Source organism: Jatropha curcas, chromosome 11 (assembly GCF_041381405.1).
Source record: "Jatropha curcas cultivar XTBG-Jc1 chromosome 11, XTBG_Jcur_1.0, whole genome shotgun sequence".
Taxonomy (NCBI): Eukaryota; Viridiplantae; Streptophyta; class Magnoliopsida; order Malpighiales; family Euphorbiaceae; genus Jatropha; species Jatropha curcas.
Window position 1 is genome coordinate 20451987 of NC_143161.1, and position 72089 is coordinate 20524075.

Sequence of the window (72089 nt, forward strand, 5' to 3'; positions counted from 1 at the left end):
TTGAAGTTATACTCATTGTCCCTCTTAGTTTGACCAAATTGGAGGACAAGTTAGTCGCAAATAATGGTCGTTACTCTATGAGGTTTGATTGTAGAAATGCTTGTGTCATGCATTCTTCACATCAAAATATAAAGTGGCAAATGCATAAGTTTATCCCCGTAATTTACCCAAAAATCTTGTGGCACTCTAAATTTTATGAGGAACATATTCTGTCCCCAAAGTTAAAAATTTTGGTAATATTGTATCCTTCTCCGACTAATTTTTTGATGGTTTTAGCATTTATATGCAAAATATTCACTTTGCGGTATGATTAGTATAATCTTTAAAATAATAATTTTCATATTTTGATAGGAGTAGGATCAGTAAATCCTTGTATTAAAAGCCAATTGGCAAATCCTTAAGTTGATAGGAGTAGTATTAAATTGGCCGGTACTTGGCTGGTCTTGCCGACAAAAAAAAAAAAAAAAGAAATGGAAAGCACGGGCTGTGACGATTGGGAAGCATAGGCCGCACTCTTCCTCTTTACTGCGCTAAACCCAGAACAGAAAGAAAGAGAGACCGGAGAGAGAGGTGGAGCTGACGTTTATGGTGGTGGAGTCGCCGGCAAAATGAAACGAAGGGGAGGGGCTGTCTCGTTTGGAAACAAACGCAGCTCACTCTCGTTGCTGCACTATCGGTAGACGGAAGAGAGAGAGAGAGAGAGAGAGAGAGAGAGAGAGAGAGAGAGGCGAGGGAGCAGCGGCGGCGGTGACGTTGGCTGGTGAACGGAATAGAAAGGGGAGGGAAGAGCAGCTGGTGTCAGCGTTAACGGGAAGCGGAGAAGGGAAAGTTGGGACAAAATGGGGATTTTTGAATTCTCTAGAAGTTTCTCATTGGTTAATGGGTGATTTGGGTTGATTTGAGTTCGTTCGGCCCAATTCATGGGTTTGTTAGAATTTTCAATTAATTTTATGGGGTTTTCAAAGGGTTTAGTTTAAATCTAGGTTTGGTCTAACTATATACAATTGTATTTATATTAAATTTTATCAAATAAATTCACAAGGTATTAATTTTATTATTTTAAAATATAATAATGTCCTATAATATTATTGGTTAGAATTTATATTTAAATTTTTAAATTCGGATCGTTCTAGTATAGTGACAAAGGAATTAATTGTTATATTGTTAGTATAAATTACTTGAATTTGATTTATTTACATATAAATATGGATTAATAAAAAAAATGTGTTTATTAAATTTCGATAAGTAAATGAAAAGTATTAAATAAATTAAAATAATTCAAAACTTATTATTATAGGTTCAAAAATCAAAAGATCAATTAATCAATCTAATTTAACGAGTTATCCTATAATAAATTACTCGGTGCTATTAGACTAAATAAATAAATTTTGAAAAATTAAAAATTCATGTAATTGATTAATTCATCAATATTCGCTAATGGAGTATAAATATCCCAGTTAATATAAAAAATAAAATTGGTAATGGACTACGTGTGTATATTTAGATAAAGCAACCATTGAATTATTTTAATTAGATTTTTAATTAAATTAAATTTTATTAAATGACTTAATTAAACAAATAAAATTGGTATATTTTTGTTTCGAACGAAAGTTCAAGACTAATTATTTTAATTAAATTTTTATTCATTTCAGACACTTATCTATCCTAACAGATCCTTAAAATTTATATGTAAATGCTTTTTGTATTTCATATTTTATGAGTTAAATATAATATTTATTTGTTTACCTTTTATATGAAGTTTAATCAAATTAAATATTTGTGTTAATTATGTTTAATTTATAAATTTTTACTAGTATGAACTAAATTTGATATAGACGTAATCAATTTGTTGAATTTGCTGCTCTCTACAAAAATATTACAAAAAAATAAAAAAGAAAAAAACACATCTAATTTTTATCATCCTCATCCTCAAATTGACTGATATAAGATCCTGGACTAGATTCTTCATGTTCTTCTCCTTTCTTTGTTGCTCCTCTCTCATTCTTTACAAGCGCAAAGTGAAACCTATTTTCAACTCTAAAAGACCAGACTTGAATTAGATCCTCCTATATGAAGTCCATTCTTTTTCTTAAGAGAATTCCAATAAGTTCTAAACACATAAGATCAGGTTGTATTTCCATTTTGCTTTGGATAGTCCCATTGCTTGAGTATCATATCGCTAACATCAAGGCAAGGCTCAACAATCTTCATTTTTATTTGTTTTTTAATCTCATCTCTTTCAGCTTCATTCAAAAACTCACATAAAATTTGATTCTTTAGCATTGATCAACGACTGTTACCATCTCCTGCATCAATTTCATCAATTTTTGTTATTCTTTTCTCTATTAGTAACTTCCAATCACTACCTTTCATCTCTATAATCTTTTTCTTAAATCTTTGAGGTAGCTCAGGTTGTGAATTATTTACTGTAACTTTCATTTTCTTGCTTTCAGCTTTAGTTTCTCCTTCTCCTTTTCTTTTTTTTTTTTCTTTTGATGAACTCCTTCAGAGTTTCTTTGTTTCTTGAAATCTGTACTGAAACCTTTTTCGTTTCCTGAAAAATCTGCTACCCTCTTTAAAGATTTTTCTTTAATCAACCTTTGAAGCTTTTCCTCTTTCTCCAATTTAATAGAAGCAACATGTGCAACTAACACTAAAGTATCAAACTTTGACAAACACTAAAGTATCAAACTTTGACATGTCTCTAGTAATATCCACATTGTTAGCCTTCAAATCTTCAAGAGTTAAAAATCCACTCCCTTCATTATTATCATTATTCTCCCTCATTCTTTCTTCTTATTTAGAATCTAATATTCAAAAAAGGAACCTGTAGTAAGATTCAAATAAAAAAAAGAATTTCAAACATTTATGCACACACCTCTGTATAAGTGATCGCACTTATCAACTTCCTATTCAAGTGAACCAGAATGTACAATCAAGAAATTTTATGAGTGACTGAATTGCACGCTTTTGAGGCAACAAGCGGTTTCTGCAACCGAATCTACCTTTCTCTATCTAAAGTTATATATATATAAACAGAGAAAAATCCTAAAAGATTAGTAAATCCTTGTATTAAAAGGCAATTGGCAAATCCTTATATTTGGAACCAGATGACCACTAGCTTGTCTTTATATTAGGAACCTCCTCCACCACATGTGATTAAAGTTAACCTTGATGCAGCTGCCATGAAAAAAATAGACAAGGTGATGCGAATGGAAAAGTCTTAGTCCGGTATGTGAAACAGATTCATCAAATTTGCAATCCATCAGCTTTGTAGGCCTTATTTAGAGAAGCAGCTTTCAAAGCATTCCATTTTGGTTTCTCAAATTTATAGTCGAAGGTAATGCTTTGAATATTATGAATGCTGTGAATGGCTTAACAGGCCTTATTTGAATATTTTGGTTTGCAGAGAGAGACGGCAATCTTTCATCTTTCTGGATTTGTACAGGACTCTTAAAATTACAAGCATGATGCACTCGCAAATGGGCAACGGTAATTCACAAGCATAAATGCTAAGCTTCCAAAACTTAACATGACCTCACTTGTGTGGATAGTCTGTTCTTATCCATAGTCTTCTGACACAAATTACATAATTAGAAGACAAAAATAACAGACCAAACACAGAAAAGGAAACAAAAGCTTAATTATTATTGAATATAAATACACAACCAAGAACTGTCAAAAGGACAACCAATACAATTGTAGAAATTCTCTCCCTCCTCTGACTTGTGCGAGGGACATCTTCCATGAAGAAACAAACCATATTTAACAAATCTCATTGCACTTGAAGGCAAATATCGAGTTCAAGTATCATCAACTTGTGAGTGGAACACAAAGCTTGGGAATGTGGTAGTAATGTCTCTGCTCAAGGGGTAAATTGGGTTAATACTGATAAACAAAATGTGTTTTTGTGATGTCCATCAGAATTTCATGCTTAGCAGAAAAAACGTATCAGATTTGAACTAATACCTCAATAAGAGAAAAATGCATCAAATATTTGTACTCACTTAAGGTATTGAAGGGTCATATTTTTCAGAAGCGATGGATGTCGTATAACAAGGCTTCTCCACTCTTCCTTGTCAATCTTGCCATCATGTTTTGTGTCAGCCTCTTCAAACGTCTGAAACAATATTAAAAAAGGTTTCAGGGAAGAAACAGAATCCAACAACTATTCCTAAAAGTGTTGGAATCAATAAGGTTTTACGTTATCCCAAGTACCTTATCAATTATGCTTTCAATGACATCATCTGAAAGGTTCATACCAGATTCAGCAAGAGTAGCAACTACCATTTGTTTAACCTATAAATCAATACACAGAAAGTTAAAAAACTGAAAGTTCAATATAGAATGCCAGAGTAACAAAAAAAAAATATTGAACCAGTAGTACTGACCTCCTGTCTTTCAATGAAACCTTGTTGTTTAAGATCATACAGTTGAAAAGAAACTGCAACATTGCATTGCATTGTTATGGTCAACTCAACCAAGAATGAAATGACTTAGAGAAGTTCTCACAATCTCAAATAACATACACTCGATCTTGTCATCGATGGGGGCATTTGGATGAAAAACAGAGAGGGCACGAGCAAACTCTTCAAAACCTAGGATCCCATTGTGTTTGGTATCAAACAAGTCAAAGACCTGCAACCAACAAGCATGTAAGGATAAAACATGCAACATGATTAATAATTAGATTAAGGTACTCTCTAACTAGAACAGAACTGTTTGGATACAATTAGAATTTTTGTTTATAAAAAAAATTTTTTTTTTTAAAAGTTAATTACCCGATCAGCAAACAAGCTCTCTTTTTTATTTGTCTTGAACAATGCCAATTGAAACTCCTCCTGTAAAATGAGATTGAGGAAATATACATGTCAAAGCTTTGCTTAAATAATAAGAAAGCATTTAAACAAGAAAAATACATCAAATAATCTGAGGTGTTTGAATTAGATTTTATATGAATATCTAACTCAAACATGATAAACGTATGGATTCTAGAAATAGTAAACAAACCTTGTTGATTAGGCCATCGTCAATCACAGCACTGCTGATCTTCTTAAAAAGCTCATATAGTGCCTCTATTTCACTCACACTGACTGCATACAGTGTTAGAAAAGCTACAATCTTCAGTGAAAATACAACCATAGACCTAATAGCAATGACAACAATAACATACATTTCTTAATTAACCTTATGGCAACAGTAACTTACATTTCTTAACTAACCTTCCACCAATTAAACCACCAACCCAATTTCTCTCTCTCTCTCTCTCTGTCTAGCACAACAAATCTCATCTCCAATCTATACACAAACATAACTTTCTACCAATTAAACCACCGATCCAAGTCACATTACATGCAAGATCCTATATTCTTATCACCACCACCATCTAGCTCCTTTCTCTGTCTCTTTCTTTCTTTCCATTTGGGCTACCTCTCTCTCAAACAAGATAAAAGGGGAATAGAAAAATTTTAAATAGGATAGAGAATGCAAGGATATAGTATATTGGATTAGGCTTTCTCAATTTTGCATTAAAAATATTAGCACAAGTTGCCACATAATCTTTCTAGTAGCCTTCTAACAAAATTTAGTTTAACAAGGCCGAAGTAAAACAAAAATTAAAGTTTGTGACTTCATTGTAACAAATTGATCTTTTATGACTGTACTGGTTATATTTACCTGGAACACGATATGTTTCTAGTCGTGGTACGGGTATGAATATGTACTACAGCAACATGCTGGAATGCAATAAACCAGAGGGTAAAAAACTAGTTGGTAAGCTATTTTGGTACTTGTGTGAATTCTATATTTTTGGGTCGCTAGTACATCAATGTTACACCTAATAATATATTTATTTTACAAAACTTAAATGAATTCTACAAAGCCACGTCACAAAAATTACTTAAAGCAAAAGAAATTTGTTGACGATCTAGAAACATGGGACTCTTAATCTTGGTTCACGTAAAATTGCATGACTCAATATATATATATATATAATTGACAGGAGGTGTAAATTCAAAAATTCAAATCCAATTTTAAAGATTCTAGATTAGTTTAAGTTTACAATACATACCTATACTTATAATTTAGTTTTACAAGCAATTATGCTTCTCTGAATTGTATGATGAAATTGTTCAATCCTCAAGAGTGATTGCAATGGAAGCCTTGCGTATGATGCTTAAAGACATGTAGGCATGAAGCACAAAATCTTCAATTTTAACCAGTCATGTGTTGATATTTATTTGTATGAAATAGGTATTGTTCATAGTGCCTGAATTTCTTTGCAAACAACCCCTACAACCTTTCTTCCACTTCTTTGCTTCATAATTTTTCATGTTACAAACTCTAGTTGTTTATCAAGATCGCTACCCATTCTAGCCTTCAAATTACTAAGGATTCATTTGAGGTATATCAAAATTTGAAGTCAAATTTTCTCCAAGGGGAATCATGTATACAATAGGAAACTCAAGAAAGTCAAATTTTAAACACAAACAATCTTCAAATTATGCTGTAGGTTTTATAGGTTATATTTTCGATAGGCTCAATGACTAAAAAACTATGAATCATAGCACTTTTTACAATTTTAACCAATTATTTTAATTTATCAAGCAATAATATTAAGGTATTCATTATTTACAATTTTAGCCTCCAGTATTTTTGTCAAATTCAAGTATTTCCATTATACCTGTATGGTGGGATCCACTAAAATCATCTATTTTATCAGTATTTTTTATTGTTTGGATACTCAACAAAGAGAAAAAAAAAAGGAGAAAAAAGAATTGATCAAACAAAGTAAAAAAATCAAGAAATGAAATAAAGAAAGGAAGAATAGAATAGGAGGTAGAGAGTGAATTGCAAGACTAAAATGGTGACCATGAAAGGAGAATCATTGATAGTAGCAACAGGCTAAAGTTATTAAGGAAAATAAGAAATAGATGGAGGAGCAAGAAGCGAAACTATCAACACTGAATCATTGATTTTAACAACCCAAACGTCTAAGTCGTTTGTAAGGCAAAGTATCTAACTGCTCCAGAAGCTTCCGTGGCTTGTGATTTCACTTGTAAATTATTGGCGAAGAAGATTAATAATTCAGTACAATCACTGAACGCAGCCTAATTTAAGGAGATGGTGATGTATATGTTCTAGTTGAGATCATTAAAGAAAGACGGAAATAGAAGGATGCATTATATTTCCAATACTCGATTGCAAGAGTGGATTCAACAATGGCATGAAATTGACTTTCATATATCTATCTACACATCCATCTCTATTTCTCTTTATTACTCTATCAAATAATTTTTGAAGAGTGATCTAGGTAATTCTGTATTCTTTTGCACAGTACATAAATTGCTTTTAAATGGTCTTTGCTGGATTAAGTTGTTCTCTTCTTTGATTATCTTGCATTTTTCGTGGAGTTGTCTTTGTTTTTTGCACAATGAGTTAATTATTGGCCTTAAGCAATTCTAATGCAACTCGGTTGTTCACAATCTTGGTTGAGTCGTTAAGCCTTTGAATATTGGGTTTGTAGTTGCAGTAATCAATTTTGCATATTGGCTAGAGTGGCCATGGCATTTGAGCAATGGTTTAGAGTTCTCTGCAATTGTTTATGATTGTTGGGTACAAGAATGCCCTTGAATCTAAATGGTTTTAAGGAGGATATGTTCTATAATTAATACATAAGTTGGCTAGTTGCTTAATTTTTTAAAATTCCCAGCTAATGACCTCTCAATCGGTGAAGAAATTTGGTTGCTTAGTGGTTTTTGACCATCGAAAAACCTCTGCTGGTAGGAAAGGTGTTGGAGGAGAAAAGGGGAGAGAGAACGAAAGAAAAAGCACATATTAATATGGAAAAAAAAAATTCTTATTGAAATAACTGGTGGGGACCCAATTTCGAAATAAATGGCTACACAAGCAACAATAGTTAAAGCTGGATAGTAAATTAATGGGACTAAAATTGTAAAGGAAAATATAAATTCATATCATGTATTGGTAAACTAAAAGAATTTGTCAAAATTGTAAAAAGTGTTAGAAGTCAAGATTTTTTGTCACTAAGCCTTTTGGATATTATGGAACGCTTTCAGTCCTTTTATAGTCATTTAAATATCCAAACAAGTAAGTCAATTGCTGGAAATAGAAAAGTTAATAAATTTTCAATGAGATTTTTGCACAAATCTTGTTGAAAACAGTTAACAAGTCCTCAATTACAATGTTTGTTGACTTGATGAAATATATTGTAAGATCAATTATCTTTATGCTAATTAACCCTTACAAGAAGTTGTCTAGATGCCTTTCAGGAGTCTTTATTTTGACTTACAAGATTTAATTTGAGTCCTTGTGTGGTTTAGGATGATATATTCCATGTTGAAGTCAATTACCATAAAGGTTATGATTAACTCGAGTCAATATGTACTTACGCTTGCAATGCTTTAAAATAGTTCTTATGCAATAAAAATTTCAAGCAATAGTTGCTCTCAAGTAGTTTGATTCAACTTAAAACTAGAATTGATGCAATGGAAACTTTAGGTGTGAAGCCTAAATGTTTCTTGGAATGTACTTTCAGATAACACTCTAATGAAGATGAAAAAGCATTAGCCATTGAGTTTTGATTGAACAAGGAAAGAGCAATAAAAAGCCAAAGTTGCAGCAGGAACTATAGAAGAAGAAGCAAAAACGACAATTAGAGAGAACTTGGGGTGATCAGGAAGTGGGACTAGATATTTATTGATTATTATAATCCAACAAGATACAGCTAAGAGTAAATGAGATTATAGTCCCTAGTGTAATCTTTGAATTGTTTCCCCAAAATGAGGATATTGGGAAGGGTATAGCACTTTTTTTTGTGCAACAATAATTTTTTTTAATTGTTCCAGAAGAGTATTATTTCAAATCTCGCCCAAGTAAAATTTTCCTCTTCCCAATAACAAAAAAATTATTTTTTACAACCAGTAATAACAAAACTTTTTTTGCTAACAATAAAAAGCCTGGTGATACAAAAACGTACAAGTCACATACCCATTATCAAAATAGCATACCAATTAAAACTACCCTTAGTCTACTGTGCATCCAGCTAATTGATATACTCCATATGCATACCCATACAGCAACCTGAGACGTATAACTGAGTTTCATATAGTTTATAGTACCTTAATTTCCATTCCAAAAGCCTCCAAAATCTGTTTTTCACCATACTATTTTGCTATCTAGCGACTATTAGTTACAAATTTTGGTACCTTAACTAATTTTCTAGCCAATCTAGCTTTCAAATAACCTAAATAACTTCAATATTCAGTCCTACAAGCTAACCTACATCAATGCTTGTCTTGATGAGGTTCAAGGACTTTTATTCTTGGGCTAGGGTATACTCCTTAGATCTGCCAAGATATTGGGTTTGTAACTCTCTTTTCCCCTAATTTTGACTAATTTTAAGTAGTAAAAAATTGCAACCTTAAACTGGTATAAAATTGCAAAAACTAGCAAAAGTTTAGATATGTTTTCCAATTAAACCTTCTTTCCAAATGTTCCCCCCAACCCCTTTTGCAAGACTTCTACATTGGAAAACACAAAGGCAAAGTTGGCAAGAACAATATTGTAGAGAATACATGCAACAATTTAAAAATTATATATGACACAACAAGAACCTAATGGACAGCCACAGCTTAAACAAATCTAAGGATTAACAATATCATAAACTATAGGTTAGTGGCATACACACAGTCTCCCTTGCAAGACGTTCAGGATCTTCTAGGCCTCTTGACTGTTTGTATAAATCAAGATCGCAACACCGCAATAGGGAAGCAATAAATCCCTCTATGCACTGCAACATGATATTCTACACAAATCAAAACAGTCCATACCTGTGCAACACAGAAAGTTTTTTAGATAGTTTTGAGATATTCTCTTCAAGCTTCAACAATAAGATAAAACCATATGTATGCATTGAGTGGAGCAAACCTGTTAACCATTTCCCACTTTTTCTCAAAGCACAAGAAGTTCCAAGACTTGTAAAATAGAAGCACCCAATAGTATCTGTTTGTGCATAAAAAATTAAATGAGTGCTCTTATCTCATTCAAAAGGGCATTTTTATTTATGACTACCATTTGGCATGCACATGACACCTTATTCTATGTTATTAGTCCATAAAAATATTATTTCAAGAGTTCGAAATTTTAATTTTGTGATATAATTTTTATATTAAGTAGAAGATAAAACTCTCCCACTTTTGGTGTACCATTAGTAAAATTATTAAAATCCTTCTACGATTTGGCGTTATACACACTTTAACTCTTATCACAAGAGAATAAAGTTTTTTTAAGATTTTAAATTAGACCACACTTCACAACATCAAATTTTAACCGAAAATGTTTAACATTCCCATTATTTGATAAAACATTCAAAAATTCATCAATTTGCATCCATACCATCCCAAATCTGATTAAAATCAACTAAATGCAACCAAACTGCCCAAAGCAATATAATAAACTAAACTGCACAAACTGCCCAAAGCAATATAATAAGGAAAAAGACACATTCAAAATGAAAATTAACTAAAAAAGAACAACAATCACGTAAAAAGTTATAAAATCAAACAAATTGGAAAAGCAATCATACTAACAGCAAAGATATCTAATACCATCAGATAATAACACTAGTTCATCAGAAGTGCAAATGTCCACATTTATCTTCTAAGATTAAACAGATATCACATACGACAATTCAAATCAAACAACGTTATTATTAAAAAATGTTAAGAATAAAAATCCAAACCAAAGTCAGTTGACAGGATTACTTATTAAATTGTCATCATACCTCTTCCTTCAATAGGAGATCAGCGAATTCACCTACTGGGTGATCTCTCGGGTATGTCTGTTTTGTGGCTCTTTGAATGTTTTTTAGCGAAGGATAGCAGAGGGAAATGCTCCAGTAGTGGAAACTGGAAGAGTGGAATTCGGTGATGGATCACCAGAACACAGTCAGAAAAGGTGGGGATACAGGTCTGCTGGTTTGGACAGATTACTAATTTATATACACTAAAAAAAATAAACTAAGAGAGACAAAGTGAAAACGGAAATAGAAGAATTTCACCCAGGAACTATGATAAGAGCTCTGGCCACACATGAGAGAGAGAAAGAGAAAGTAGGCGACGCTGCTTGAGAGGGAGACTGAATCTGCTATTAGAAGCAGTTTGTAGGGGCAAACATTCAATTGTTTTGGTCCAAACCAAACTGAACTAGTGAAAACTGAATAAACCAAAATTTTTGTGAGCAAAAACCAAACCGATTGATTTTAGGTAATTACCTGAACCGGTTCAGTTCATTAATTGAGTTTTAACACAGAAATCGGATAATGACACGTGGCTAATTATATGATTAATTAGAGTATTTTTTTACCACTAATTAATCAAAAACCATATTTTGAACTTGGAAAATAAGAATTATAATCAGATTAATCCTCAAGTCATTTTAATACACTTGGTTAAAAGCAGGAAAAATTGAAAACATTAATCAAACAAATAATAAGTAGACATTTAGTAACTTACAAAAACGAGAAATTCCTCCAAATTCATAATCCATTTGGAGCATTTTATATATCCAGTATTCATGAATTTGTAATTAGCTTTGACCTCAAACCAATAGGTTTATGTGTATATAAATACTGCAAATTTCTAATCTTAAATTAAGACACATTTTTCACTCCTAAGTTCTCTATATGGGCTTCCATTAAACCACTCCAACTCAAACCAACAATCAAATGATCACAGACCATTCTCTGGAATTTAATGGTTTTGATGATGAAGATGTTTTCTATGCAGAACTTAAAAGACAGATTTGATATTATTACTAATCAGCTATGATACTGATATTATTTGTACAATCTCTAAGGAACATTTTAATATATAACATAAACTGCACAAACTACCATCTTACATTGCACAATTAGGAATAATATTACTCACATGATACTACGTCTACTTCCATGTTACGAGGTGGTAAAATATATTAAAACCATATATTCTAGGTGCTCCATGGCCTACAATCATCGGAAAGCCAAACAAAACAATCCTTACCAATTTGTCTGCCAAAACTAGTTCGGACAACAGTACAAATCTCTAGAAAAGCCAGACTAATCTAAATCGCAGATTGAATTAATTAAATACAATCAATTGAGAATATATATATATATATATATATATATATATATATATATATATCACAGTAACTTCCCATCTTGAAATTTCTAATCTTACAATCACATTATTCCCCGGGTCCCCTGTCATAAGGTCACCAACTTCTTTGCAATTTTCTTGCATGCTGAATTCAAAAAGTCAAGACTGAAAAAAAAAAAAAAAAAAAAAAAAGGAAATGTATCGCACAGCAGAATTACAGAAATTCCTAAATATTGATGAAATCCCAAATATTAAGATCAATAGTACAGCAGAAACAAAAAGCACAAACATCTGACAGGAAATCAAAAGAATTTTGAAAATAAAATAACAACAAATACAAACCTACAGAATCTGAAATCGCTTTAGGGTTTCATTTTTGTTTTACCATAACTCAATCGCCGGTCCCCACAGAAGAACAAATCGAAGTCAAAATCCCAGACCTAAACTGAATCCCAGCCGGAAACGCTGAAGCTGAATGAAGCTGTCGAAGCTCGAAACGGAGGAAGAGCAACTATTCTGAGGAGAGAGGAAGGAGAGCAACTGATCGGACTTCTGAGGAGCGACAGGAACGAAAGGATTCAAAGAAATCGACATCGAACAATGTATTAGGCATTAGCTTATTAAGGATATCCAAAACTGCGTCGTCTCGATATGTTGGGTATATTTTAGGGTAAACAAGCAATATTTGCATTCGTCGTTGAAGACTTCTATATTTTACTGGTTTTTTGTTTATACTTTCTTCTCATTTGTTATTTATTTTATTTATATCTTTTTTATTTATTTTATTTATTTTTTAAAACAACTAAATAAATAATAAATTATTAAAATAAAGATAAATGGTTTTTATCTTTTTATTCAATTTAATATCTATTATTATAGCTGCTAACTTACATGATTACATGATTTGTACAAATATATTATGTACAAATGATTTTTCTGATTCCGGTTTTTAAAGTGTCCTCCGAAATTCAAAACATATGTTTCACTGTAGTGTCTAAATGGCTATCGTTACAAAAGGATTCTAATTCTAATTTATAATTAAATTTCAACTGGTGTTTAATATATTTATAATATTAAAATAATTATGACTTTTATATTTATCTATATCTATACTATCTATCAATATTTGTACTTCTATTTATCTATATATATACTTCTATATTATATATAAAAGTCCGAATGATGAGAGAATAATGGGATTACCTATAATGTTCTTAATGAAATTTTAAATGTTCTAAAATAACATTTTTAATGACCAATTAAATTTTATTTTGAATATTATGTTTAATAGATAATTAACGTTACGATAATACCCTTAACGAAATTTAAAATATTATAAAATAATATTATTAATGACCAATTAATTATTTTAAATATTATGCTTAATACATTATTAATGTTAACTATATACCAATTAAATTTTATTTTAAAGATTATGCTTAATAGATAATTAACATTAAATATATATTAATAAATATATTTTATTTTTAATTATTTTAATGTTATATAATAAGGATATACATAAAAATTAAAAATTCCTCTATTTACTATATATGTTTTTAGTTTTATTCGATTTAGGGTTTAAATTAAATTATTTTTCTCTCTTTAACTTAATAGATAATAAAATGAATTTATAATCTATAATCTATATAAATGTGGAATCGAGGAGGAAATTATGGGATTTTCTAAAATAGTCTTACTTTAATTTAGAATTCTTAATATATCATTTTAATTATTATTTTTTTTTTTTTTGCATTTTAATCAGAGAAAGTAAGTTTATTTATCCTTTTAAATATTCTTTTTACTTATATTTTTAATGCATTTTAATCAAAGAAAATAGATTTCACTTTTCTTTTGAATATCATTTTAGTTAGATTTTTTATACATTTTAATTCGAGAAAATATATATATATATATTTTTTTTTTCTATTTGATCTTATAATAATATTGTCCAATAATTTTTATAATTAATAGTTTTTATGTTCTTAATCATATGTTCTCATGTTATATTATTTTTTAGGAGGTAAATAAAAAATCTTAATTCAAGTATTAAAAATAGTATTTAAATTCTTTTAATTTATTATATTCTGAATTTTTTTAAATATGATTAAACACTTTATTACTAGACTTTATTAGTTAATTTCAATATAAATAAAATAATTTTTTAAATATATTATTTCTCTTTGATTTTTTTTTTTTTTTTTGTGAAAGGGATGGTGTATACTTATTTGAATCATTTATATATTATTGTATTTTAAAATTGTTTAAATTTAATAAAAAGCATCAGAAGTATGAAATTATAGTATTGCAAATATAAAAAGAGAGAGTTTTTTAAAATTTTTTAAATTTAATAAAAAGTATCAGAAGTATGAAATTATAGTATTTCAAATATAAAAAGAGAGAGTTTTTCCTTTTTAAGTCTAATGAAATCTTTTTGAAAAAATAGGCTATAAATGTTTGAATTTACTATCATTTTTATTTTCAGCTTTTCTATATTAAAAATGAAATAAAGAGAAAATTCAAGGGCACTTTTTTTATTCAATATTTTATTCTTTGCTTTTTGGAATTTTATTTAATTTTTCTATGATTTAATTGGATATGTTTTTTTAAAATATTTTTAAATAGATATAAAAATAATTAGACCTTTTAAATGTTAATGTTTTTTCAAATTTTTTTTTTATACATGACTTTATAATTTTTGTTAATCTCATTTATATCTTCTCTAAACTTGAGAAAGTACAATTCATTACCAATATTATTGTTTACAACTCTACATATTGATTTCCATGTGGAGCAATTTATTTTTTGATTTTGTAAGGATATGGTCCAAAATATTATATGCTATTGATAAAATTTCAGTTTAACTTCATCCAACAAAAATAATTGATGTGGAGATCAAAGTCATATCTTATATTGCGACTATATAAAGTAAATCTCAATTTATTAGCATCGCCAAATTATAGAATATTTCAGTATGGTAAATGTAAATTTGTAGTGATTTCATATAATTAATTAACAATAAAATTATATTTTTTATTAAAGGGAGAAGCAAAAAATCATATTCTTTTCAATTAGATGTTACAATACAAGACATGTTAAAAAAATTCATTGTATATGTATGTGCAATATTACTTAATCATTATATTTATTTTAATCTAAATAAAAATTTATACTTTAATATTATATAAGTAACGAAATTAAATGAGTATATAACGAGTAAAGTCAACGTGCAACGCATGTCATAAAGGAACTGGTCTATACTTCCATACTATATATAAAAAGTGAGAATGATGGGGAAATAATGGAACTACCTATATCATCCTTAATGAAATTTAAAATGTTCTAAAATACCTTTAATGATGGTCAATTAAAAAATTATATTTTGTTAGTTGATTTGATATAATTTATTTTTTAATAAATATATATGATAATGAGACATTTGAAAATTTTTATATTTTGTTTTTTGAGTTTATTATTTATTTGATTTCATTTTGATTATAATTTAAAGTATTTTATTTAGGTTTGAGATAAAAATAGAAAAAAAATATTTTTTTATTAATACTTCTTTTTCTTTATATTTGTATGATTTGATTGGATACATTTTTTTAAAATAAATTTTCAAATAGAATAAAATTTTAAATATAAATTTTTGAAATTATACTGCATATAGATATTCTAATATTTAATTTTTTTAGTTCTTTATAAGGAAAAAATAATATAATTTCATGATAAAATGGTGTAAATGAAAATATTTAATTAATTTTTTCTTCACTTTCTTCTACTTTTTTTTCTTAGAGATGATTATCTAAAATAAAAATAATTACCTAATAGTTTTCTTTTTTTTTATTATAGAAAATAATATATGATATTTTTCTTTTACAATACTCTTAGAAATAATCAAACTATGACAATAAAGATGAAAAATTTTATACAGTAATAAGATTAATAAATATTTAATTGATGTAATAGTTTATGTAAAATTTAATATTTCTTTTAATCTTCTCTTGAATATATATATATATATATATATATATATATATATATATATATGTAGTTGATTGGATATAATTTATAAAAATTATTTTTTAAATAAATATATATAGATAATTAAAATATTCAAAATTTTAAATTTTATCTTTTTTGAATTTATTTTTAATAAATATATATGATATTGAGACATTTGAAAATTTTTGTATTTTATTTTAAAAATTTATTATTTATTTAATTTAATTTTAATTATAATTTAAATTGTTTTATTTAGGAGGGAATAAAAATAGAGAAAAATATATTTTTTATTAATATTCTTTTTTATGTTTGTATGATTTGATTGGATATATTTTTTAAAAATAAAATTTCAAATAGAATAAATTTTTAACTATGAATTTTGGAAATTATATTACATATAAATATTCTATATTGATATCTTATTTAATTCAAACCATATTCTTTCTATTAAGGAATATAATTTTATTAATAAAATTTTAAAATGATTTCATGATTTTGATTGGATAAAAAATAAAAATAAAAATAAAAATAATTATTATTTACAAATATTTAATTTGATTTATTATATTAGTTTCTTATTCTATTGTTAAAGTATATTTATTTACTAAAATAGATTATAGTGAAAGTTATTAACAAAACATGTAAGTTAATTATAAAACATAAAATAAAAGTTCTATGATGATTTTTATAAAACAATTTGGTAGTTAAACAAAAAGATAAAAGCAATTAGTGTATAATAAAAACTATATGACCTAGTATGTTGAATAGAATATAAATGACATATTTCTTATTTAAATTGCTATTTTAAAGTAAGAAACAAATATATAAATTTTTTTAGTGAGATATTACAGTTCAAAACATATAATTATATTTATTGTAATCTAAATAAGAATTTATATTTTAATTATATAAATAGAAAAGCTAAACGAGTATAAAAAATAGCATATAATTACGAGTATAGTCAACGTGTATCGCACGTCAGAAAAAGAACTATTACTATATATAAATATGGGAATAGAAGGAATGATGAGATTTAGGATATCCTAAAATAACCTTAGTTTAGCCAATTAGAAAATCACATTTTATTATTTAATTAGAAATATTTATAAAAATTATTTTTTAAGCCGATTATATGTGATCTGTTTGTCTTCTCATTTATGTGAGGAATGAGGTTTCGAGTTCGAGTCCTGTGGACCACAAGTGTTTTCACCAATTTGGTGAATGAAGAGTTATTCCTTGTTAAGTAGCCCACAGTGTTACTTCGGCTCATCAGGCCTCCTAATGAATAACAAGACTTACTTTTTAAATAAATACATATAGATAATTAAAGTTCCATTGTTTTCTCGATTGAGTTTTTTGTTTTTTTTTTGAAAAAATAAACAAAACCTATTTGTTTAAACTTGTTTAACTTTTTTTTTTCTTACTTTTGAGAAAACTGTTTTGAAAATAAAAAATAAATTTTATAAAACCAAAAAAGTGGTTTATAAAATTGTATTTTCTGTTTTTAATTCTACGTTTCTCATTTTTTTATTAGATTTATCCTTATAAAATTGTTATTATTATTATTAATATTTCCTCTATCTATATAAATCTAACGTCATTTAGTATTTTTTATTTATTATTGTCACGATCCGACTCCATGGGCCGGACCGGCACTAGGGCCCAGGTAAGCTTAAAGCCCCCTAGGCCCGTAGTAAGCCTGAAACACTAGAATCTATTATCTCGGTATAAATTTCAATATTCTATTATTTCTCGGCCCAAGTTTATCTTCTACAGCATTCTATAGTTCGGGCCTAGTTTACAATACATCACATTCTAATATGGCTTACAGAATTATTTTGTCTACGTTAGTACACGACTAAATATAAGTAAATCCTACAACTGCGGAGTCACTAACTCTTTGGTATACATAGCTTTTTATACACATGACTACATATTAAAATAATTATGAAACTAGGAAAATTTCTCTATTGCCCGGTGCCGAAGAATCATAGCCTAAATTGGATTAAAGAAAAACTTACTTCCTGAAAAAAAAATCAAGCAAGACTTGTGAGTTTTCTAAGCAGAAATAATTATCACACAACACATGCAGTCACACAAATGTGTAAATATATCGATCTAGTCATCCGACTAGCTATATGCGCACGCAGCCGGTCACACAAATGGCAAATCACCAGCACTCACAATCATTAACATCTTCATATAATCACATCACGTGGAAATTAGTCAGTGGAGTCACCGAACCCCCGATGAGCCGTCCTCCCACATGGCTCATCCTCTCACATGTGCACCAGGGAGCCGATCCCCCATACTGGCCGACCGGTCTAATCCTCACTTGACCAGCCCTCTCATTGTTTTTCTATCCTCTCTTTTCTTTTTCATACCAACAGGAGGCAACCTGGTCGTCTCCATCAAATCTAAATCATCAGGCGCTCACAACAGGAGGCCACCCTGCGGGCTGCGATCAAATCTAGATTATCAGGTGCGCCCAATAAAGAAGCCAACCTGTGGTTAACAGTAACGGTAACAGTAGGTGCACATGGGGGCGCCGATCTCCCATTTACCTGGCTAACAGAAACAGAATCAGGATCCATATAACAGAATCAGAATATAACATAAATCAGAATCAGGATCCGTATAACAAAAACGGTCTCACAAACCCATGGTGACCCACTTCATTCTAATTCCACACAAACAAAGCACAGCAATATCACAACACAATTAATCAAGTATTGCAATTAAATGCAAGCATATTAATCAATTAAACATCATAATGCAATGCAAATAACTAAATAATTAAATAGTATTAACAATAAAAAAACAATGATAAAATAAATAACAATAATAACAATAATAATGGAAATAAATAAATAAATAAATAAATAAATATGTAGATCATTAAATGAGTAATAAAGATAATAAATAATCAGAGCACTATATTTATTATGTACCAAGTTATAGAACTAATCTAACTAAAATTATTAATTATGTTGTTAATTAAAATTAATCTAAGTTCTATCGAAATTTCGGCAGCACCTCCCCTAAAATTTGGACTATCTACCTGCTCGAATATCAGCAATATTACATCCATCAACCATTACACACAGCCCATCCATCGGGCAATCAAACAATTTAATTTCCCTTCTTCCATATCAAGTAATAGTATAAATATTTAATCACAATACAAAACTTTAGCTATTAACAATCCAAGCTTCGCTATCTAAGGTTAAGCCCGTACATAAAATAACAAATAAATGAAAATAAACATTTACTTAACCACCACATTCTACTGGTTTAAAGTATCCGTATATATATGCTTGTAGTAACCATATGCCAACTATAATTCACTCTTTCTTTTCTTTTCTTTATCATTATATAACTAAGATCCCGAATACAACTTAATAATATGTGAATCATCATTCTCGCCAAGCAAAATTTCAGGTAACGAACCCATTTTATTCGTCTCTCAAATCATAAATAAATATTTATACATCAATCATCATAGAATCTTGAAAGTACGTTCATTTACATATATTTATCCTTGTAAAACAACACAGAAAAATCAAGGTAATTGCTGTCAATTCGCCAAAAAGAATTAGCGTTTTTCTATCTTAAAATCATGGATCACACCAACTAACTAGTTCCACGCAAGAATTAGATTTACAACCTTAATTGTACCATGTCAAACAAAAATCAAGGGAAATAATTGAAGATAGCTGCTGCCATTTTATCAAAGAAACCTTAAGTGTTTGGTTAAACTTACACATTATACGATGATTAACCCATTTCCAATCAAGAACTCAATTTACAACTTCATTTACTTCATATCACAGATTTAGTTCAAGAATTACACTAAAATGGCTGCTGCCAGCCTAAGAAAATCAAGGTCTCTCAATCAAAATCTATATTATAAACACTAGTTGACTCATTTACCACCAGAAACTTAACTTATCATGTCAAATACCTCATATCAAAGCAGAAATTTTAAGCAAGTAGCTAGGTTGGCTGCCACCATATCACAATCATTCTAATTTCTTTCACAGGATCTACAATAAACACCCTAACTTACACATTTCCTTAAAAAAATGCAGTTATAGTGTCAATTAATAGTCAAAAATCAGATTTTCCCAACTATTAGTCGTGTGAATAGTGTTTCAGGAACCTAGCATTTCTCATTCGTGATTCTAACAACCCTCTTGGGTTGTTGGGTTGTGCCATGTATATTCGGGACCCACATGAACAGCTCCCACCATTAATTCTTATTCAATATTCTTAATTTTCTATCAAGACAACAATAATACATTCAATCTAATCTACATTAAATCCACACTTTAATTCCATTAATATAATTATCAAAATTCTTCAATTAAATTTGTTTGGTGCTAATTTAAATTGGCTTTAATTAATTAAAGTCTTCTAATTGAATCAACACTTTTTAATATATTGGGTAATACGATAATTAAATTAAATTGACTAGCCACAAAATGCTAGAAATTAATTAATTTCTAGGAAGTAACCAAAATTAATTCCAATACCCAAGTACCACACTACCAGAATTTTGCTTGTCCGGAGGCAGTGGTGGTGCTCGCCGGAACGAAGAGAGAGAAAGCTCAGAGCCACTGAAGTGGCTGAAGTTGATTGAAATAGAATCGTTGCTCACCTGAGCTGCTGTGCTCACTAGAGTCGTGAGCAGGAGAGAGCGACGTCGAGCGGTGGTAGCTGGAGATGATGTGGTTGGTCGGCTATGGGCTGGTGTCACCGGAAAGTCGATGAGGAGTCCCGACTCTTCCTGCGACTACTGCTCTCGCTAGAAGTGAATGGGGAGAGAGAGAAGGAACGATCGGAGATGCGCGGTGAGGAGGCGACGGCAGCAGGGAGATGGGGTAAAGGGCTGGTCGCCGGTGATCGAAAAATGAAAGGGGAGGGAGAGAAGAGTGAGGTCGGCGCTGGTGCTGGCGCAAGGAAGGAGAAGGGGAAAAGAAAAAAAAGAAAAAAAAAAGAAAAAAGAAAAAGAAAAACAAAAGAAAAGAAAGAAAAAATCTTGGGCTTCTAGACTATTCCGGTTCGATTCGAACCGGTTTGGTCTAATCTAATGATTTGGCTCAATTTGCTTGGTTTTTGAGTTTTTTCGCTTGGTTTTTGAAAAATCAAATTGGTTTATGGGTCCAGTTTAGCAATAATAAAATACTAGCAGGTATAATTTCATTGGTTGAAATAAAAAATTTAGTTTTTAAATGAAAATTCTACGAAATTAAATTTTCGGGTCGTTTCAATTATAATATTTAGATGTTATGTTTTTATTCAACATAATAATCAATAGTTACTGTAATTTTGAAATTTTAAAATTAAATTGTAAAATATTTTTAATTATCTTGTATGAAACTTTGGATTTTTATAATTTTTATTATTAACTAAAATCTTTAATTGCTTAATGAGAGAGAGATTTGATAATTGGAAAAATCTTTCACATAATAAACAAAAAAAAAAAGAAAAATAAATTTTACAACAAAAAATATTTTTCAAAAAATAAGTAATCAAAAACTAAAAACTACTTCATGTTTCTAATAAATAAAAAACTAAAAACAAATAACTATAACAAACGGGACCCAAGCATTTCAAAATTTTAAATTTTATCTTTACTAAATTTATTTTTAATAAATATATATGATAACGAGACATTTGAAAATTATTTTATATTTTATTTATTAAATATTTAATTCCTTTTTGATATAGATAAAAAAGAAAAAGTATATTCTTTTTAATAATATTTTTTTTTTGTTTGTATGATTGATTGGATATATTTTTTAAAATAAATTTTCAAATAGAATATATAATATTTTATTTAGGAGAGAGATAATAAAGAAAAAAGTATATATTTTTATTAATATTTTTTCTTTATGTAAGATTTAATTGCATATAGTTTTTAAAAAGTAAATTTTCAAATACAATTTACATAATTAAATGTGAGATGGTAAAAAAATGAAAATTTTAATTAAAAAAATAAAATATTTTACTTATATATTTATATATCTATATACATTGAAACGTCTTTTTTATTATATGAGTTTTGAAAGAATTTTATTCTTAATTATAATTTTTTATTTTCTTTTTCATTACTGAATAATTTGTAACTATTATTATTTTAATTTAGTAAGAGATTTATATTTCTCTTGCAATAAATAGATGATCTATTGATGATTAAGCATTTTTAATATCTTTAATTTTCTTGATATTTTTTTTCTATCCTAAATCTATTTAACTTAAAAGAAAATAATTTTTAGGAAACTAAAAAAAAATGGATAAGTAATACTGCAACTATAGCCAAAGTAATATTGCGACTACAGCCGAAATAATTATGTGTATGTGCATATATTCATTTCTCTAATACATCGGATAAGTAATACTGCGACTGTAGCCAACTGATTTCTATTATTAATTCAAATCATTTTCTCATTTCTTTTTTTTACCTAGCAGTTAAAAATAATTTATTATTATTTTTCTTTATAGTTGCACATATATATTGATTTGGGATTGAGGGCAACGGGTTGGAAATTGACTGATGACTTGATTCTTTTTAGGCACCTATTAGGATTTTAAAAATCTGTATTTATAAATTAGAAATTAAAGGATTAGAGGTTTGGGGATTGAGCTGAACTTTATTCTAAGACCACTTCATTATATAAAAATAAAATTAAGTACATAAGAAGTAACATTACAAGTAGTTTCTACGGTAAATTGTAATAAAAGTAAGCACTTATATTTGTTTTAATCTAAACAAAATTTATGCTTTAATATTATATAGATAAAAAAATGAGGATATAACGCGCATAGTAAACGTGCAACGCACGTCATGCAAATGACTAGTACTATATATAAAAGTAGAAATAATGAGGAAATAATGAGATTTCCGATAGCTCCTTTGATGAAATTTATGATATCGTAAAATAACCTTCGTCATAGCTAAATAGAAAATTACATTTTATTAGTTAATTGGATATATTTATAAAAATTATTTTTTAAGCTAATCGTATGTAGTCAGATTATCTTCTCACTTATTTGAGGAGTGAGAGATCTCAAGTTTGACTCTTCTCAACCACAAGTGTTTTCGCCAATTTGGTGAATGGAGGGTTATTCCTTATTACGTAGCTCGTTATTTTGGTTTATCAGGCTTCCTAATGAATAAAGAAAATTATAAATACATATAGATAATTAAACATTTCAAAATTTTAAGTTTTATCTTTACTAAATTTATCTTTCAATAAATATATATGATAACGAAACATTTGAAAATTATTTTATATTTTATTTATTAAATATTTAATTCTTTTAGGATATAGATAAAAAAGAAAGAAAATATATTCTTTTTTATTAATAAATTTTTTTTTTGTTTGTATGATTTGATGATATTTTTTAAAAAATAAATTTTCAAATATAATATATAATATATTATTTAAGAGAGAGATAAAAAAAGAAAAAAAATATTATTTTTATTAATATTTTTTCTTTATATTTGTAAGATTTGATTGATTATGTTATTTGAAAAATAAAATTTTAATTAGAATTTACATAATTAAACCTGAGATAGTTAATAGTTTAAAACTTTTAATTACAAAAATATATAATATTTTATTAATATATTTATATATCTATATATATTGAAACATTTTTTTGTTATGTGAGTTTTGAAAGAGTTTTATTCTTAATAATAATTTTTTATTTTCTTTTTTGCTACTGAATAATTTGTAACTACTATTATTTTAATTTAGTAAGAGATTTATATCTCTCTTGTAATAAATAGATGACTTATTAATGATTAAACAATTTTAATTTTCTTGACATTTTTCTCTTTGACCTTTTTGGCTTATAAGAAAATAATATTTAGGAAATTAGAGAAAATCTAGAACTATCTATATTTCTATTTGGGTCACTTTTTGGGGTTTCAAGATTTTTGTATGTGCATATATTCCTTTCTCTGATACATTAGGTAAGTGATACTGCGATTGTAGCTAAAGTGATTTCCATTATCCATTCCGATCATCTTGTCATTTCTTTTCTTTTACCTAGCAGTAAAAAATAATTTATTATTATATTTCATTATAGTTGTATATAAATATTGATTTAAGGTTGAGGCCAAAGAGTTGGAGATTGAATGATGGCTTGATTTTCTTTTTGGGCACCTATTATGATTTTAAAAATTTGCATTTATAAATTAGGAACTAAAGGACTGGGTCTAGGGATTGGGTTGAACTTTATTCTAAAACCACTTCATTATATAAAAATAGAATTAAATACATAAAAAGTAGCATTGCAAGTAGTTTGTACGATAAAGTATAATATAAATTAACCACTTGTATTTATTTTAATCTAAATAAAAATTATACTTCAATATTATATAGATAAAAAAATGAGTATATAACGAGTATAGTAAACGTGCAATGCACATATCACAACCCGTTTCCAAGGTCAAATCGGCACTAGGACCTGGGTGGGTTTAAGGCCTCCTAAGCCCGTAGTAAGCTTATATTAATTAAACCCATATTCAATTCATAGTCATGGCTTCAGGCCCATTAACTATATTCGACAGGTGTATCAAAATACAATTCATATAATTAATATATGTACCCATATTATTCAATTACAACCCATTTGGAATACAATTGCGAAACTCCATAATTTACAGTCCTTTTCATTTACATACTTAATACAACTTTTAATAATTTTCTATATTTGTATTTTGGCTTGGTTGGTTCTATAGTATTCTTCTTTCCTCCTATTACCTGAAAAAAAAAGAAGGTAGGGATGAACGCCAAACTCAATGAGTAGGGTTAGATAACCGTCTGACCCCACACAATCACACAAATGCATAAATAAATCAATCTAGTCATTCGACTAGTTATATGATCATGCAGTTTATCATACAAATGATAAAACAACAACAATCACAAATATTAACACCTTCACATAATCACATCACGTGGAAATTGGTCAGCGGCATCACCAAAACCCCTGACGAGCCGTCCTCATGCATGGCCCACCCTCTCATCACGTGTGCACCAGGGAGCCAATCCCCATACATGGCCGACCAGTCTCAACCTCACTTGACCAACCCTCTCTTTTTTTTGTACTCTCTTTTCTTTTCTATACCAACAGGAGGCCACGGTATGGTTTTCCATATCATATATCATTAGATGCACACGGGGGCGACGATCTCCCCATACATGGCCGACAGTATCATAGACTGCCCTCACAAATCCAACGGTGACCCACTTCATCCTAACCCCACACATAAGCAAAGCAAACATGAAGCATATCACAACTAGTCAAATCATTTCTAATAGCAAAAAATAATGCTCTTGGCTCAAGGGTCAAATATTGATCTTGAGATTTTGATGATTAAAGCAAAACAAATAAATTTAAATTATATTATTCGTGCTAATAATATTTTTATGCAGATTATAGATGGAAGGTAATAAATAAACAAGGCGAAGTCCTACAAATTCAAGGATCATGAAGACTATTGAAGACCTTAGTGGTTAGATTTTTAAGATTCATTGTAGGATAGAGAGAACATTCATTTATAAGCACAAAATTAATTTCTTCTCTCTTTATCAAAAGAATCTTTCGAAAATAACTCTTTAAAAATCAAAAAATTTTTTTTCCGTTCCTTGATTATCTTACCTAAAATGGAGGAGATCTTGTCTCAATCATTTTTGGTAATAAATATCTTAGAAAAGCTTGTTTTAGTTTTTCGAAAATTATCTTCATAAAGGTTCGAAATTTATTCACTTACCTAAATTAAAGAGACTTTGTCTTAAACGATTTTGGCAATAAGAATAAATCGAATAAAATTTTTATGCTCTTCATTTTCGGAAACAAAATTTTTAAAGAGATCCAAAATCTTGATTTTGTCTTCTTACCTAAACAAAAGAGATTCTATCTCAAATCGTTTTTGATAAATATTTATTTCGAAAAAGATTTTTTTTCTTATTTTCGAAAATCTTGTTTTTAAAGGAAAGTTAGATTTTCTTTTATTCACTTACTAAAAAGAAAGAATATTGACTCAAATGATTTTTTGCATCTTCTAAAAATGGAAAGTCAATATTCTGATTTGAAAAAGAGATTTTACTTTCTAAATACAGGATTCTTATCCCTCTCTATAAAAGGCATCTTTTCTTTAAAAGACGTGGGGAGAAAAAAGTTTTTAAGAGTGTTCGTCCATTGATCATATTTTTTATATCTCAAAACTTATTCTCAACCCCCTTTATTTTTTTTCATCTTAATACTTTACGTTTTATCTTTAAAAGAGAAAAGAAATTTTATAAAAAATTCTTTTGAAAAACAGTTCTGATTTCTAAAACGATTTTCTAATCTTAAAAACTGTTTTTCCCATGCTTATATGTGCATTTCTGTTTATCTATTTAGATTCTGTAATATTTAGTAGACATGTTTTCATTTCATAAATATTTGTGTAATAGCTTAGGTGAAAAGCTATTGTAAAATAGGTTATCAAGCGACCTTCTCCGTGAGAGAGATTCTAATGTCTTGATTTGAGTTTCTGTTCTCTACCAAAAGCAGAAAGGGTTGAGGTTAACTAGAACCTTTGGAAAATCTAGTGGGACAAAGGGTAGATTTAGGAGTTGATCTATTGCCTTGTACTATTGGTTTGTCTCTACCCTTGAAAAGAGATAAGATAGTTGAGGATCTCAAGATGAGTCTTGGGGAGTGGATGTAGGCGAGTTAGTGCCGAACCACTATAAATCACTGTGTTGATCTTTTTTACTTTCTGAAGTTTCTGCTTGATACTATTTTACTTGCACTTCTGTTTATATTTTAGAAATGCTAAAAGTAGTTAATGGTTTTGATGTTCTAAACTGAAATAAGCTGTCTTTTCTGAATATTAGAACTCTGGACTTCTGCTCAGTGAATATACCAAGTTCTAAATTGTTTTCTATTTTCAGTATATTTCACTACTTGGGTTTCTAATTAGTTTTCTAATCTTGATTAAAACTTTGTGAAGCAGTTCATATTTCAATAACTGTCTCTCACATAGTCTTTTATATTTATCTAAACTTTATGAGGAAGTTCTAAACATAATAGCTTTCCTTCATAAAGTAGTTTTGATATTGCATAAGAAATTGTGAAGCAGTTCTAATCAATAACTGTACTTTGCAAAAGGGCATTGTGAGGAAGTTCTAATCAATAACTTATTCTCACAAGTGCATTACTTTTCCGCTGCTACAGAATTCTGAGTTTGATTTTAAAAGTTAAATTTTTATTTTTTGAAAACCCAATTCACCCCCCTTTTGGGTTGTGCCATACACATATGGGACCCACAATTTGGTATCAGAGCTTGGGCTCTTGACTTACTGAAGCTTAATAGCTTAAGAGATAAGATCCCATGGCAGCCCCACTTCCTCTTACATCTTTAGAAGGTCAATCAGTTTCTAGACCACCTCTGTTCAATGGTTCTAATTACTCTTATTGGAAAACCAGAATGGAAAATTTCATAAAATCAGTTGACATAAACTGCTGGAGGAACATCATTACTGGTCCTCGTATTCCTATGAATACTGTAGAAAATGAGAGAGTTAGAAAATCAGAAGAAGAATATATTGACACTGATTGGAATGATATTTTTATAAATGTAAAAGCTATTAATATTCTTCATTGTGCTTTAGATCCAACAGAGTACAACAAAGTGTTTGGATGTAAGTCTACAACGGAAGTTTGGGAAAAACTTAGAGTTACCTATGAGGGTATAGATAGAGTGAAAGAGTCCAGAATTAATATCCTTTGGAGAGAATATGAAATGTTTAGTATGAAAGAGGGAGAAACTACTGCTGAATTAAATTCTAGATTTACTAATATAGTTAATCCTTTGAGAACTCTCGGAAAGGAAATTTCAAAAGATGAGCTTGTTAAGAAAATCCTTAGAATTCTACCTAAAAAATGGGATTCTATAGGAACTGTTATGAATTACAAAGAGACTCCCGTTACTTATGATTATCTGATAGGAGCTCTTGTTTCAGAAGAGATGAAATCTTCATTGACTGTAGAAGATAAGAAAAAGAAAGGACTGGCTTTGAAAGTAGTTTCTAGTGAAAAAAGTTCTTCTGATCTTGATAGTGATGATTTAGCACTTGTTGCTAAAAGATTCAAAAAGTTCTATAGAAAGAGTGGAAGGCCACAAAAAAAGTTTATCAAAAAGCACTTTCCACCTAAAAATAGCAACTTACCTAAGAAAGAACTTTCTGAAGTGGTTTGTTATGCATGCAACAAACCCGGCCATATCAAGCCTAATTGTCCTAAACTGAAAAAGAAGTCAAAGAAAGAAAAGTTGAAACAGGCATTCGTAGCCGCTTGGAGTGATTCAGATGATTCTAATTCTGAAAGCCAAAGTGACTAAGAAGAAACTGCAAATATTTGTCTAATGGCCACTATCAATTCTGACTCCAAGGAAATCAACACTCTGACTTCAACACAGAAAGTTGAAAACAATGAAAAGGATGCAACGGTCCAAAAGCATGAACAAAGTAATATAAGTATTTCTGATCTTGAATCTGAAAATGATCTTTTAGATACTTATAATGACCTTTGCAATAAATTTGAAAAACTTGTTAGAAATCATAAAGTTCTAAAGAAGGATTTCAGAAAATTAAAAACTGAATGTAATTATTTGAAAGATGCTTTTTATCAAGAAGTTACATGCAAAGATCTTATCCTAGAGATCAAAGATCTTAAAGATTGCAATAATACATTTTCTGAAAATCTGAAACACTTTGAAGAAAAATGTAAGAATCTGAATTCTGAAAATGAATATTTAAAAACTGAGATTCGAATTCTAAAATCAATTTCAGAATCGTTTTCTAAAGAAAAGACAAGTTCTAGCTATGATGGCATTTCTAAACAGAATCATGTTTCTAATAAAAAAAATGTTCTTTCTAATGTTGTGACTTTAGAACATCAGAAATCTGACAGTCTCAACAGAAAGAAAAATCATAGTAAGCTTAATACACCTGTTACCACTAACCCTCCAGGACCCAATATGAGTTGGGTACCTAAATCTGCTTGATCTTTTCAGGTGTGCCTAAGGAGTGAGCTGAAAACAAAAATGTAACGCCCTATTTTTCCTGTGTTTCAATAGTAGTTTACCGGTCTGTGAATAGTACCACCAGTCCGAAAGTCGGTATTATTTTTGGTCCGGAAAAATTACTATTTATGTTTTATATTTTATTTAACATTTTTGGAACATGTATGCATGGTTTTTATGGGTAGAAAGTAAGGAAGGAATATTTTTGGAGAATTGAGATAATTAGTGAATAGTGAATTATGGTGTTATATGAAGTAAGGAAATTTGGGGAATTATTTTTATGGAGGAAATTTGAGGAATTATTTTTATGGAGTAAATTAGAGAGTTTTGTGGAGATAAATAATATTTTGAAGGAATTTAATTGGAGAATATTTGTAGCCATTAGATTAGATTACTAGTGACTTAATCCTAGCCATCCAATTTGGAGAAAAGACCAAAACACCGTTTAGTTGCGTTATTAAAGGAAACCATCAATTGTTGAGCAACGATTTTTCCTTCTTCTTATCCTTACACGTCTCCTCCTCCTCCTCCTCCTCCTTCTTCTTCTTCTTCTTCTTCATTTTCTTCAATTCTTACTTACTAAACACATCAAATTCAACCCATCCAACTTGATTAAGTAATAAATCTTAGAGAGTGAAGCTAGAGAAGTAATATTTGGTGATTAATTTCAAGGAATTTGGTGATTTTCCTACTTGGGTCAAGTAAGTAGTTTTATGATAATTTCATTATTTTTGGGTTTAGATTTTTCTTTTAGCATATACATGCTTAATCATGCTCCAATTACTTCTTTTATTTGTTTTCTTTGTTTGATTTTGAGTTTCTTACATGTAGAGGGTGGAGAGCCTTCTAACAAAGATAAGGGCAAGACCAAAGCTTGAGAAGCTTTGATTAAAGCTTGTTAAAGCTTGTTTTGAAGGTTAGTGTTCATAAACACACTTACCTTACTCAAAATTTTGATTTTGTGCCTTTATCCTATTATGTGGATATTTTGGGATTTTGTATGAAATGATTGATTTGTTGAATTTTGGTTGCAATTACATGCTCTTGGGTGATGTTTTATGAGTATTTATGTTGTGGTAGACATTTCTACCTTGGATCTTTGTTGTTCATGTTCCTTTCATGGTTAAAGTAAGCTGAATTTGGGAAAAACGGGTTATTGAGTGAGATTAAGGACCATTTTTCGATCCTTTCTAGTTTCCATTTGTGTCTGAGTCCTTCATAAAAGTTGTAGTTCTACCTCTTAGCTTTCCAACTCATCCTCTTGTGTCCAATTTGGAGATACATAGCTCAACGTATGGCTGAAACACCCAAACTGACTTTGTTGTGTCGGGCCACATGCATCACTGAATTGAGTGCCCATTTTGACCACTATAATGACAAGATTAGGATCTGAGTTCTTCATAAAAGTTGTTTCCCTGTGTCTTGAGACTTCCCCTATTCTGAATTGGTTTAATTTGAGTGTTCGGGTAAGTCGAAATTCAATAAACAATGGACTTGGCTCTACTGAATCAGGTCTGGTCTATTAGTCTGTGTTCCTAGCTTTGTTTTGTTATCTTCCATATTGATCTGTGCTGTGATCCCTTCATAACCTTTGTAGAATTTTGTCTTAGCTTTCTAATCAATCTGATTTCATTCAATTTGGAGACCCATGACTCAAGTTATGGTTTAAAAACACAGCAAAGGTCAATGTTACTTTTATGCTGGAAATTTTCTATGTTAAGTCATTTTGTTTAAATATGAGAATTTTTATGAATTACTTAAGTTGAAATTAAGTTTTTATTATGATTTTAAGAAAACTTAAGAAAATGAATTTTGTGAGAAATGTTATGAAGTAAGAATGAAAAACAAGAATTTTGGGCTCTAATATACTTGGTGTGAATTTGATGCATGATTTGATTTTATTATGTATGATGAGCATGCTCGGCATTTGATGCTATTATGATAAGAAGCTATGATCATATGCTAGGCACGTGGGTGTCTTATGTTAGGGCGGACGCGCTCTATATGTTATGAAAAGGTTGGCGACCTAAGGCCATTATGAATAAGCTATGAAAACTTATCTGCTTCTTTTTCTCCTAAGTGTATGTGAGCCCTTGTAAAATATTTTTAAGGAAGTGAAATAAATGAGATCACATTACGTTAATAACTCGAAGTTTACCATAACTTATTTATGATATCAAATGAATTTCTAAAGCATGATGTGTTGGTGTACATATGTAATGCATGTTCAAATTTAATGATTTTATGTATATAAATGATTTTTAAGTATGTTGTCATCACAACATTGGTTTGTTGTGTTTTATGAGCACCACTGAGTTTTATACTCAGCGCGTTAATTTTATCACACGCAGGTTGGAGATTGTGCTTGCTGCTTAAAGACCTAAAGAGTAGCATCAGAGCTGAAGAGATATTTTGGTAGTTGATTAGTATTTTATGTAACTAAAAATTATGGCATGTATAAGTATTACATTTTTGGAGACTGTATTATTGAATGTATAACTGAAGCATCTTGTTGTAAATTATGTTGGTGTATTTATTGGGAGAAAAACTTGGAACTTATTTAATGGTTAGAACATTAGAAGTTGATATGTTTAAATGAATGAATTGAATTGATGAATATTAAAATGTTATTGAGGAATTATGTAGGTATCAAATTATAAAAGTGCTATTGTGTTGTTATTGGAGTTTGATGGGGTTTGGAGTTTGAATTTCAGAGTGCTTTGTATTCATATATTTGGCAACTTCTATTTTTAGGGGAAACTCTTGCAGTTTTTCTGTAGGACTCTCCCAAATCATTTTCAAAACAAAATATTATTACTTGCTAAACTTGTGAATACTAAGTCACTTCTAATTCATAATATGATTGTATGATTTATATGTAGGTTAGGACGGTGCCTCCGGCACTGAATGCGGCATCCACCGTTGGGTCTTTCAGGATCGGGCGGCGGGTGTTACATTTAGTGGTATCAGAGCCTGGTTTAGGCGGTTCTAGGACTATATGCATATATAGGAATTTATCTATTTTGAAGTGAGAGTATGAGTAATTTAAGTTCAATACATGCCATATTGATTTGGTTTGGAACTTCTCTCTGATGCGAACCTTTTGGTCTTTGTAGGAGTTGAGTGATGTCTCAACATCTGTCTGATGAGGAGGTGGATAGTTATGTCCCTCCTAGTGGTGGTATTCCTGTTGGTGATGCCGCTAGTGGTGCTGTGGGTTCTGATGCGGAGCACGCCTCGAGGGTGGGGCAGGCTGCTGCAGGTCCTGCTGGGCCTAACCAGGATACATTTGTTCAGCAGTTAGTTGCTGCTTTGAGGCAGGCAGCAGGAGCTGTTCCCCAGGCTCCAGTTGCTCCAGCCCCTGTTCCAGTTCGTCCCCCTATTCTGAGGAAATATGGAGCTGTTGAGTTTAGTGGTAGAAAGGATGATGTGGCTTCTACAGCAGAGTATTGGCTCCAGTCTGTGGAGAGGATATTGGAGCAGAAGCAGTGCTCACCTCTAGATAGTTTGGTTTGTGCCACTTCCTTATTGAGAGAGGAAGCTTACCAGTGGTGGGATACTGTATCACGGACAGTTAGTGCTGAGCAGAGGACTTGGGACTTCTTTCTTTTTGAGTTCAGACAGAAATACATTGGGGAGCTTTACATTGATCAACATAAAGCCGAGTTTTTAGAGTTAAAATAGGGCTGAATGTCTGTGTCTGAATATGAAAGAGAATTCATTCGGTTGAGCAGGTATGCTATTGAGATAATTCGTACTGAGTCGGATAGATGTAAGCGGTTCAGGAAAGGCTTGCATGATGAATATCGAATGCCTCTAATTGCTCATCCTCATACATCATTGTCTTCCCTAGTGAAGGCAGCTTTAGAGCTTGAGGAAGTTAGGAATGAGCAGCAGGTTAGGAGGCAACAGGGTCAACAAAAGAGGTTTCAGGGTATGGCATCTGGACAGACTTCTAGGGCTCAGTCCAGTAGTAAGAGGCATAGGGGTTCACCACAGACTTGGTCTAGATCGATTCAGAGACATGGACAGACTTATGGTAGAGCAGCTCCACAGACCACATCTGTTGCTAGTGGTGAAGGTGCTACATGGATTGATATTCCGACATGTACTTAGTGTGGAAAGAAGCATCTTGGGGTTTGTAGGAGATTTTCTGGGGCATGCTTTCGATGTGGGTCTATAGAGCAATTGCTTCGAGACTGCCCTATGACTTTGGCTAGTTCAGCTCCTCAGGTAGGGAGGTCAGCTCCCTTTGTTCTGAGAGGTAGAGGCAGAGGCCGTGGTGATACAGGAGGCACTAGGAGTCAGAGGCCAGTTTCAGAGACAGTGGAAAAACTTGAGTCTAGAGCACTTGCCAGAGCATATGCTATTAGGACTAGGGAGGAGCAGGATGCCCCAGACGTTATCATTGGTACCTTCTCTATCCTTGATATTTCTGTATATGCTTTGATTGATCCTGGCTCTACTCATTCATATTTATGCATACATGTGGGTAGATTGGGTAATATGCATGCTGATATGTTAGAGCATGGTATTGAGGTTCCTAATCCCTTAGGTCATAGTGTCGTAGTTAATCGGGTGTATAGAGATTGTCCATTGGTAATATACGACCATGTGTTTCTGGGAGATCTGATAGAGTTGCCTTTTCGAGAGTTTGACGTGATATTGGGTATGGATTGGTTATCTAGACATGGAGTTATGATTGATTATAGACTTAAGAGGATTACACTCCACACTTCATCTGGTGAGGAGATTGTAGTTGTGGGTGAGAGGTCGGATTAACTCTCTAATGTTATTTCTGCTTCTACTGCTAGAAGACTGATCCAGTATGGTTGTGAGGCCTACTTAGCCTGTGTACTTGCTTGAGAGTCAGAATTTCCTAGTGTCCATGATATACCCATAGTATGTGATTTTTCGGATGTGTTTCCAGAGGATTTGCCTGGTTTACCTCCTGAGAGAGAGGTTGAGTTTGGTATTGAGGTTATGCCTGGTACTGCACCGATATCCATCGCTCCGTATCGGATGGCGCCTACTGAGTTGAAAGAGTTAAAGATACAGATTTAGGAGTTGCTTGATAAGGGTTTTATTCATCCTAGTGTATCTCTATGGGGTGCTCCAGTATTGTTTGTAAAGAAGGAGGATGGATCACTTAGATTGTTTATTGATTACAGACAACTTAACAAAGTTACTGTGAAGAATCGGTGTCCATTGCCTCGGATAGATGATTTGTTTGATCAATTGAGAGGAGCTAGTGTATTCTCGAAGATAGATCTGAGATCAGGTTATCATCAGCTAAGGGTGAAGGCATTAGATGTACCTAAGACTGCTTTCAGGACACGCTACGGTCACTATGAGTTCTTGGTAATGCCGTTTGGTTTGACTAACGCTCCTGCAGTGTTCATGGATTTGATGAACTGGATCTTTCATCCTTACTTAGATCAGTTTGTGGTTGTGTTCACTGATGACATCTTGGTATATTCTCGGACAAGAGAGGATCATGATCACCATTTGAGAATTGTACTTCAGATATTGAGAGAGAGACAGTTGTATGCTAAGCTGAGTAAGTGTGAATTCTGGTTGTCTGAGATTGCTTTCTTGGGTCACATTATTTCTGTTGAGGGTATTAGAGTTGATCCGAAGAAGATAGAGACAGTGCTTGAATGGAAGCCACCTAAGAATGTTACAGCCAGTTTCGGGTAGACCGTATGATGTGTATAGTGATGCTTCGCATAATGGATTGGGTTGTGTGCTTATGTAGGAGGGTAAGGTAGTTGCTTATGCTTATAGACAGCTTAAACCACACGAGAAGAACTACCCTACTCATGATTTGGAGTTAGCAGCTATAGTTTTCGCTTTGAAGATTTGGCGGCATTACTTGTATGGTGAGAAATGTCATCTGTACACGGATCATAAGAGTCTCAAGTACCTGCTACTCAAAAGGAGCTTAATCTGAGACAGCGCAGACGGTTAGAGCTACTTAAGGACTACGACTTCACCATTGATTATTATCCGGGTAAAGCTAATGTGGTAGTAGATGCACTTAGTAGGAAGTCCTTAGTTGCTTTACGTGCTATGAATACTCGATTATCTATAGCTAATAATGGTGCACTCGTGGCAGAGCTTATGATTAGACCTAAGCTACTTCAGCAGATTCGAGATGCATAGAGGGATGATGAGACGATTGCCTCGTGGAAAGTCCTAGTCAGAGATGGAAGGAAAAAGAGATTTATGATTAAAGATGACGACTGCTTGTACTTTGGGGATCAGATTTGTGTGCCTAAAATTTCAGAGCTGAGGAAGAGTATCTTAAAGGAAGCTCATAGTAGTCTCTATGCTATGCATCCTGGCAGTAAGAAGATGTATCAGGATTTGAAATCACAGTATTGGTGGCCAGCGATGAAGAGGGATATCATAGATTATGTGTCGAGGTGTTTGACGTGCCAGCAAGTGAAAGCAGAGCATCAGTTTCCTTCTGGTTTGTTACACCCTCCTTCTATGACAGAGTGGAAATGGGATAAGGTTACTATGGATTTCGTGACTGGATTGCCTTTAACTCCTAAAAAGAAAGATGCGGTATGGGTAATAGTTGACAGACTAACTAAGTCGGCACACTTTCTTCCTGTTAGGACCGATTTCACCATGGAGCAGTATGCAGAGCTTTATATAGATGAGATAGTGAGATTACATGGGGTTCCTTCTTCCATCATTTCAGATAGAGATCCAAGATTCACTTCTAGATTTTGGAAGAAGCTACATGAGGCCCTGGGTACAAAGCTGCATTTCAACACAACTTTTCATCCTTAGACAGATGGTCAGTCAGAGCGAGTGATTCAGATTTTGGAGGATATGTTAAGAGTTGTGCTATTGAGTTTGAGGGCAGTTGGGAGAAGTACATTCGACTTGTAGAATTTTCCTACAATAACAGTTACCAGTCGAGCATTCAGATGGCCCCTTTTGAAGCACTATATGGTAGGAGATGTAGGACTCCACTATGTTGGTCAGAATTGAGTGAGGGCAAGATGGTAGGTCTGGAGTTGATTCGGGATACAGAGGAAAAGGTTAGAATTATTAGAGATAGATTGAAAGCAGCTTCAGATCGTCAGAAATCTTATGCAGACTTAAAGAGGAGAGATATAGAGTATGCAGTGGGAGATAAGGTTTTCCTTAAGGTATATCCATGGAAAAAGATATTGAGATTTGGAAGAAAAGGGTAAGCTTAGTCCTAGGTTTATTGGTCCATATGAGATCATTGAGCATGTGGGTCCATTAGCCTATAGACTAGCTTTACCACCAGACCTGGATAGGATACATAATGTTTTCCACGTATATATGTTGAGGAGGTATCGGTCCGACCCATCACATGTGATATCAGTGGAATCTGTGACTATAGAGCCAGATTTAACTTATGAGGAAGAACCAGTGAGGATACTTGCTAAGGAAATCAAGGAACTAAGGAATAAGATAATTCCTTTGGTAAAGGTCCTTTGGAGAAACCATAAGACCGAGGAAGCTACATGGGAAAGTGAAGATATTATGAGACAACAACATCCTCAGTTATTTAATTCAGGTGAATTTCGAGGACGAAATTCTTTAAGGGGGGCAGAGCTGTAACGCCCTATTTTTCCTGTGTTTCAATAGTAGTTTACCGGTCTGTGAATAGTACCACCAGTCCGAAAGTCGATATTATTTTTGGTCCGGAAAAATTACTATTTATGTTTTATATTTTATTTAACATTTTTGGAGCATGTATGCATGGTTTTTATGGGTAGAAAGTAAGGAAAGAATATTTTTGGAGAATTGAGATAATTAGTGAATAGTGAATTATGGTGTTATATGAAGTAAGAAAATTTGGGGAATTATTTTTATGGAGGAAATTTGAGGAATTATTTTTATGGAGTAAATTAGAGAGTTTTGTGGAGATAAATAATATTTTGAAGGAATTTAATTGGAGAATATTTGTAGCCATTAGATTAGATTCCTAGTGACTTAATCCTAGACATCCAATTTGGAGAAAAGACCAAAACACCCTTTAGTTGCTTTATTAAAGGAAACCATCAATTATTGAGCAACAATTTTTCCTTCTTCTTATCCTTACACGTCTCCTCCTCCTCGTCCTCCTCCTCCTCCTTTGTCTTCTTCTTCTTCTTCATTTTCTTCAATTCTTACTTACTAAACACATCAAATTCACCCCATCCAACTTGATTAAGTAATAAATCTTAGAGAGTGAAGCTAGAGAAGTAATATTTGGTGACTAATTTCAAGGAATTTGGTGATTTTCCTACTTGGGTCAAGTAAGTAGTTTTATGATAATTTCATTATTTTTGGGTTTAGAGTTTTCTTTTAGCATATACATGCTTAATCATGCTCCAATTACTTCTTTTATTTGTTTTCTTTGTTTGATTTTGAGTTTCTTACATGTAGAGGGTGGAGAGCCTTCTAACAAAGATAAGGGCAAGACCAAAGCTTGAGAAGCTTTGATTAAAGCTTGTTAAAGCTTGTTAAAGCTTGTTTTGAAGGTTAGTGTTCATAAACACACTTACCTTACTCAAAATTTTGATTTTGTGCTTTTGTGCTATTATGTGGATATTTTGGGATTTTGTATGAAATGATTGATTTGTTGAATTTTGGTTGCAATTACATGCTCTTGGGTGATGTTTGATGAGTATTTATGTTGTGGTAGACATTTCTACCTTGGATCTTTGTTGTTCATGTTCCTTTCATGGTTAAAGTAAGCTAAATTTAGGAAAAACGGGTTATTGAGTGAGATTAAGGACTATTTTTCGATCCTTTCTAGTTTCCATTTGTGTCTAAGTCCTTCATAAAAGTTGTAGTTCTACCTCTTAGCTTTCCAACCCATCGTCTTGTGTCCAATTTGGAGATACATAGCTCAACTTATGGCTAAAACACCCAAACTGACTCTGTTGTGTCGGGCCACATGCATCACTGAATCGAGTGCCCATTTTGACCACTATAATGACAAGATTAGGATCTAAGTTCTTCATAAAGGTTGTTTTCCTGTGTCTTGAGACTTCCCCTGTTCTGGATTGGTTTAATTTGAGTGTTTGGTTAAGTCGAAATTCAATAAACAATGGACTTGGCTCTGCTGAATCAGGTCTGGTCTGTTAGTCTGTGTTCCTAGTGATGCGGAACCCTATGGAAATTAATTCCAAGAACTCTATGACAAGATTTGGAAGAGATCAAAGATCTAAATAAACTCCCCTCTATGGCACCCAAAGCTTAAAGAAGCAAGAACACCAATAATAGAGTATAGAATAAGATAAACGCCACAAAAGAATTGATAAGTTTACCTTGATTCTTGATGCAATTAGAAGAATGCAATCTCACACCCTCTAAAAACATGAACACGCCAAAGGCATGAAAGAACCCTATGGAAATTAATTCCAAGAACTCTATGACAAGATTTGGAAGAGATCAAAGATCTAAATAAACTCCCCTCTATGGCACCCAAAGCTTAAAGAAGCAAGAACACCAATAATAGAGTATAGAATAAGATAAACGCCACAAAAGAATTGATAAGTTTACCTTGATTCTTGATGCAATTAGAAGAAAGCAATCTCACACCCTCTAAAAACATGAACACGCCAAAGGCATGAAAGAAGAAGATCTCTCTTTGATTAATTGATTGAATAATTGTGTTCAATAATTACAAAATAACAAGCTATTTATACTAATCTAAGAGGTTCAGATCCTTCTAAGGATTAGGATTTAGCAAATCTAAACCAACTAAGGATATGACTAACAAAATCATAACAACTTAAGGATTTGGATATCTAATCCAAATCTACTAAAGATTAGCTAAATCTAAACAAATCTAGGATAAGGATTAACTAATCCAAATCAACTAAAGATTAGCTAAAATCTAAACAAATCTAGGATAAGGAATAATTAATCCAAACCAACTAAGGATAAGGAGTAATTAATCCAAACCAACTAAGGATAAGGAAAAATTAATCCAAACCAACTAAGGATAAGGACTAACTAATCCAAACAAACTAAGGATAAGGAATAATTAATCCAAACCAACTAAGGATAAGGAATAATTAATCCAAACTAACTAAGGATAAAAATTAAAAGGGTAGCCCAATTTATTGGTGGCCCAATCCATTAACAACATTACAACTCAAAACTAACAAAAATGGGCTAACTTATTACGCCAAAGTTAGGCTCTAGTATGGCCAGGGCATGCCATATGCTGGAATTTCAGATTCCATCTCAACATGTGCTTCCATTAATGTGAGAAACTTAGGTGTTCTCCATGCTTCCTTGAGATCTATGGTTGAGTGGTAGCGATTCCGTATCACCTAGCTTTGTTTTGTTATTTTTCATATTGATCTGTGCTGTGATCCCTTCATAACCTTTGTAGAATTTTGTCTTAGCTTTCTAATCAATCTGATTTCATTCAATTTGGAGACCCATGACTCAAGTTATGGTTTAAAAACACAGCAAAGGTCAATGTTACTTTTATGCTGGAAATTTTCTATGTTAAGTCATTTTGTTTAAATATGAGAGTTTTTATGAATTACTTAAGTTGAAATTAAGTTTTTATTATGATTTTAAGAAGACTTAAGAAAATGAATTTTATGAGAAATGTTATGAAGTAAGAATGAAAAACAAGAATTTTGGGCTCTAATATACTTGGTGTGAATTTGATGCATGATTTGATTTTATTATGTATGATGAGCATGCTCGGCATTTGATGCCATTATGATAAGAAGCTATGATCATATGCTAGGCACGTGGGTGTCTTATGTTAGGGCGGACGCGCTCTATATGTTATGAAAAGGTTGGCGACCTAAGGCCATTATGAATAAGCTATGAAAACTTATCTGCTTCTTTTTCTCCTAAGTGTATGTGAGCCCTTGTAAAATATTTTTAAGGAAGTGAAATAAATGAGATCACATTACTTTAATAACTCGAAGTTTACCATAACTTATTTATGATATCAAATGAATTTCTAAAGCATGATGTGTTGGTGTACATATGTAATGCATGTTCAAATTTAATGATTTTATGTATATAAATGATTTTTAAGTATGTTGTCATCACAACATTGGTTTTTTGTGTTTTATGAGCACCACTGAGTTTTATACTCAGCGCGTTGATTTTATCACACGCAGGTTGGAGATTGTGCTTGCTGCTTAAAGACCTAAAGAGTAGCATCAGAGCTGAAGAGATATTTTGGTAGTTGATTAGTATTTTATGTAACTAAAAATTATGGCATGTATAAGTATTACATTTTTGGAGACTATATTATTGAATGTATAACTGAAGCATCTTGTTGTAAATTATGTTGGTGTATTTATTGGGAGAAAAACTTGGAACTTATTTAATGGTTAGAACATTAGAAGTTGATATGTTTAAATGAATGTATTGAATTGATGAATATTAAAATTTTATTGAGGAATTATGTAGGTATCAAATTATAGAAGTGCTATTGTGTTGTTATTGGAGTTTGATGGGGTTTGGAGTTTGAATTTGGGAGTGCTTTGTATTCATATATTTGGCAACTTCTACTTTTAGGGGAAACTCTTGCAGTTTTTTTGTAGGACTCTCCCAAATCATTTTCAAAACAAAATATTATTACTTGCTAAACTTGTAAATACTAAGTCACTTCTAATTCATAATATGATTGTATGATTTATATGTAGGTTAGGACAGTGCCTCCGGCACGGAATGCGGCATCCACCGTCGGGTCTTTTGGGATCGGGCGACGGGTGTTACAAGAAATGTGGTACATGGACAGCGCTTGCTTTAGGCATATGATTGGTGATAGAAAGAAATTCACTAGATTAGAAAAGAAAAAGGGAGGTACAGTAAGCTTTGGAGACAAAGCGAAAGGTAAAATCGTTGGTATTGGTGTGGTAGGTTCTAATCCTTCAATAGAAGATGTATGCTTAGTAGAAGGATTACATTATAACTTGTTAAATGTAAGTTAGATTTGTGATAAAAATAGAAGAGTGATCTTTGAACCCTATTATTATTAAGTTCAGAACATGCATGATAACAAAACTTTATTTGTTGGAAAAAGGTTTGAGAGTATATACCTAGTAGATCTCTCTGATATGCATAACCTAGACATATGCTTAGTTTCTGTTAATAATTCTAGTTGGTTATGGCACATAAGACTTGGACATACAAGCATGCACCTTATTTGTAAACTATCTAAGAAAGATTTGGTTCGAGGTTTGCCAAAGTTGAAATTTGAAAAAGATCACATTTGTGATGCTTGTCAATTGGGCAAACAAACCAGAAGATCTTTCAAATCTAAGGGCATGGTTTCTACTTCTAGACCTTTAGAATTGCTACACCTTGATTTATTTGGTCCTATTACTCCTTCTAGTCTTGGAGGAAAATTTTATGCATTTGTTATTATAGATGGCTTTTCAAGATTCACCTGGACACTCTTCCTTAGAAATAAGGATGAGTCATATGACATGATTGTTCATCTTTGCAAGAGAATACAAAATGAGAAAGGATACAACACCTCTGCAATTAGAAGTGATCATGGAGGAGAATTTGAAAATCAGAAATTCAATGATTTTTGCAACGAATCAAAAATCTTCCATAACTACTCAGCACCTAGAACATCTCAACAAAATGGAGTAGTGGAACGCAAGAATAGAACACTTCAAGAAATGGCCAGAACCATGCTAAGTGATTCTAAATTACCAAAGTATTTCTGGGCAGAAGTCGTTAACACTGCTTGTTATATTCTAAACAGGGCTTTGGTAAGATCTAAACTTAAAAAGACTCCATATGAGCTATACAAAGGTAGAAAACCAAATATTGGTTATTTTCATATTTTTGGGTGTAAATGCTTTATTCTAGATAACAAGAAACATCATCTTGCTAAATTTGATGCTAAACTTATGAAGGAATTTTTCTAGGATATTCTAGTAATAGTAAAGCATATAGGGTGTTTAATAAGAAAACTTTAGTTGTAGAAGAATCTATTCATGTTGTGTTTGATGAATCTGACTCTACTTCTAGAAGTTTAGAAAATGATGATGTTGTAGATTCTAATCAAGAAAAGCAGAATGAACGATCAGAACAATTAGAACGGCAAAAAAATGAGCAGAACGTTGATAATCAGGCTGAACCAGAAGGTGAACATGAAGATCAAAATGCAACTGAAAGTCAAATGCCAGAGACAGAAAATGAAAATTCTCGATTACCAAAAGAATAACGATTTCACAGCTATCATCTACAAGAGGACATCATGGATAATCCTTCAGAAAGTATGATGACTAGAGCTCAATATAAGAGATATTTTGGTAATGTTGCTTTCATTTCTCAAATAGAACCTAAAAATTTAGAAGATGCTCAAAATGATGAAAATTGGATTCGTGCTATGCAAGAATAGCTAAATCAATTTGAGATAAACCAAGTTTGGAAACTTGTTTCTAGACCTAAAACCATTATGTTATTGGAACAAAATGGGTGTTTAGAAATAAGCTTGATAAATAAGGTAATGTTATGAGAAACAAAGCAAGGTTAGTGGCTCAAGGATACGACCATGAGGAAGGCATCGATTTTGATGAGACCTTTGCTACAGTTGCAAGACTTGATGCCATTAGAATGTTTTGTGTATTTGCATGTTTTAAAAACTTCATGTTATATCAAATGGATGTGAAAAGTGCTTTTCTAAATGGCTTTCTAAATGAAGAAGTGTATGTAGAACAACCTCCTGGTTTTGAAGTATATGATAAACCAAATCATGTTTACAAACTTACTAAAGATCTTTATGGTTTGAAACAAGCTCCTAGAGCTTGGTATGAAAGATTAAGTAAGTTTTTATTAGAAAATAGGTTTTCTAGAGGAAAGGTTGATACAACACTGTTTATCAAAAATAAAGCACATGATATTCTAGTTGTACAAATCTATGTTGATGATATAATCTTTGGTTCTACTAATGATCTTCTTTGTAAGGAATTTTCTAAGATTATGCAGGGTGAGTTCGAAATGAGCATAATGGGAGAATTAAACTTCTTCCTTGGACTTCAAATCAAACAATGTGAAAATGGAATTTTCATAAACCAAGGTAAATATACTAGAGAATTGTTCAAATGATTCTAAATGGAGAATGCCAAGGTATGTAGTACACCAATGAGTCCATTCTCAAAATTAGAAAAAGATGAAAAAGGTCAGGATGTGGACATCAAATTGTTTAGAAGTATGATTGGTTCTTTACTATATCTAACTGTAAGCAGACCTGACATTCACTTTAGTATTTGTTTATGTGCTAGATTTCAGTCGTGTCCCAAAGAATCTCATTTAATTGCTGTAAAAAGAATTCTAAGATATCTTTGTGGAACTTCTAATCTGGGTCTGTGGTATTCTAAAGGCGATACATTTGACCTTGTTGGGTATAGTGATTCTGATTTTGCAGGAAGCAGAATAGATAGAAAAAGTACATCTAGAACTTGCCAATTTCTAGGTAGCGCCCTTGTATCATGGTTTAGCAAGAAACAGACATCAGTTGCTCTTTCTACTACAGAAGCATAATATATTGCTGCTGGAAGCTGTATTACACAAGTTCTATGGACAAAGCAACAATTGGCAGACTATGCTCTGAAATTAGAAACAGTGCCAATTAAATATGACAACATAAGCGCCATCAACCTATCTAAGAATCCAGTCCAGCATTCTAGAACCAAGCACATAGAACTCAAACATCACTTCATACATGATCATGTTCAAAAAGGTGATATAATGATTGAGATCATTCATTCAGAAAAGCAATTAGCAGATATCTTTACTAAATCTTTTAATGAAAGTTAATTTTGCTTAATTAGAAGAGAACTCGGTATGTTAGTTCTAAACTCTTAAATTTAGAACTCTGTAAGTATGCTCTAAACTGCTTTCTATATTTGAAAGTGAAAGACTTGCTCTGTGATATTTTTTTTATTATATTCTGTGTGATTCTGAAAAACGTTTTTGTTTAAAAGAAATGCATATTGCTCTGATATGACTTTCTACTGTCATTATCAGATTCTATTTTTAGATAAAATTCAAAAATAGTCAATTTATTTTATTTTATTTTGTGTATTTATGTCTTCTCTTTATTTAAGTTTTGGCGGTACTATTTTTTTTTTTAAATTCTTTGAGTCAGTTTGAATTTCCCTAAAACTGCTTTTATTTTTTTCTTCTATTTTTTTAGGTGTTTCTTTCTTTCCTAAAGATTATTTCTCAACTTAAATCGTTTTTGCTTCCTTACTAAAAACTGCTCTGTCTTCTCTCTTGCCCTCTTGCAACAAAATCCTAAATCGCTCTCTGCTTCAAAACCCTAACAATGGCCGGATCGAGTTCTACCTCTTCTTCCTCAGACTCCCTGATAGAACAAGAACTTCAACTTCTCAAAAGGTTATCAAAGAAGTATGAACAGAAGGAGTCAATACAAAAGAAATCTGTTGAGGAATCGAAGAAAAAAAAGCAGAAACAGAAAAATCAAAGAAACAAGTCGCTAGTTCTTGCGCCAAAGGTAAATCTGTTTTTTTTTTTCCATACCCTCTTATGCGTTCTTATGTAATAGACTTGAAGTTCTTTGGGAAGGACGAGTTCAACTTCAAGGAACTCTTTGAGTTCCAGGGATGGATGGATTTTTTATCCTTGAACAGACCGTGTTATGAGAATGTGGTTAAGGAGTTTTACGGTTCTCTTAAAACTAGCGGGTCAGAATCAATTTCTGTAAAACTTGAAGGAGAAATTAAAGCGTTTTCTTACGCTGACTTGTGCAAGATCTTTAATTTGCCAAACACTGGGTCTAGGGTAACAAAAATCAAAGATATTTCTAGGGTTAGCGGATACAAAAAGGAAGAATTTGTTAAGAAAATTGTAAAGAAAGGTTCTGCAAAAAAACAGGGTATCATTGAGTGTTCAAACTTGACTGACAGTATGAAGTGGTTATATAAATTGATTGTGTACTACATTTATCCAAAGAGTGCATCACTCACTTATGTGAATTAGGTTGAGATGTGCATAATGTGGCACATAACTGAGAAGAAATCCTTCAACCTTTGTCACACTATCTTTGATAAAATGCAGAATAGCCCTAAGAAACTACCCTATGGCATGGTGCTCACACCTGTGTTTGAATTTTTGGATGTTAAGTTAAACAAGAGTGAGGGTCACAGTGTTTCAAAGCTGGACAATGGGTCTTTGAAACTGAAAGATGAAGAAGGAGATGAGGAAAAAGAAAAAGAAATTGAAGAAAAGAAAGAAAAGAAAGGAAAAGAAGAAGAAGCTGAGAAAAAGAAAAGAAAAGAAGAAAAAGGGCAAGTTAAGTTAGAAGAAGCAGATAAGAAAGAAAAAGAAGAGAAATTGGAAGAAGAAGAGAAGGAAGAAACAGAGGAAGAAAAGGAAACAGTGGCTGAGGTTGAGACAGAATCAGAAAGGGAAATAGAAAAAGAAAAGGAGAAAGTTGAAGTTAAAACTAAAGAGAAAAAGGATTCTGAAAAGTTTGAGAAAGAAAAGACAGTAGAGATAGAGGAAGTTAGTGATGCAGAAACAGAAAAATAGGAATTGAGTGAAGAAGAAAAGGAAACTGAGGCTAAGGCAGAAAAAGAATTTGAACTTTTATCAGCACAAAGGAGTAGAGAAGCTATGCTGGGTAGAATGGAAAAAGAGCTTATAGAAGAACACAATTGGGAACTTGATGAGGCAATAAAACAAAGCAAAGCTGTGATTGAGCATAATCAGTCCCTCATTGAATCTTTAGAAAGAATGAAAAATATTAATGAGAGAAGGCTAGCTACTCTGAAAGTCAAGGGAACACCCTACGCTCTTGCTTCAGAAAAGCCAAAGAGAGTAAAGCACACTACTGGCAAACATAGAGTTCATGGAAGAAAGCCCCCACTGCACCCTTCTTCTAAGCGTCCTGAAAGTTCTACTGAAACTACTCCTGCTCAAAATCTCAAAAGTTCTAAGAGACTTAAAACTGACCCAAAATCCCTCTGATTGTTTTTTTTTTCTTTATCTATCTATATTTTGTGAACAAATTTTTTTTTTGGTTGTGTTTTTTATTTATTTTTTCTCTGATCTTTACTAATCCTCTTGTATGATGACAAAAAGGGGGAGAACACAGGATATTTTGATGGTTAAGTACTCTGCTAATATGTGGTAACTTTAGTGCTTATATCTTATTGCTTAGTATTTTCTAATCTGTGTTATTTTGTGAGCTATATGTTTTACATGATGAAGTGATTGGTTAGCTTTTAGAACTTAGATTCTTGTGCTAACGTATGCTCTGCAGGTTAGATTTAAGATTTCTGTTCTATTTCTAAAGTCAGTTTTTATTATATTCTTATTGCTCTGATTATATGCTCTGATTATTAGAACTTAAAATTTTCCTTTCTATTTGCATGTTCTAATATCAGTTTCTAAAATTACTTTCTGTTCTAAGTCCCCATAGATGTTTTACTGTACTAACTTAGGGGGAGTTTTATAGATGTTCTAAACCTGCTTCATGATAGAACATATGTCATGTTTAGAACTTATATTTTATTGACATGCATAAATTTAGAGGGAGCACATGTTTTATGTTTAATAAATTCATTAGTTTTGTCATCATCATCAAAAAGGGGGAGAATGTTGGCTCAATGGTCAAATATTTATCTCGAGATTTTGAAGATTAAAGCAAAATAAATAAATTTAAATTATATTATTCGTGATAATAATATTTTTATGCAGATTATATAAGGAAGGTAATAAATAAACAAGGCAAAGTCCTACAAATTCAAGGATCATGAAGACTATTGAAGACCTTAGTGGTTAGATTTTTAGGATTCATTGTAAGATAGAGAGAACATTCATTTATAAGTACAAAATTAATTTATTCTCTATTTATCAAAAGAATTTTTTGAAAATAACTCTTTAAAAATCAAAAATTTTTTTTCGTTCCTTGATTATCTTACCTAAAATGGAGGAGATCTTGTCTCAATCATTTTTGATAATAAATATCTTAGAAAAAGCTTGTTTTAGTTTTTCGAAAATTATCTTCATAAAGGTTCGAAATTTATTCACTTACCTAAATTAAAGAGACTTTGTCTCAAATGATTTTGGTAATAAGAATAAATCAAATAAGATTTTTATGCTCTTCATTTTCGGAAACAAAATTTTTAAAGAGATCCAAAATCTTGATTTTGTCTTCTTACCTAAACAAAAGAGATTCTATCTCAAATCATTTTTGGTAAATATTTATTTCGAAAAAGATTTTTTTTCTTATTTTCGAAAATCTTGTTTTTAAAGGAAAGTTAGATTTTCTTTTATTTACTTACTAAAAAGAAAGAATATTGACTCAAAAGATTTGGTAACAAAGATTTCTGCAACTTCTAAAAATGGAAAGTCAATATTCTGATTTGAAAAAGAGATTTTACTTTCTAAATACGAGATTCTTATCCCTCTCTAGAAAAGGCGTCTTTTCTTTAAAAGACGTGGGGAGAAAAAAAGTTTTTAAGAGTGTTCGTCCATTGATCTTTTCATCTTAATACTTTACATTTTATCTTTAAAAGAGAAAAGAAATTTTATAAAAACTTCTTTTGAAAAACAGTTCTGATTTCTAAAACGATTTTCTAATCTTAAAAACTGTTTTTCCCGTGCTTATACGTGCATTTCTATCTGTCTATTTAGATTCTGTAATATTTAGTAGACAGGTTTTCATTTGATAAACATTTGTGTAATAGCTTAAGTGAAAAGCTATTATGAAATAGGTTATCAAGCGACCTTCTTCGTGAGAGAGATTCTAATGTCTTGATTTGAGTTTCTGTTCTCTGCCAAAAGCAGAAAGGGTTGAGGTTAACTAGAACCTTTGAAAAAATCTAGTGGGACAAAGGGTAGATTTAGGAGTTGATCTATTGCCTTGTACTGTTGGTTTGTCTCTACCCTTGAAAAGAGATAAGATAGTTGAGGATCTCAAGATGAGTCTTGGGGAGTGGATGTAGGCGAGTTAGTGCTGAACTACTATAAATCACTCTGTTGATCTTTTTTAATTTCTGAAGTTTCTGCTTGATACTATTTTACTTGCACTTCCGTTTATATTTTAGAAATGCTAAAAGTTGTTAATGATTTTGATATTCTAAACTGAAATAAGCTTTGTCTTTTCTGAACATTAGAAGTCTGGACTTCTGCTCAGTGAATATACCAAGTTCTAAATTGTTCTTCTATTTTCAGTATATTTCACTACTTGGGTTTCTAATCAGTTTTCTAATCTTGATTGAAGCTTTGTGAAGCAGTTCAGATTTCAATAACTGTCTCGCACATAGTCTTTTATATTTATCTAAATTTTATGAGGAAGTTCTAAACATAATAGCTTTCCTTCATAAAGTAGTTTTGATATTGCATAAGAAATTGTGAAGCAGTTCTAATCAATAACTGTACTTTGCAAAGTCTTTCTATTTTCTGCATAAGGGAATTGTGAGGATGTTCTAATCAATAACTTATTCTCACAAGTACATTACTTTTCCGCTGCAACAAAATTCTGAGTTTGATTTTAAAAGTTAAACTTTTATTTTTTGAAAACCCAATTTACCCTCTCTTGGGTTGTACCATACACATATGGGACCCACAAATGCAACACAAAATAACAATTTAATAAGCAATGCATGTCTAGTATTTAGCTGTGTATGCATGGATGCAAATGCAGGTGGATGATGCGAATTATCTAACACTACTCACAGTTCTTTATTGTCTTTAAAAGGACTATCTTTATTAGTTCACGCTTCCAGCTTTTGTCTTGACATTTTGGAACTTTATAAGCATCTTAAAAAAAAAAAAGAAAATTCTAAATAAGAGTTCTAATTCGAGAAATGTATTTCGCATTCATTTATTAATTTTTTTTGGTTACTAGTCACTGGTTTATCTTATCGAACTAAACTATATATATATATATATATATATATATATATATATATATATATATACTATTCCTTTATTTATTTATTTATTATAATTTATAACTTCTAATAAAGCTTCTAGTTATTTGGTAAGTAATATTTTATAATAATAATAATAATAATAATAATAATAATAATAATAATAATAATAATAATAATGGAAACAGTAATACTAAAAGTTTTAGTCGTTACCACCTATTAAGGATATAACTAATTTAGTTCTTTAACAAGTGTTTTGCCGAAAATCCGATAGCATTTCCTCTATAAATAAGACTATCCAAATTTTATACATCGCACACATCAATATACAGCCCATCCATTTGGCAAATTCTTAATCAAAGCCCATCCTCCGTTATGTCATCATTAATCAACTCGAATCAATTTATCACACCAGTAATTAATCCCAACTCAAAAGTAATTTCACAGATTCAGTTCACACCATGATAATATATATACCTAATTAACAATTTCTATAAAAAATACTTAGCTTTCCATTAATCTCTTTTTAGCACTTAAGGTACCAATAATATTCTTACCCCATAGCAATCTAGGTTCTTAAATTTTTGATTTGGATCGACCAAGTTAAACAATATTCTAACTAATTACAACTTTTATTTAATCACATCAAATAATTGTAAAATAAGGAAATAAATTCAAATTGATTTCTAAAGGAAAAATGCAGAATTGAGTTAAAAGGTTTACCAATGCAGAATTGGGTTATACGGTTTACCAATGTAAAATTGGATTACATATTCGAGATCAACGCGAAGTGGAGAAGATTCTGCCTTTGGAGCCTTGCCAGAGCGTCGTTGGCCAATTATTGGACTATCGCCGCCAGCCGCAGTGCACGGTGGCTGAAAATCGAACCTTCACCAAAATTAACTAACAATATATCATTTTATTTGTTTCGACGAGAGGATCACTAATATGTGATCATATCAAGGTGGGTGTGAACATTTGGCCAAAAATTGAACAGAAAGGTATGGTAGTACCCATTTTGGGTTTTTCGATTCTGGCTATATCAGTCGACGGGAAGGCCATAAAATGATAGAGGGAGAAGAGAGAAGTGTTTTAGTACTAACCTCGCGCCCAGAGCTTGCCTGAAACGGCATGAAGGTGCTGCAACAATGATAGCCCCTTTCACTTGCGGTTTCTCTTTGACGGCATAATGACAACACAATCTAAGGCCATATTCTCGATCCTTGCATCGAGTAGGTGGATTTAGAGTGTTTGGTGGTCGATTGCTGAAAAATGAAGAGAAAGCAGGGGAAGGAGGCGGCGTCGAGGAGAAGAAAGGAGGAGAAGAAGATGAACCTTCTCTCTCCTCACCCCATTGGCTTATGCTAGTTTGGGTCTGATCAATGCTGGTTTGGCTCAACCAGTTTCTAGAAGGCCCCATTTCTTGGTTTTTCGATGGTTCGATCATGATTCAAAGGGTTTCTAGATTTTTCTTTAGTTGTATTTGGGAATAGAGAATATAATATTATAAAAAAATTACATCTAATTAATTTAAATTCAAAAACTTGTGAAATTAAAATTTCGTGTCATTTCAATCGTCCCCCCTTAAAGAAAATTCATCCTCGAATTTTGAATAAAGCTATCTTTCACAACTGACTCAAAATAAATCTTAAAGGTTACTTTAATAACTCAAAACCATGAGCATCAAAACACTGATTGCTACTTACAAGCCAATGCTTTATTTTGTCTCTGACCCTTGTCTTTAAAGACGTCTTTTAATAATAGAATCCTCTGATTAGATCTCTAACACATCCAACACTTCATATGCTATAAAGAATTTAGAAATCATAATAAAATCAGGACATTCCATGGTCGGTCATTCTTACTTGACATGCAAGTACACCAGTGGAGAGGTGTGTTTCCTTTCAAACCTAATCTTATAATAGAGAGAATTTTTAAAGAAACAACATTATCCCTAAAGTCATTCTAGATTTTTGATTACTTTTGTCAATGATGGTTTTCACGGATTCAAAATACACCATACAGACTTCAAATTCATTTTCTTGGTCGCACTAGCATTAAACTGATATGGAGCCTTGACTAGATGGTAGACTTCCATATTAATCATAATAGGTGTATTCTCCCTAAAATAATTACACATATCTAGAACGTCCACCTGCAATGCCATGTGGTACCTAAGAGATACACACCATATAAGCTAAATTTCATTATTGGTTAATGCTACTGAGATTTTGGTGTGGAGTACTCCTAAGAACGGGCTTTCCCTGAGGAGGTTACTTCCCTAAAATCATTATCACTATTAGCCATCACTCGAGTCAAATGAAGCTGGATGTGATGTAACGCCCCATTTTTCCTGTGTTTCAATAGTAGTTTACCGGTCTGTGAATAGTACCACCGGTCCGGAAGTCGTATTAATTTTGGTCCGGAAAAATTACTATTTATGTTTTATATTTTATTTAACATTTTTGGAGCATGTATGCATGGTTTTTATGGGTAGAAAGTAAGTAAGGAATATTTTTGGAGAATTTAAGATACTTAGTGAATAGTGAATTATGGTGTTATATTAAGTAAGGAAATTTGAGCAATTATTTTTTTTATGGAGGAAAATTGAGGAATTATTTTTATGGAATAAATTAGAGAGTTTTTTGGAGATAAATAATATTTTGAAGGAATTTAATTGGAGAATATTTGGAGAAAAGACCAAAACACCCTCCAATTTGGAGAAAAGACCAAAATTCCCCTTAGTTGCTTTATTAAAGGCAACCATCAATTATTGAGCAACAAAATTTTCCTTCTTCTTCTCCTTACACGTTTCCTCCTCCTCCTCCTTCTTCTTCTTCTTCTTCTTCTTCTTCCTTTTCTTCAATTCTTACTTAGTAAACACTTAGTAAACACATTAAATTCACCCATCCAACTTGATTTAAGTACTAAATCTTAGAGACTGAAGCTAGAGAAGTCATTTTTGGTGACTAATTTCAAGAAATTTGGTGATTTTCCTACTTGGGTCAAGTAAGTGATTTTATGCTAATCTCATTATTTTTGGGTTTAGAGTTGTCTTTTAGCATATACATGATTAATCATGCTCCAATTACTTCTTTTATTTGTTTTCTTTGTTTGATTTTGAGTTTCTTACATGTAGAGGGTGGAGAGCCTTCTAACAAAGATAAGGGCAAGACCAAAGCTTGAGAAGCTTTGATTAAAGCTTGTTAAAGCTTGTTTTGAAGGGTAGTGTTCATAAACACACTTACCTTACTCAAAATTTTGATTTTGTGCCTTTATGCTATTATGTGGATATTTTGGGAGTTTGTATGAAATGATGGATTTGTTGAATTTTGGTTGCAATTACATGCTCTTGGGTGATGTGTGATGAGTATTTATGTTGTGGTAGACATTTCTACCTTGTATCTTTGTTGTTCATGTTCCTTTCATGGCTAAAGTAAACTGAATTTGGGAAAAACGGGTTATTAAGTGAGATTAAGGACCATTTTTCGATCCTTTCTAGTTTCTATTTGTGTCTGAGTCCTTCATAAAAGTTGTAGGTCTATCTCTTATCTTTCCAACACATCCTCTTGTGTCCAATTTGGAGATATATAACTCAACTTATGGCTGAAACACCCAAACTAACTCTGTTTGTGTTGGGCCACATGCATCAGTGAATTGAGTGCCCATTTTGGCCACTATAATGATAAGATTGTGTTCTGAGTTCTTCATAAGAGTTGTTTCCCTGTGTCTTGAGATTTCTTTGGTTTTGGATTGGTTTAATTTGAGTGTTTGGTTAAGTAGGAATTCAATAAACATTGGACTTGGTTCTGCTGAATCAGGTCTGGTCTGTTAGACTGTGTTCCTAGCTTTGTTTTATTATCTTCCATATTGATCTGGGCTATGATCCCTTCATAACATTTGTATAATTTTGTCTTAGCTTTCTAATGACTCTAATTTCATTTAATTTGGAGACCCATAACTCAAGTTATGTTTTAAAAACACAGCAAAGGTCAATGTTACTTTTATGCTGGAAATTTTCTATGTTAAGTCATTTTGTTTTAAGTATGAGAATTTTTATGAATTACTTAAGTTGAAATTAAGTTTTTATTATGAGAAGACTAAAAAAAATGAATTTTATGAGAAATGTTTTTGGGCTCTAATATACTTGGTGTGGATTTTATGCATGATTTGATTTTATTATGTATGATGAGCCTGCTCGGCATTTGATGTCATTATGATAAGAAGCTATGATCATATGCTAGGCACGTGGGTGTCTTATGTTAGGGCGGACGCGCTCTATATGTTATGATAAGGTTGGCGACCTAAGGCCATTATGAACAAGCTATGAAAACTTATCTGCTTCTTTTTCTCCTAAGTGTATGTGAGCCCTTGTAAAATATTTTTAAGGAAGTGAAATAAATGAGATCACATTATGTTAATAACTCTTAGTTTACCATAACTTATTATGATATCCAATGAGTTTCTAAAGCACGATGTGTTGGAGTACATATGTAATGCATGTTTAAATTTAAGGATTTTATGTATATAAATGATTTGTTTTAGTATGTTGTCATCACAACATTGGTTTGTCGTGTTTTTGAGCACCACTGAGTTTTATACTCAGCGCGTTGATTTTATCACGCGCAGGTTGGAGATTGTGCTTACTGCTTAAAGACCTGAAGAGTAGCATCAGAGCTGAAGAGATATTTTGGTAGTTACTTAGTTTTTTTTTTTTTTTGTAACTAAGAATTATGACATGTATAAGTATTACATTTTTGGAGACTGTATTATTTCATTTATAACTTAAGCATGTTTTTGGAGACTGTATTATTTTGGTGTATATATATTGGGAGATAAACTTGGACTTATTTAATGGTTAGAACATTAGAAGTTGTTGTGTTTAAATGAATGTATTGAATTGATGAATATTATACTGTTATTGAGGATATGAAATGATAGAAGTGCTATTGTGTTGTTATTGGAGTTTGATGGGGTTTGGAGTTTGGATTTGGGAGTGCTTTGTATTCATATGTTTGGCAACTTCTATTTTTAGGGGAAACGTTTGCAGTTTTTCTGTAGGACTCTCCCAAATTATTTTCAAAACAAAATATTTTTACTTGCTAAACTTATGAATACTAAGTCACTTCTAATTCATAATATGCTTGTATGGTTTATATGTAGGTTAGGACGGTGCCTCCGGACCGAATGGGGCATCCACCGTCGGGTCTTTCGGGATCGGGCGGCGGGTGTTACATGTGAACCTGAGCATAGTCATCAATTTATTGTAAACTGGTAAAAATTATTCCGGAAGGTATTTGCAAATCATTCGTGGTAGAGGAGCTATACTCATCAGCCATGCCAAAATAAATTTAATTTTGAGGACAAAACTATCTTTTTACCCAAGAGTTTACTGGTTTTACAACTCGTGCAACTTTCTTCCATAAATAGGAGAGTCTATATTGTATTTATAGTAAACCCTTACTTATAAAGGGTAATTACCTGATATTTTCACAAAGTTCCTTTAATTAGATTCCTCACTTCTTTTTCTAAATACTACATCACGAATTTGCCCCAGTACTGAAGATGCTAGTTATCCTAGTTAAAAGGATTGTCATAGAGTGATATCACTTCCGATTCGACATTCGGTCAGACCACCACTTAGGTCATTTGGGGTACAAAATCTCAAGCTTAGACTCATAAGATTTGACATGTGCATGTCAGTATCAGTTCATATCTTTCACGTCATCATCAGCTCTTTCTAGGGAGTTTTATCGATTTCTCCTCCAAATATGACATTAGACACGATTCGGTGGTCGGTCGTCGGAAAATGAAGAGAAAGCGGGGGAGGGAGGCGGCGTCGAGGAGAAGGAAGGAGGAGAAGAAGATGAACCTTCTCTCTCCTCACCCCATTAGCTTATGCTGGTTTGGGTCTGATTCAATGCTAGTTCGGCTCAACCAGCTTCTAGAATGTCCTATTTCTTGGTTTTTCGATGGTTCGATCATGATCCAAAGATTTCTAGATTTTTCTTTGGTTCGGTATGGGAATAGAGAATGTAATATTAAAAAAAAAATTGCATCTAATTAATTTAAATTCAAAAACTTGTGAAATTAAAATTTCGTGTCATTTCAGCACGTCATATAAAATACTAGTACTATATATAAAAGTGAAAATGAGGGGGGGAATAATGAGATCGCCGATCTTGTCCTTGTGAAATTTAATATATCCTAAAATAACCTTAGTCTTAACCAATTAAAAAATTTTAACCTAAAAATATATAATATTTCTATAATTTGATTGACTATTTTTTTTTTACTTTTTTTTAACAGATAATTATATACAAATAATTAAGCATTTTAAATTTTTACTATTATTATCTTATTATGTCTAATTATATTTTTATGTAAAATAATAATAATAAATTTTAATAATTTATAATTTAGCTTCAACTTTATTATTTAAAATAATATATGTTTGAAAATTTGTACATTTTTTTGAATTTATTTTAAATAAATATATCTATATGATTCAGATTTTGATTTAAAAAGGGTATGGTTAAATTTCTTTAATTACAAATTGCACTCTAATTTGATTGGCAAAAAAAATAAGATAAAAATTATTATTTTTAAACATCTTAAATTTGATTAGTTATATTGATATCTTATACAATTCAAAATCATATTCTATTAAAGAATATAATTTTATTAATAATTTTTTAGATGCTTTCATGATTTTGATTTGTAAAAAAATAACAATAAAAATTCATTATTATTTTAAATATTTAACTTGATTTATTAGATTGGTTTCCTATCTATTGTTAAAGTATATTTATTTACTATAATAGAAGCAATTAACGTATAATAAAAATTGTATGAATCAATATATTGACATATAACAAAAATAATATTTACTGTATAAATAAAGTGTAATATAATTTACCCACTCAATCTAAATAAGAATTATACTTTAATATTATATAAATAAAAAAATTAAATGAGTATGAAACGAGCATAATCAACTTGCATTGCACATTATAAAAACGACTAGTACTATATATAAATGTGGGAATATGGGAGAATAATGAGATTTCCTATAATATTCTTACTAAAATTTAAAATGTATTAAAATAACCTTCTAGATAATTGATAATAATTTGAGTTTACTAAATAACTTGAGTTTATAATAATTCATAAATTAGGATATTAAATTATTAATCAATTTGAGTTTTTTAATAATTTTTTATTAATTGATTAAAAAGTTTATTATTATATTATTTTTAATATTATTATTTAAACATATTATTAATTTTAATTAGGATATTAATTTTTTAAAAAAAACAAATTGTTATACTAATTTTAAAATAAAATTTAAAATGCAAAGAAAAAAATATTTTAAAAAAAGATTGTTTCACACGCTATAAAATAGTCTATATTTAGAATGCAACATTACTTCTTCCATTGGCTGGGCTAGGGCTGAGTATTCGGCCAATTCAGATGGTTTGATTAAAACTTTTAGCCGAAATAAATTAATTGAAATTTTTTTGACTTAGCCAAATTCAACCAAATTAATTTTTTAACCAACTTAACTAAACCGTTTTGACCGAATTAATTCTGATCATTAACCGAACCGATGTTAAAGAAAATGAAAACTTAATTAATCGACTGAATTTTATCGAAATTTATGATTAACCATCTTTAACCGAAATAAAAATTAACCGAAGTTATTAATCAATATTTAATCCAAATAAAAACTGAAATATTTTTAATTTTTAATTTTATTATCTACTTAATCAAAACGATATAGTTTTGAGGGTCATTTAATTTAATTAATTCAATTAAATTAAGTTTTAATCGAACTTTTAACTTATCACTGAAATTTTAATTTTTTTTAACCGAATTTTTAATCGAACATTTATTCACCGAACCATTAAATTAACCAAATTAATAAAATTAATCTAATTGGCCGAATTGAATGCTGACCCTAGGCTGGGGTATGAATTGGGCACCAATCATTTATCCATTTATATGTCACTTTTAAAAGTTTTAATTTTTTTTTCTTTTTATATCTATTTATCTATATTGAAGTTTTTTATTTTTTTATTTATAAAGATAACACTTGAATTTTTTTAATTTTTTATTTATAAAGATAACACTTAAAATTTTTTTTCCTTAAATATTAGTGTCACTATATCATATTATATTAAATTACATTCAATTCCTGAAAAATCAATTGGATGGTTTTCTTTTATAAACAAAAGAATTGCTAATACTATGAGACTGTGAGATATTTATATATCCATGTATCTCAATATTTAATCAAATTTGCTTCCATGAGATATGGTGTAAAGTTATTTAAATTATGACTAATTACTTAAAATTTTAGCATTCTTTAATTCTAATGTAATTTTTAATTTTTAATTAATTAGCTATTGTATTATTGTTTATCTTCATACAAAATCATGTTTGAACACCGTAAAATTTTAAAGATAAAATAACTAATATTTAATTTTATATTAAAAATAATAAATGAATATAAATAATGAGTATATAACGAGCAGACAAAGTGGAAATAAGAAAAAAATAATGTGAGTTCCTAAGACATTTTAATAAATTCGAAATATCCTAAAATATCTTATTGCGAATCAAAAAAAATTTAATATATATATATTAAAATACCCTGTAATTTTATTTTTAAAACTTTTGAAATTTTTATTAAATCAAAAATCAGAGTTTTTGACTGTGTGGGCTGCAAGTACTGTACAATCTCAACTCGCATTCAATTCGCGAGTTAGGCCTAAGCCCAAAGAATAGTATCGCAACTCCTAACCGAGAATTTTCTAAACCTTTTAAGAACTATATTGGACGTTAAGTATTACATTAATTAAAATAAATTAATTGGACCCGTGAACCCATTTGAAATTTTTGAAAACCAAGTGAAAAATCCGTAAACCAAGCGAAAACTGAGTCAGATCATTGAATCAGACTAAACTGGTTCGAATCGAACCGGAATGATCTAGAAACTGACCTACTTTCTTTCTTTTTCCTTTCTTTCTTCCTTCTTCTTCCCTCACCAGCGGAAGCAGCGCGCGACCCCCTCTCTCCTTCCCGTTCTCCGGCCACCGGCTCTCAAGACAGTGCAAAAGAGCTGCTAAACTGAGGGCTTGATGAAAGGATGAAGTAGATGGCTTCAGTTTGTTTGGAGGGAGCCTAGATCGAGCGGAAACCCGACTGAAGAGCTTGGTGTCGTCGCAGCGCCAGTTCCCGGGATCGACGCCACCTTTGGCGGTTCCAGCACGATAGATGGGTACCGATCGACTCCTCTCTTTCGCGCGATCATTTCTCCGCGCTGAATTCCGGTGATGGCGCTTGGAAGACGAAGCCGCCATGAGAGGAAGAGGAACAGCAGCTGTCGGCGCTCGTTCCGGCCAAACGGGCCACTAACTCGATGAACGAAGATCCAATCGGAGTTCCCCATGAAATTTCGAGCAAAATGGTGCAAGACTCGTAAAGTGCCGGCGAGGTGCGATTTACCGGCTACCGTGGACGGTGGCGGCGGCGGCTGTTCGGCTACCGGCCGGCGATACTTCGATGGGTCCCAAAAGGCAGAATCCATCTCTTCTCATGCGGATCATGGAAACGTTGTTTGATTTTCGATTGGTACGCCCTAAGACCTATTTGTCCATTTTAGTATAAATTCCAAATATAAGACTAATAGTTGATTAAATTGAATTCGAATAAATAATTAATTAAATATAATTGTTGCTAGGAATTAGTTAGTTGGTATAATGTAGTTGCAAATTAATTTTGAACATTATCAAATAAATTACATGAATTATAATTATAATTAGATGATTTGATGTGGAAGATGAATTAGAATTAGTTAGTTAGTTAAGTAGAGAATCATTAGTCTAAAATTAGTTGGTTGTGTATAAGAAAAGTAAGACGAGTTTTAGTCGGTTAATGGTTAGATGTGTAATTCTGATAAGCTAAGGTTTGGAAGGCCTAACCACTTATAAGAATCGAATTTAAATAGATAATAGTTACAATTAGTTATTGTTAAAAATAAGTTTTAACAGCTTAACAAATTAATTACCATAAAGCTATTAATTTAGTCAGCTTATGATTTAATAAATAATTTTATATGAATATTATTGGAGCTGGTTGAAAGTTGCTATATTTGTAAATTTATAGGTAAAGTTTAAGGAGGATGGGATCAGTTGTTTTGGATTGCCCGAAGGATGGGCTTTCAGAATTTGTTGTTGAATTGTGGTTTAATCAAATTTTAGGAGAGGTTTTGCTGAAATTTTGATAGAATCTAGGCTAATCATACCTAATAAGTAAATTAATAGGTTTATTTAGATTAATTCTTTAACTTGATAGATTTAAAAAAAAGTTCTTTATTTATTTATATTATTATTTGTTTATTTATTTTTCTAAGAACCAAATATTATATTATATTATTATTTGTTATTTAATACTTTCGTACTTATTTGAATTGTATGTAAATGTTTACGGAGTTTTGCATGCTAGTGTTGGTTAATTGATATGCTTGCATTTAATTGCAGTGTTTGATTAATTGTGTTGTGATATTGCTTGTTTTGTTTGTGTGGAGTTGGGATGAAGTGGGTCACCATGGTTGAGGACGGTCTTGGAAATGATGAAAATATAGAATTTGATCGTTGGCCAGGTATGAGGAGATCGGGGCCCCCGTGTGCACCCAATGATATGATATGGATGATATGAAAGCCACTGGGTGGCCTCCTGCTAGTATGGAAAAGAAAAGAGAGAATGAAAAAAAATAATGAGAGGAAAAGAGAGAATGAAAAAAAAAATAATGAAAGGGCCGGTTAAGTGAGGAATAGACCGGACGACCATATATGGGGGATCCCTAGTGCACACGTTATGAGAGGATGGACCATGTGGGAGGACGGTTCTCGGGGGTTTCGATGACGCCACTGACCAATTTCCACGTGATGTGATTATGTGAAAATGTTAATAATTATGAGTGCTGTTGTGATGTCATTAGTGTGATTGACTGCATGAGCATATAACTAGTCGGATGACTAGATTGATATATTTACATATTTGTGTGAATGTATGTGATGTGCAATAATTATTATTTATTATTAAACTCACATCTTTTTTATTAACCTTTACAGGAATTAGATTTTTCTTGACCTGGTAAAGCTCTGCTTCTTTCACCGCAGAGCTAGAAAAGAATTCTCTAATTTTATTATTAACTCATTAAATAGATAAATGCACAAATATTCATTTGTATTTATCTGTTAGTGAACTTCGCAGTTGTAGAACTTATGTACCTTTAGTTGTGTATTATTTTAGGTGTAATAATTTTATGAGCCCATGTTATAAACATAATGTATTACAAATGGGCTTAGATCTATGAAAAATATTTAAAATGTTAAATTTGAGCCGAAGGATAATATAATTATGAAATAATTGAATTTTTGTGCATGGTTATATCGGCTCAGTAATTGGAAATCATATTGAGATAGTTGACTTTTGATGGTTCAGGCTTACTACGCGTCTCGGAGGTCTTAAACTTACCTGGGCCCTAGTGTCAGTCCGATTCATGGAAACGGATTGTGACATATATATATAAATAGATAGTTATGATATGTTAAAAATTTTATATTTAAAATTTTTAAATATGACGGTGATTTTCGCAGGTGTACAAAATCGTAACAAGTAATATAGAGTGAAAGAGTATCGTATCCACATGGATTGTATATCAAGTATAAAAATTGTGTTAACATATGATTATTTAAATGACACTAAGAGAGATTTGTTGTAAGAAAAGTAAATTCTAAAAATAAAACAGAACGGAATCAAACAATCAATATTCAGATGAGAAGAAATCAAGGATTTTAAAACTACTAGGGATTTTGATTTCACTTAATTCTATCCAATTTATTTTATTAGTTTGTTAATCAATTTTAATTGTTCAAGTAGGGGAAACAACCCTAAAATCACTAACAAGCTCTACCGATGTATTGTTAGCTATTCTAATCCGGTCTAATTACCTATCTTCTAATAGCGCAATCAAACATGAATTAAATCATTAAGTTTTATGGTTTGTTTTGTGAATTCATAACCTAAGGTCATTAACTTATGAAAACCCCCATGAGTCAAACCATATAGCTTCCACATCAAGTTATTATTCTCATGTAATTTATTACCTTTTTCATATCAAAAACCCTTCTCCCGATAGTGATAAATGAAACAAATCAATCAAGGAGAGAAACTCTGCCTGGAAGCATTAAGTTCAATAATAAATAATATCGTGAACAAGGAAAAGCAAATCTAATATTATAAATTGGAATCAAATTAAGCTACATCAAATCCCTAGTATGAGAGTTTTAGTTCGACATAGTAATTAAATAAAACCCAATAATACTTGAATAAAACTTCATAATCAATAATTAATAATGAAAAGAAAAACCAAGATTAAGAGTTTAGAAATAAAAACTAGACAACAGATACGTGGATGGCTTCCTTGAATCTTGGCACAAATATTGGATGCTTGAAATCTTTGAGAGAGAGAGAACTATGTAGAAAAATACTAGAACTCGAGATGGCTCTACAATGAATGGTTCCTCTCTTTATATAGACCTCCTGGGAGAAAATCTGACTCCGTTTAGGAAATAAAATCCTTATTAAGTACGAAATCTTCTTTGGAGATCATAAACTGTTTAGGCTTTGGATTTCTTCTTAGTTAGGACTCTTCTCTCTTCCTAAATAGGCTTAGATCTTGTTTTGCACATTAGGAAAATATCTGAGGTAGCCCCATGTACGTTAAAAAGACTGGCTTGCGTTTTTTTATTCAAGACAATTTTGCCTTCGTAGCACGGGCGTGCCAGATAGCACGGCTTGGGCGTGCTAGAGTCTGAGTCTATGAATGATTCAGCATGGGCCGTGCTCTGCAACACGCTTAGAGGAGTACTTGTGGCACGGGCGTGCGCCATAGCACGGGACGGACGTGCTAGGCTCTGACTTTCCAAGATAAATTGCATCACGGGCATGCTAGGCAAGCATGCCCTGAGCTCCTTTTAGGCATGGGCATGCCAGATAGCACGGGCTAGCCGTGCTAGAGCCTGAGTGTTTTGCTTTATAATGCTCTTTTCTGTGCCAAAACCCTGCAAATTTCTTTAATATCAAGTGGATTATGATTTAAGGAAGCTTTGAACAAAATTATAATTAAAACGAAGTAAAAATAAATTAAAGTGATAAAATTTACTAAAATTCCAAATAAAAACTATATTAAAAATACTGTAAAAATGACAACTATCAAAATTCGCCAAACTTAAACCATTGCTTGTCCTCAAGCAACAAAACTAAAAACAAAAGAACAAAACAAATTGCCAAAACTAGCTTACTATGGTTGGAGATAATTATTCACAAGTTTCAAAAGATATCAAAATTATTAATATGCGAATAAATCAAGTGTTTTCCATGCTAATTTATATCTAAGCGAGAATTCAATTTTGATAAAACACATTCCTTGATTTAAACATAAGTTAAAAAGATTTTTCAACACCAAAATTTATTCAACCTATGACAAGTAGAATATGAAATTTCAAAAATTATGTAATCCTTTTTAAGTTTAACATTCCCATATGCAAAATTAATCATCCCTTCTCCACAATTGAAATGCTTATAATTTTAAAAGATCAAAAGGTCTTTATTTAGGTTGTAATGAGGTTTTCGAGGTATAAATTTAGCTAATCAAAGAAAAAGGATAAAAAGATAAACAAAATGCACAAAAGAATGTATAATAACAAGATTTTCATTATACCAAAACAATTTGTAAAGGGAGATTAATCTTGAAGTTCTTCACTAGCTCACGATTAGAGATATTTTGGCAAGGTCTTTTCATAATACTTTGATAACTTCTTCCTTGCTTTTAATTCCCCAAACTTGAATTCTTTGATTGATTGCTTCTTCTATGGGGTGTTTCTCTTTGAGTTTTCTAATTGGTCCACTTGCTAGTTTTAATGAAATTTTCTCCCTTTTTATTGCTATCTTTTAATAAAAATCAAATCCTTCAATTATACATTATTGCACTTAGGGTAGGAATTTAAATTGGTTTAATGGGTAGGCTTAATAAGGGTAAACAATAAAATTTGGATATAGGCTTCAAATTGGTTGCAAAAGTCATATTTTAACTTAGTTGGCCTAGGCTAAATAAGGGTTTCAACAAAGAATGCCTAAATCATCTCTTTCTAAATGTAAGCATTTAAAAATTTTATCTCAAAGGGAATTCTAATTTGTTCTAGGAATGCCAAGGTTAAATACATTTTGATTAAAACATATCTATATATCATAAAATTCACAAAAATTGGTGTTTATAATCTTAGAAACAAATAGTTAAACCAAAGAATCATGTTAAGTCAAAAATTAAAATTAAGGCTCAAACACACTAGATTAGAAAGTTAACTAAATTTATCACAAGTTACTAAATTATGATAACTTTCAAGCTTGTCCACAATTAATCCAACTATGCTAAGCTAAAATAAAATTTTTAACTAAAATTTTTCCTTCCCCCAATTCAATCGAGCACATTGTCCCCAATGTGTTCAAAATAAGCCTACTACCCCAAACTTATCACATTATCAAAAGAAAAGAATAAGAGAGTGTAGTAAGCATTACCATAATTGTATTGAAAAATACAATAAAGCTGGGTGTTGGAATGTAGCATAGCCAGAAGATTAGAAAAACAGTAAAAGAAAAAGTTACGAGAATAATATTCTAAGAAATGGAAAACATCAACAAAAGGAAAAAAAAATTGAAGACATTATATTCAGTATAAAGAACAAAAATCAAAATAGAAAAACAAATGAAAAGAAGTCAAAATCTATCAAGATTCCAGTGGTGGAGGTGGGTGTGGCTGCAATAACTGAATGACAGTGTGGAGTTGGCCTTGTAAGGTATTCATACGAGAGTCGAGGCTCCCGTGCATGATCTCGATGGATTGGAATCTGTCCACGATCATGGTTTCCATCCCGTTAAGGCGTGTGTCAAACATGTCCATTTGGGACATCATCCGTGCAAGGACTTCGTCGTTGGACATGTTTGACGTTCCTTGGAAGGATGGACCAGCGCCAGAAGTACCTGCATCAGAAGAAGGAACAAAAGGAGTCGGATTACCCTCCTCCATGTTAGCATCACCTACGTCCTCAGCCTCTTCATCATCAAAATGTCATCCCGAGATCCCACTACCCGATATGAGTCTCCTACTTTTTCCACCAGTTTCATATGAATCATAACATCTAAGTCTAACCTGGTACCCTTCCCCCCTCCCACACTATCATAGATTGGTCTAGCGGGGTTCCAAACTCTCATATATGCAGCAATTTGGGTCACAAAGCACCCCATCATAATAGCCCCTTTTTCCGCTCTAGCTACCCTAGCCCATCGTTGGCATAGCCAATAACCAACGTTTAGTAAAATCCCTTGATCAATTGCCCATACAAAATATAATTCATTTAAACTTAGTACTCCATCGCTCTCACTTCTTCCAAAAATAGTGTTAGCTAGGAATTTGTGAATGTATCTCAGGGCAGGATTTCTTAATTTTGATGCATTTGAAAACCTAGGATTATAATTATCTTCTCCAGTCAAATCACGCCATGTACTGCATTCATTAAAATCCTTAGGTATTTCATTTTGAGCATTTTCAGTGGGAAATCCAAATATATGGCTAAACTCATTCACAGAAAAATCAAAAGTTCTACCAAATAGCCTGAAGCAGATTTTGCTCGGGCAATAATCTAATGAGAGAGGAATAAGAACTCAAAAATTCTAAGGTTAGAGGTGCATAAACCAGATCTTTCATTTCAATAAACTGCCCCCAACCTACACGCCTAAGTGGTTCTATCACAGCATCCCTAAGCCCTGCTTGTGCTAGAGCAGACTCATCAATAAATCTATTCGGTAAAATAGGTCGAAGGGATAGTTTATTATACCTCTCTTGCTATTCTGGTGAAGCAATCTCAAATGGAGGAGGAGCTGGCGTTGAAGGAGGTGGAACCGGTGGAGGAGGAGCAGTGGAAGACCGAACGATTGGCCGTTGTCTAGCGGTAACCGGGAGGCGGGTCTATTGCACTTGTATCGAGGAGGCATGGTGAAGGAGAATGGTGAAGAAATTTGGTGTGTAGTGTGTTTGGGTTGAGAGAAAAGGGAGAATAAGAGAGAAAAATGGAGAGGAAGGGGCGTGGCAGCTAGGGCGTGCTGATGAGAATAAGGGAGGGTTAGGGCGTGCTCTTTAAATAGGGGCGCGTTTTAATGCGCAGGTCTGGTCGTGGCACGGGCTTGCTGTGCGGTACGGTCTGGGCGTGCTAGCTCTGACCTGTGGAATCAAATTTTTGGCTTATGTGGCACGGAGGTGTTGTGCGGCACGATCTGGGCGTGCTAGGCTCTGACCTGTGGAATCTAATTTTTGGCTTACCTGGCACGGGCGTGCTGCTTGACACGCCTAGGGCGTGCTAGCCTCTAACTTTCAAAGCGTTTTTCTCCTTTCTTTTAGCACGGGCGTGCTAGCCTCTGACCTTCAAGGCTGATTCCCACCTCCTTTTGGCATGGTCGTGCTGATGGGCACGGCTAGGGCGTGTCACTCTGTGGATTTTAACTTGAACCTGAAAGAATTTTGACTAAAACAGAGGAACAATTATGGAGAAAAATTGTAATAGAAATAACAAAAATAAATTGAAACAAGAAATTTGAGAAAAATAATATGGGTTGTCTCCCACAAGCGCTTTTGTTTAACGTCGTATAAGCTCGATGCACTCAACCAAGTTCAGGTCAAACAAGACTGACGGTATTTTTGACTGGATCAAAGTTGTCATTTTGATAAACTTTCAAACGTTGAGCATTAACCTTGAAACTTCGATTACCATCCACTATTTCGATGGCCCCATGTGGAAAAATTTCTTTGATCGTGAATGGACCGGACCATCTAGAACGCAACTTACCAGGAAAGAGACGGAGTCTAGAATTGTAGAGCAATACCTGTTGTCCTACCTTTAGATTCCTCAGGATAATATGCTTATCATGCCATTGTTTGGTGCGGTCCTTATATATTTTGGCATTCTCATAAGCATGGAGGCGCATTTCATCCATCATATTCAATTGAAGCAACCGTTTTTGACCAACTTCCTTAGTATTGAAGTTAAGAATTTGAATTGCCCATATGCATTGTGCTCCAACTCAACAGGAAGGTGACAAGCCTTACCGTAGACCATGCGATATGGAGACATACCGATTGGTGTTTTGAATGTGGTTCTGTAAGCCTATAGAGCATCATCAAGTTTCTTGGACTAGTCCTTCCTAGATTGTCCAACAGTGGTCTCCAAAATCTTCTTGATTTCCCTATTGGTGACTTCTACTTGTCCACTTGTTTGAGGATGATATGGAGTACCTACACGATGAGTAACACCATATTTTGCAAGAAGGGAATCTAAATATTTGTTGCAAAAACGCTTACCTCCGTCTGTGATTATTGCCCTGGGGGTGCCATGACGTGTGAAAATATATTTCTTGATAAAATTCATTACACTTTTGGCATCATTATTTGGAAGGGCAACAGCTTCTGACCATTTTGAGACATAGTCCACTGCCACTAGAATGTATTGGTTGGAGTAATATGATGGAAAAGGTCCCATGAAATCCAAACGCCAAACATTAAAGATTTCTACTTCCAGGATACTGTTTAAGGGCATCTCATGTCGCTTTGAGATGTTACCTAACCTTTGACAGCGATCATAAAGACGAACAAAGTTAAAAGCATCTTTAAATAAATTAGGCCAATACAAACCGCTTTCCAAGATACGTGCTACTGTCTTGCTTGCTCCAAAGTGTCCCCCACATTCCATTGAATGGCAGAATCTAAGGACACTTTCCATTTCTCCTTACGGTATACATCGTCGAAATAGCTGATCACTGCAATATTTGAACAAAAAGGGCTCCTCTCAATAGTAGTATTTGATATCATGAAAAAACTTTTTCTTTTGTTGGTAAGAAAGATTGGGAGGAGTGATTTTGCAAACAAGGTAGTTAACTATATCGGCATACCATGGAGCTTGTGTGTTTGCCAACAGGAGAAGATGTTCATGGGGAAAGTTTTCATTGATTTGTAATTCTGTTGCATCCTCTTTCCCCAATTCTAGCCTGGAAAGGTGGTTGTGAATACTCAAATTTTGAGGCTCAAAAAGCCTGTTTTCCCGGACTGCAAACAGTCCGGTCGGACTGGAGGCCATTCGGAAAGTTCACCGAAAGTATGCCAATATGGTACTTGAAACGTCCGGAAAATTACGAGGATCACAGAACTGGTCCCGGAATATTTTTTTTGGAGGTACGGAACTCCCGAAAAAGCCTTTGGAACAAAAAAAAAAACTAGCAAGTGGACAGGATAGGGTGACAGCAGCCGCCGTCCACGGTGGCAGCAGCCGCCCTTCAGCCGGGTTTTTCCCTATAAATACAGCCCCGAATCGACAGTTTTAGGCACTCGGTCTGTGCTGACGGACGCTCTCTTCTCTCCTATGCTCCTTGCGGTTCTTCTACTGCTTTTCTGCATTTAGTTTAGGCTTTTATTACTCTGCTGTTGTGATATTATGAGGATCGCAGAACTGGTCCCGGAATATTTTTTTGGAGGTACGGAACTCCCGAAAAAGCCTTTGGAACGAAAAAAAAAGCTAGCGAGTGGACAGGATAGGGTGATAGCAGTCGGCGTCCACGGCGGTGGCAGCCGTCGTCCAGCCGGATTTTTCCCTATAAATACAGCCCCGAATCGACAGTTTTAGGCACTCGGTCTGTGCTGACGGATGCTTTCTTCTCTCCTACGCTCCTTGGGTTCTTCTACTGCTTTTCTGCATTTAGTTTAGGCTTTTATTACTCTGCTGTTGTGATATTTGGTCACTTAATTGAATTAATTTTAATTAATATTCCCCAAAAGAGGAGCTTAATCTGGAATTTTCAAACTGAAGCTAAGAAGCAGCCGCCGATTAACTCAGGTAATAACGAAACTCTGCCCATTTAATTTCAGCATTTTGTGCATATTCTCTTCTACTCTAAATTATAATTAAATAATTAAATAACTGCATTCACACCATCGTCATTTTGGCAGCAAATTGCCTTAGGTAAATAAGTTTAGGCTAAAATGCCCGGTTAATCAATAATCGTGGTATTAATACTTAACTCCGAACATATTGGCTAAAGTGCCTAGTTAATTAATAACTACGGTGTAATTGCCTTTATTTCGAACAGTTCGGCTAAAAGTCCAATTAATCAATAATTATGGCTAAAAGCCTTAATCAATCACGTTTTTGGCAACAAAATTGCCTACAGTTTAATCAATCACGTTTTGGCAACAAATTGCCTACGGTTTAATCAATCGCTTTTGGCAACAAATTGCCTATAACTCAAATAACCACTTTTTGGCGACAAATCGCCCAAATATCACCTTTTCTTTGGCAATAAATTGCCTAAATTACATATCATCTTTTGGCACGAATGCCTTAATCATTTTGGCGACAAATCGCCCAACAAGACCCCTTTGGCACAAATGCCCTTAATCAATTACTCTGGCGACAAATCGCCTAACCAATCTTTGGCAACAAATTGCCTAATCAAATATCAACTTTTGGTACAAATACCTTAATCAACCATTTTGGCGATAAATAGCCCAAACATCAATTTCTGGCAATAAATTGCCCAATCAAACACCTTTTGGCAACAAATGCCTAAAACAACAAATCAATCAACCTTTGGCAAAAATGCCTAAAAAAAAATGCACGAAGCATGCACATACTCATGCATGAAGCATACCCCTTCAAAATGCCTTTGAATAGGCTTTATCGAACTACGTCGGCTTTGATCTCTCATTCAAACGAGAGTACGTAGGCACGTTCGGGATTTAACCCCGAGCGGCAAGTCGAAATCACCAAAACACTTTACTGGTCCAATTGCATCAATTTACCTTGCAAAGCATTTACACTTAGGTTAGTTAATCAACATGACATAGTCTCGGGATCCACCTCGGGTTCGTAGATTGTGCCTTAAACTTTGGGGTAATTAATCTAGACTTAGGTTAATTAAAATTGGAGTCATTTAGGGTTCTTTCTTAGTTTTCCCTTATAAAAATAAACTAGGTGGCGACTTCATAAAACACACATGTGAGCGTACCTCATTCAAGCATAATTTTGCCTTCGGGGGAGGGTTCACAATTTGGCGACTCCGCTGGGGAGCTATGTAATCATTTTGCATAAAGTGGACTACAATTGCTGCATCAACTAACCTGCCCTTCTTCAGGGTATTATTTTGTTGTGCTTTGTTTTGTAGGGTACCCTAACACGAATCAAGTGTTCTTTCTTTAAGAATACTTGATAAGGAAATTTGGACTTAATTGTAAAATTTAATTAAAACATTTAAATTTGTTGATTTATTTGCACGATTGAGAATCTTTTTCTCCATTGCATAAAAAACGAATTTCTTCTCTTCTGTTCAAACTTCTGAGTCTGGATAGCGAGTAGCGCTGATCGGCAGGTCTCCTTGATTATGTCGACGGACAGCCAAAGCGTCCTCCCTGTTACCGCAAACCATCCCTAATCCTTTTGGGGGTGGCCCATGAGTATGCGTACTGTTGGACCCATGCGAAACTCTTTGTTTCACATGTGGTTAGGTATATCCTTACTCAAGGTTCAAGGGTCCCTTAATAAGCCAATTTTCTATTTGTGTCATAGCCTATAGAACCTATCCTTTAGGGCTGTATGCACCCAATAATGTGAATCATATCATTAAAACGAATTATGACGTGATATTGTGCGCATTCATGACATATCATCTCATAAACATTAAAAACATTAAAAAGAACACAAAATATTCTTTTTAGTCATGCACAATTGGACAAGGGAGTCGATCTACCTCACATTCAGCTACCCTGATACACAATACTACCCACTGTACCCTAATCCAGCTACCCTTATCCGGGGCAGGTACCCACTGTTCGAGAGCCTACCCAAGTTCCAGTCACACCTACAGTGCCATCACCAACCTCACCAGCTTCACCAACTTCACCTGCAATCCAAATGGCATCACTTTCTGACATCCAAAATCTCATGGAACAACTGGAAGCCAGAATGGAGGCTAGAATGAATGAGGCATTAGTTGCCCAGAGAACTGCCCTAATAGCTGAACTAGGTAGTGGTAATGGAAATGGGGCTTCCACTGTGGGAAGGGATCCTGCTACCCCCAATCAGGGACCTGCTGCTGCACCGACGTCCTCAAACACTGCCCTTAACCTGGATGACATGCCCTCCAGAACTACTGCTGGGTTGGAAGCTCAGAAAATGAAAGAAAAACTGGAGCTCTTGGAAAGGTCAATCACTGCCCTTAAAACACATAAGGAAGTGGTGGACATGGACTCCTTGTCCTTGTTCCCTGAAGCAAGATTGTCGACAAAGTTCAAGATGCCTAACATGGACAAGTTTGATGGAACAACTTGTCCCAAAACGCACCTAAAAATGTATGTGGGTACCCTCAACCCGTTTGGCTTGAACAGCGAGCTCCTTGCTCAGTTGTTTCAACAATCTCTAACTGGTGCTGCTTTGAGATGGTTTGTCAGCCTGGATCGGACTAAAATGAAGACTTGGGAAGACATTTGCAATGCGTTTAACACGCAGTACCACTATAATACAGAGGTGGATGTTACTCGGAGAGAACTGGAAACCACCAAACAAAAGAGCAACGAACCCTTTTCCTCGTTCCTTACGAGGTGGAGGGCCAAGGCCGCCCAAATGATCAATCGGCCTTCAGAACAAGAACAAGTAGACATAATCATCAAAAATCTGCTGCCTGTCTACCAACAACAACTGCAAACTCAGTACCTACCAACGTTTCAGTCGCTCATCGCTACTGCATCCAAGGTAGAGGATTTAATCCAAATGGGTCAACTGAAAGAAGACTCGGGTACCTCAAAATATAAGAAGCCTAGCCAAGCTAGCAAAGTTCACGAAGTGGCAAGTATCACCCCTACGAACCCTTTACGTGTGGGGAATATGAGAAATGGCAGCCAGTCAAGGAGGACTTACACTGATCTCGGGATGCCAATCCTTTTTGTATTCCAAGATGCTGTCAAGGCAAATTACATTAAGCCTTTGGAAGCAAGGCCACCACCCAACCCATTGCCAAGGAACTATAGGGCTGATGAATACTGTGAGTACCATCAGGGTAACGGGCACAAAACTGAAGCATGCTGGACACTTAAGAACCGCATCCAAGACCTGGTGGATAACGGTTCAATCATTCCAAAGAGCAAGCCAAATATTAGCACTAATCCTTTACCAAATCACGGGATAAATGCTATCGTTGCTGACCAGGAATTGATCGATCTGTTCGAACTATTCCTAGAAATGAATGACATCTGTGTCCTGGACCTGAATGACTTATCTGAAGAGGTCGATGCAATGACCAGGAGTGGGAGACGGTATGAACCAATAGTTCTGGACAAAGTCCAAAATAAGCCCTACCAGAGGGCAGCTGAGCCAAAGGAAGACCCGGTACTTTCGCAGTTAAAAAAGACCCAGGCTAGGGTATCAATTTGGGAACTTCTGGCATCATCTTTCCCTCATCGCCAAGCTCTTTGCAAGGCCTTAAGTCAGCTACAAACATCGGTGGAGGTTAGCCCTGAAGTGCTGGTATCCACCTTTACACAAGCATCCAAGATGCAAAGCATTGGGTTTTCTGACGATGACTTGCCCAAGGAAGGAGGCAGTCACAATGATGCACTCTACGTTACTGTTCAAACTAGAGAAAAGACTGTGCCCATGGTTCTCATTGACAATGGATCAGCATTGAATGTCTGCCCACTAAGGGTAGCTAGCTGTTGTTGACGCGTGTCTTTTGTGCCCCCGCCTGATCCAATGATGATACGAGGATGCAAAATGAATGGGTTAA

General features: G+C 32.5%; 1 protein-coding gene and 1 long non-coding RNA gene across 5 annotated transcripts; both read right to left on the reverse strand.

The window, feature by feature from the left end:
* Nucleotides 1–3483: 3483 nt before the first annotated feature.
* LOC105642436 (calcineurin B-like protein 3) lies at nt 3484–12771 on the reverse strand. Of its 4 annotated transcripts, XM_037636131.2 has the most exons (11): nt 12504–12771; nt 10805–10928; nt 9949–10023; nt 9706–9851; nt 5011–5114; nt 4782–4841; nt 4530–4638; nt 4392–4444; nt 4219–4299; nt 4008–4120; nt 3484–3861 (listed from the first exon to the last, which is right to left on the reverse strand). In XM_037636131.2, exons 4-11 carry the CDS (start codon nt 9818–9820, stop codon nt 3804–3806), a joined length of 693 nt encoding a protein of 230 aa, XP_037492059.1. In that variant the 5' UTR covers nt 9821–9851; nt 9949–10023; nt 10805–10928; nt 12504–12771; the 3' UTR covers nt 3484–3803. The 4 variants fall into 4 exon arrangements, with proteins under 4 accessions (XP_037492059.1, XP_037492058.1, XP_037492057.1 ...); XM_037636130.2 differs by lacking the exon at nt 10805–10928 and having other exon boundaries at nt 12547–12771; XM_037636129.2 differs by lacking the exon at nt 10805–10928.
* A 5112-nt stretch (nt 12772–17883) lies between these two features.
* Nucleotides 17884–21186, reverse strand: LOC149492709 (uncharacterized). Its single transcript, XR_016318993.1, has 2 exons — nt 20827–21186; nt 17884–18190 (listed from the first exon to the last, which is right to left on the reverse strand). It is a non-coding gene; the product is annotated as an uncharacterized LOC149492709 (long non-coding RNA).
* Nucleotides 21187–72089: the final 50903 nt, after the last annotated feature.

Coding starts and splice junctions, on each gene's coding strand:
- LOC105642436 (XM_037636130.2), bottom strand. CDS start 9,820: ATGTTGCAGTGCATAGAGGGATTTATTGCTTCCCTATTGCGGTGTTGC. Junction 4,445..4,529: donor CATCGATGACAAGATCGAGT/GTATGTTATTTG, acceptor GCAATGTTGCAG/TTTCTTTTCAACTGTATGAT. Junction 4,121..4,218: donor TTGAAAGCATAATTGATAAG/GTACTTGGGATA, acceptor ATATTGTTTCAG/ACGTTTGAAGAGGCTGACAC.